We start from the raw sequence: 69,653 nt of genomic DNA, 5'->3' as shown, positions 1-69,653 counted from the left end.
GACCCGTTACTGAAAGCGCATTCCCTAGCACCGAGCCTTCATATCTAATGTAAGTTAATTTGCATATACTATTTCCTTTAAAAGTTTGTCTTAATTAGTTTTGAACTGTTGTTCAATCCAAAATAGCTCGTGTAAATTCTCCAACAAAGCTTGTTTCAGTTTTTAATTTGCATGCATGCCAAAAAAAACTGGTGGAAGCGCCGAGTCGCATGCCTTCTACAGTGGGATATGTTAATGAAGGTCAAATTAGTCTTTTAGTTGCTTTGTTTAATAATCTATCTAAAAAATCTCAAAGCTAGTTATATTCTGGGATGAATGGAGTACTAGTTCTTAATTATTTGCATGATTATGAATTTTACTATTATTTTAAGAGATGTGCCCCATAGCTCAAGGCTAGATGGAGGCAGATTTTTAATCAAAATTAAACAGCGATGACCCGTTACCATCATAAAACTTTAGATCTAATTAATACTGGACCCATGCTTACACTCCTTGGTGATGCCCTTGGCCTCTACGGGTCTCTTCGCTTCAGTTTATAAATCGGCTGAAAAGCTGAAACGGCTGATTTGTTATGAGAGGAAAATACTGTTTGGTGGCTGATAAGCCGGCTGAATAAGCTGAAGCGAACAGGCCGCATCACCAGTGCACCATGTGGGATTACTATTAATTACCGACAATTAGTTGAAAGGATTCCTATTGATCAGCAAGGTGCTGCTATACCTATTTGTATATATTCGAATTTTTTTCTTGAGAAATATATTTGCAATTGCAACAATGCATGGTCCATCACAGATTCGATCCTTTTTTTTTCATTTCCATAGCCAGTGCCGTTAGCCGCCTCCTCAGGATTCTTGTGGGCCTGTGTGATTATTTCCTCAGCACCGGCCCATATCACAGCGTCGACAAGATCTTTTCTAATTTCCTAGCCACGGAAATTTCCACGTGAGCTTGGGCTGCATCCGTGTCGTTCTCGGCCCATGTAAATGGGCCATTTCATTTCATTTCTCTTTTTTTTGAAATAAATTTCATTTCATTTCCAAAGCCACAACCGTCGTCATGCAGCGTACTTAGCTGCAACTGCATTTTTGACACGAGAATATTGCCCAGAATAAGCATGCAGCATTGAGTACCCCGTTCATTCTTTTCTAGACCTATTTTGCTTCGTTAGGACATGCTTATGATCAATACATTATTAATATTTTAATTTACAAAAGAGTAAAAATCAATTTTTAACTATCTAATTATCCTCTCAGTTGGTTTCGACCATAAAACTCCAAAATAAGGAATCTTGACCACCAAACTATCGTAACTGTTCCTATTAAGCCATCCGGCTATTTTGGTGGGTGGTTTTGTTGACGTGGAGTGGACCCCACATGGTGATGGGACTTACATGTCAGCGCCTCTTCTATCTTCCCTCTTCACCTCGCCTCACCGACGGTTGGGCCCCACACATCATCGCTTTCCTCTTCCTCCCTCCCCTTCCTCTCTCCCTTCCGCCCACTGCTAGCCTCACGCGGGCAGCAAGGTGGAATGGGGTGGTTGCCCCTGCTTAGACGCGCGGAGTGGAGGCAAAGCCTGCGGCTCCAGCACTACAGCGGCGGCCCGTATGCCAGAGCCCACATGGCGGCGGCACGGCGCATGGAGGCTGGGGCATGCAAATCTACTGCTAGAGTAGCGTGGCATGCAAAGGGTAGGTCCCACGCTCCGATGCAGGAGCAGTGCGGCGCTCGAAGAGCGGGCCCCCACCCTCGGCCACCCGGCAAGCGACACGGCGGTAGCTGAACCCTGCAAGCGCTATGTCTTAGGCTGGCAGTGGGCTAAGGGGATGGAGGAAGGGAAAGGAGGAAGAAGGAAGGGGAAGACGTGTGCAGCATGTGGGTCCACTACCATGTGACGTCCACATCAGCAAAAACCACCCATCAAAATCACCAGACGGTCAATTGTGGATGGTTTTGATAGTTGGGTGGTCGAAGATTGCTGGTTTTGAAATTGGATGGCCAAAGTCAAACGGAGGCACTAGTTGGACGATAAAAATGGACTTTTTCTCTTTGCAAAATATAAAAGTATTAAAAAGCACTTGTATCTAACTACATCAAAAAAATAGTGTAATTCTTGTCAAAGGCTTGCCTTCACAAATCAAAATAAGCCTTGCAATTTTAAGCATAGAATGAGAAAGAACATCAGCAACCCATGTGTGCCATGCGTTGATTCATGCTAGACAAAAATAATGGGACAGTGTTCTTAGCTTTTGCTCTCAATTCTCAAAGGTATCACCCAAACCCTCGTAAGCATTAATAGGCATAGGGTGTGCATGCATGTGTGTATATCATTTACAAACTTGATTGTGTATTTTAAAAGTATATATGTTTGTACTGCAGTTTTAAAAAAAATTGAAATATGTACATTTTAAAAGGGATTTCACTTACGAGGTGCTCAATGCAACTAACATCATTTATAACTTAACTCGTTCAAAGAACTTAGGAGGGAGAGGTGTATCGTTTTTGCAGATTTGCCCTTTCGGCTTCCCTCCGAGACACGACCCCAACCAAGAGGGGAGGCTCTCCTAGAGCACTCTGTCCGTGGGGAAGGAGGAGCTGTTCCACTTCCTCCCCCGCCTTCTCCGCCGAGCACGAAAGGCCACGAAAAAACATTTCTCCGTTGCGATTATTCCCACTTTCCTGCCCCTTCCTACGATTTTTTGCCTGCGAGGCACTCGCTCCGATCCACATTCCCGCGCAAATCCTGCGCATTTCTTCCATCGCGTCGCATGCGTGGGTTCCTGGCGGTTTCTTGGATCGCCTCTCGCCTGCTGCTCCCCGACCTGCGTCAGGTACGAGCATTTGGGTTCCCGTCGGGGAAAATTCACCATGCATTGCGATTTCCTTTGGGTTCCGTGAGGTAGCTAGGCGTTGGTCGATTCGATCTGGCAGTTTCTGCTGGAGGATTGTCTTGCTCCTATGTTTTTGAGCTGCCTCCCATTTCGTTAGGGTTGAAATTTCGTGTTTTGTCTGCAATTAAAGTTGCGACCTTTGAGTGTTTTTTATATACGACGATCATTTTTTGGCGACGTGAAAATTTGGGGGGAAGGAATTTCAATGTTCATTGTTTGCCTCATCCCTCGGATCAGATTATGGTTCCTTATGCAGATAATGAAGGATCCTATTATTGTAAACAAGAAACCTCAAAACTTGAGATCCAGAATTGTGAGTAACAAAACATGCAGAGGTGGATCCTCAGGATAAAAAAGAGTTTTTTTTTAGTTTCTGGAAAAAGTCCAAACTAAACATTGAATTCCCTTTCAAACTTTTATTGTGTGGTTGGGCTTTCCCTAATCCAAGTAGTACAACCTTGCGCCGGCCACACCAGAATTGGTCTTTTTTGCAACGATTTACCTTACTCCAGTAATGTTTATTCTCTTTAATTTCTGGCACTGTGGTGGCTTTGCATTCAAAGCATCTTTTAGAGCAAATTTCTATTAGAGCCAGTGAAGATTCACCTAACTCACTACACCCCGCTGCTTAGTCCAGCACATCAAAGCAACCGCAAACTGGGTATCAGGTGAATGATCGCCCATTCCTCTGGCCAAATAGTATTGCGTAGCCTGCTATGAAGTAAGACTATAAGACTATCTGACTATAAGCGCAAAAATATTATGAACAAAAGTGATAACACTCATCAAGGCATGGAACCAATGGGGTTGCAGTGCAAGTTTGATCTTTTTCCTATTAGAAAGTCTCCTTTCATCTGTCTGAAGCGTGAGCACGAGGGAGGGCAATCACCTCTATTTCAGTATTTTGTTCTGTAGGAAACAGAAATAATTATTGTTTTAGAAAGATGTCTTGTATGTTGTATGCTATTATCTTTATATTCCATTGTCAACTTTTTTTTTATTTTTGTTTTAGTATCGAGGTGTTTCGTGCACTTTAGAAGCCTTACCCACACCACTTTGATCAATGGAGGGGATGAGTTTTAGATTAATGCTGATATTTGAGGTATTCAGAAGAATTAGTTATGTTTATTAAGGAGGAAATCTATGTTACTGTGGAATTCTACCCTTCCGGATGGTCTTTGTTCTTAGGCTTTCATACATTTTAGCCAAATAAAAATGAGGCCAAAGGAACACAAAGTGAATTATATAATTGTTATCTCAGGTTAACCTTGAAAACCTGATTTTGTGAGTGCATTCTTGTGGAAATATAGATTTCAGGACTTATATCATCTGATTCTTTTTTGGTATTACAATATGAAGCAGGAGTCTGCAGAATTTTTTTTTGACTGTAGGAGTCTGCAGAATTATTGTGCACATTATTTGTGCAGCAAACAATAGATATTGGAGATTGTTTTTCTTGTTTGTAGGTTGGAATAAATCATAATTAGTTGAATTCTGATAATAAAATTTCTCAATATTTAAACATCTTTTAATGATTTTGCTTCAAGGTAAGGTTTGATTAATTCCTCCCTTTTCAGTGTTATTTTGCAGAGGTGTTCATAGAAGCAAAACGCAAATTGCTTCTATTTTCATTGCTGGAATTCGTTGTACAACACTTTCTGAGTCAAGTTGAGAGCAATGATGGTGGGGTACTTCAATGTGCGAGGCCAAAAAGAGGAATGAAGTGGTATCAGGTGTGGAAATTACGTTTCAGTGATATGAAGGGTGTTACAGTGCCTCGCATAAGAGCGAGTCCAAGAAGACGCATATGGATATCAGTGGTTGTAATATTCATCATCATCACTGTACTATGGGCTTATCTTTACCCGCCCCAGGATTATACCTATCCTGTTAGGGATTGGTTCCCCTCAGAACCTACCCGGGAGCTTACTGACGCAGAGACTGCCGCACGTGTTGTCTTTAGGCATATCCTCTCGACACCTCCTTTCATATCAAGGAACCCCAAAATTGCCTTCATGTTCTTGACTCCAGGCCAACTTCCATTTGAAAAATTATGGGAGTTGTTCTTTAAGGTATCATGTGGCACTTTCCCTTATGATACCTGCCATCTTTACACATGCTATTAGTTTTGTTACAGACTATAGATTTGTTTTCCAGATTACTATTTGAGGGTTCTAAAGATGACGTGAAATACACACATAATAATTTCCTGATTTAGTTGAGATGGTTAATGTGCAGTAATTCACCAATCATAAACAAGATCATCGCTCATTTCCTCAATGATCCTTATAGGCTAGTTTTTATTTAAGTGCATTTAGATTCAAACCACAATCAGACTTTGTTATATAACTGGATCTGCCCATACTACCAAACTACAAATGTACTTTGTTTACTATAAATCTGTCTCTTACTTTCTTTCTGGCTAGCACCATTTGAATACAAAGACCAAGGCATACATCTTACTCTAGTTTTGTTTTCCCCTCTATTTCCATTATGTCTCCAGGGTCACGAGGGAAGATACACCATATATGTTCACGCTTCACAGGAGAAGCCTGAACATATTAGTCCAATATTTGTTGGTCGAGACATACACAGTGAGAAGGTAATGCTATTAAGGATGAAGCCATTTTCACAGCTTGTGTATTTTATGAGATTATAAGGTAGAAATCTGTTTTGATTTACTAAGATTTGTTATGTGTCAGACAGTTTCTCTACTCTTTTGGGAAATATGCATTCTTGCTTACTCCCTCCGTTCCAACTTGTATGATGGTTTGGTTTTTCTAGTTACGTAGTTCTTACTATGTATCTAGATAGAAAAACTCAACGTGCAGGGGGAGTATTATCTAGTTTGTATTTTAATCTTTATAATTTCTGTGGAAATTAATTAATCTTGACTTGGCCATTCTTCAAATCCAGCTACCCATAGTTGAAATAGTTTAAAGTAGTTGACAAATGGGAAACACAATAAAGGTAGTTGATACTGTTTCAGAATATGTACAAGTTTATCATGAAGAAATTAATGGTTACCACAGTTTGAAAATTACAAAAGTAACATGATTCACATATAACATGCATGTAGACACGAGCATTCCTTGGGACAGGCCGAGCTGAGGAGAAGCCTGGTTTCTTTCAGGCTGAAAATTGCTGCCCAAGTCCAACCAATTGCTAGGCGCTAGGCATTATCAGGCCAGCAATTTTGGGCTGGGCTCGGGCTGGCCCAGTCTGCCTGTTATGTTTACACTATCAGAAATGTTAAAAAAAACACTTTACAACGGGCTCAGGCTAGGCTGGTTTGTGTTAGTCCTACTGGCCGCTTTGCCCAAGAACGTCCAATTCTCTAGCAAGCTTTCATGTTGGGCTTTTTTATGCCGGCCTGTAGGCAAGCTTAGGGCCATGGGTGGGCTGTGCCAAAAATGACTGGTCTACATGCATGTATGGTTGAGTTGGAAGTAGAACTAATCTAGAAGATAGTCTCTATTTATATTCGTACATGTGCAGACAATTTGATTTAATAGATTTGGTTCCATCTAATAAGGATAGAGAACAGTTACAGCTAGGGCTGCCTAGAGTTAGATAATTAATGCTTTCTGCACATTGACTATATACATATATTCATTCAGAGGACTACTGATTTTTGAAAATCCCTAGCAGGTAGCGTGGGGAATGATTTCAATGGTTGATGCAGAGAGAAGGCTGTTGGCCAAAGCTCTGGAAGATATAGATAACCAGCATTTTGTATTGCTTTCAGAAAGGTGATCTATATTCCAAGGAACTCGAATATTGTTTTCTTCTATGATGAGCTTTCTCAATCTGTAACCATTCCTTATCTAATGATTTCAGCTGCATTCCTCTTCACAATTTCGATTATGTATATGATTTCCTGATGGGATCAAGACACAGTTTTCTGGACTGGTCAGATAATGTTCTGTCTCAACTAGGTTAAATTTGTTCATATCCATTAAGCCACTGCCAAGAAAATTGCAAGCAACTTTAATGCCGTAATTCACTATATACACGCCATCTTTTTTTTTCCTGCCACTCACATTCTTATTCTTATTTCTTGGTCAGCTTTCATGATCCTGGGCCACATGGAGTTTATAGATACTCAAAGAATATGTTACCTGAGGTTCGAGAGTCTGAATTCAGGAAGGGTTCTCAGGTGACCTTAATATTTCTTCTTTGAAGCTCAGAAAATCTGGATTATTAATCAATCAGTGATCTATAAGCATAGAAGGCATTGTCCATATAGTAGAATATACTTTATTTTAAATTTCAGGTTGTTTTTAGAGGTTTGTATAGACTCTTAAGTACTGAAATGCATTTACATTACTATTTTTGGCATTGCAGTGGTTCTCAATGAAGCGGCAACATGCAATGGTGGTGATTGCAGACAGTGTTTATTACACAAAATTCAGGCTTTACTGCAGGGTAATCAAATCCAAAGTTGCATGGCCTTCCCTGCATACGCGTGTGTAGACTGTAGCAGTAGCAGGGCATAGTCTTGGTGTTGATTAATCTAGTACTGAAGTTCTTTTACAATGTTGGTCTGTGATACTCAGGGATTGCACTACATTCTAGCTCTCAGTTCACTCTTTGGTCAAGTTATTTACCGTTTCTCTCAAAATTCCAGATTCTCCACTTTACCACTACTGGTATTCATGTACATGTCATGGTTGTTCAATATGTTCTCATACAATACTTTTCCATCTAATGAATACGTTCCTGCATTTTGTATTCCATTAAGGAAGGTATCTACCCCTGCATTTTATATTCTTTATCTATCCGCCAAAATTACTTGAACTAAGGAAGTACTTTTTTTGTAAAGGTCCTATAGTTATTTCCATGATTGTTTGATCTCATTCTGTTATGTTGATAGGGCTATTCTGCTCAAGGTCAATAATTTGTGTCTGGTTGTGCTTTGTGCCCTCTGCAGCCTGGAATGGAAGAAGGGCGCAATTGCTATGCTGACGAGCATTATCTGCCGACATTGTTCCACGTTCGTATTCACTACACAATGGCACCACCTATTTTAGAAACTTATGATCATCAATAATATCTTCTTGGTACTGACTTTGAGAGCTCTCTTTTGTATTAATTAACCAGATGATGGATCCTGCTGGAATTGCTAATTGGTCTGTCACTTATGTTGATTGGTCTGAAGGAAAGTGGCATCCCAGATCTTTCCGAGCTAAGGATGTTACTTATGAACGCCTAAAGAATATGACAGTACGTTTACCATCATATTGATTCGTCTTAACATGATTAAGGTGATCTCGTTTTTATCTATCTAACTTCCATTTTGGTGCAGTCTATTGATGTGAGCCGCCACATCACCAGTGATGAGAAGGTCCCTTCCTCCCTTGCTATTTGAATCAATTCGCACATAAACTTTTGCTAATGATTTAGTTATTTGCATCTATATACTGGATTCTGGGACAATGTTCTAATTTAGCATATATGTTGAAGTTATTGCACATGATAAGCTGGGGTAGGTTTAGAGGTATATTCAATTCACGTTGCAAAATCTCAAGAGCAAAGTTTTGTAAACTTTAGATTAGGCTCTGAATTGCATAATCTTTTACTGAAAATTGTAAATCAAGTGAAATTCACACTAATTGTTGCCTCAAGTTCATGCATTATAATTTTTATGCTGATCCCAATTGTGTAAAAGAACACCAGCCCACAATCTCTTTACAGTTGCAACTTGTGCGTGAAACAATTGTTCATCTTTGATATGAATTAACTTTTGGAAGTAATAACGTCCTATGGTTATATTCTTGCTGTTGACTGCAGAAAGAGCTCTTGCAGAGGCCTTGCTTGTGGAATGGACTAAAGAGACCATGCTACTTGTTTGCAAGGAAATTTTACCCTGAAGCATTAGACAATCTTGTGAACCTATTCTCAAACTACACAATTTTCTGAGTTCTTACAGGAAGCATAACACATTTTTGGAAGTATTGGTGTTTTAAATTATTTCTACATTGCTGGACAAGCATACATATTTACACTAACCTGGTATATAATAGGGAAGGAACTGGACTACATGGCGACAAGTAGTACGCAATTGTTTCACCAATAAACTGTTGTAGATTTTTTTTTCTTTTTGATAGGTCTTCAGTGTTACTCTTTTCCTGTGAATTCAGCTAATTATGTCAAATTTCACTTATGCCAATTTTCACCATTAATCCTTACACAAAAGAATGTGTAAAGAGATTCACCATACGCGGCTGAACTGTATCTGCCCTTTATCGTTTCAAAAAAGTACTTGCTTTGCCCAATTTCGTCAGCACTTAGGGAATGAAAGGGCAACACAGTATGAAAACTTTAATGTTCATAACTGCACTCAGTTTATTTATGGGTTTCTCAAAGCTGCAGCAATTTGTTGCTTAAAGATTTCAATCTAGTTGGAGCTTATTACTTTTCTATGATTGATATTACTGTACAATGAGCCTCCTCATCGTTCTGTTATTCTTTTTTTTAACAAGACATTATTTATTGTTGCAAAGTTATTATTTAGTGGATTGCCAAAGTTGTGGATCCTTGTGTTATATCAATTTACTTTTTGGTACAATTGCTAAGGTTTAAGTTATATATATGACGGGCAGCCATTAGAATTTTTTGTATCGTAGTAAGAGCATCTCTAGCCGTCCCCAATAAATATTTTCCAATATCTAGGGGATATCCCAATATCCATTTTATTATTGTTGGGCGAGTTACTTTTGCATTATCATGCCAATAATTTTATCCCAACCCAACTACTATATTGGGAGAGTCACAACTTCTCCTTTATTTAGTGAGAGTTGGGGTGAATTATTTGTTTGTCCCATAGTTATTGGGAAAAGGAAAAAGTAAAGGGAGTTTGCTGGATTATTTTTTATTTCACTAACGCCCCCAATATGATAGTTGGATTATGGAATGGGGTTCTGCTGGAGATGGAGATGCTCTAATCTACTGCTTGGTAGTACCATGTATACGATAGATGATCCCCTGCTCTAGTGAATTTTCAATCCATGCTTTGACTAAATATAAAAAAAGTATATGCCTGGGTCACCTTTATTTTTAATGTCTTGATTTAAATACTTTAAGAATATTAACAGTTATTGTTTCTGTGGGTAGTCATATTTTAAAGAACAGTTATATCAACATCCATGGACTATTTTATGGGAAACATAGAAAAAACGAATACGCATTCATCTAAAAATAACTATATTCCTTAAAAAGGATTGGAGAGGCAAAGATCGAAAGGTAAAAAATATCAAGCTTTAACTGTTGCCGCAGTCTTCTGCCAGCAAACCCCTCTAACCAGCTACGCGAACAATGCAAACAGTGAATAGTAGTACAAAATAGGGGGCAACTCAGGTAGAAATGGTTGTAGTATACATTACTGCAAAGATTTAAGCAAAAAATTCTAGTGTAACAGTGTGAACTATTTATATTTTTGTTACTTTGTGCCCTTGCAAGGGAAAACTTTATTTCTTCCATCTTGCAAACCTAATTGAATTTGTTCATAAAGCCATGCAAAGATGTAATCTGTAATTCATAAGTGTTGAGCTTGTGCCTATATCTTTCATCACGAGGTATGTGGTTTGTTTATGTTTGCGGATGACATAGCATACGTGGTCTGTATTCTTGCAACTAAGACATGTTATTTCATCATGTACATTCATGTCATGAGCATATGCATTCGAGCAAGGTCAGTGAGAAAGTCTTATAGCTATTTCGGAGTGCACTTCAGCAAGGTTTGAGAGAATAATCCTGCGCGGTAACAGCAAGGAGCCCGTCTGATGACCTTGCATATCCCAGCTCGGTGTCCCATTACGAAGCATATCTAGACCATATCTTTCTGGTACAATAAATTCCTTATATTTCCTTCCAAACATCTATTCCTGGTATATTTTTTCATTAATATTCATATCTAGATCATATCTTTCTGGTACACTTTTCTCTCAGTGGATATGCATTTATTATACTGTCTTCTATATATAAATGCTTTATGGGTTGCATTAATTCACTGCTAATATATCAGATTTCTTCAATCTGAAAAATTGATACTAATGACTTGGATGATTTATAGTTCCACACCAAGATTTATCTAGAGTGCCAATTTTATGTGCCGGTGTCACATTCGGAATATATATACAATAATATACTCATTCTACAAAATTCTCTCTTATCATGAGTGTTGTAATAATCTGTTAGATCTTATTTGCACACTTCAAAGGTTGGTTACATTAATATGATATAAGTATGTAAGTAGATACACTATGTGGCGTAAGATAAGAAACTCGAAAGCCGGACACCTTGAGCTACCCATACAATCGTGCCTGCCAGTCACACATGTATGAAGATATTTTATTTTGATCGCCGGATTCATTCATCTGTACTACTGATATCTTTTTTCAGATATATATTTTCTTAACTGATATGCATTTATTGGCTACTATATATTATTCCTTAATTAGGTACATTTGTTGGTTGGTAGTATATGTTGTATCTATTAAATTTGGTTCTCACAGACGTTTATCATAATGACTGCAGATTTAAAATTCCTCAGGGATATTTGCTTGGAATTCCAATTTATATGCCCATCACAATAGATGTACTCAGAATCTTGATACAATACATTTACATGCTTACAACAAAATGTGTTAATCCCAAAAACCTGCCCAAAACATTCACTGCTACAAAACTGATCTCAGATAAAAAGATAAAACCCTCAAGTAAGAAGATGCCAGATGAGGGACTTAGTGTATCATCTAGGTAGAGGTTGTGATATGTAGATTGGTGCATAAAGTGGCAATCTTTCTTTATGCTGGGACATGCGCCCAATTCAAGTATAATAGCTCGTGGCACGAGCTTGATGGCCCATATCATATTTTTTCTTTGTTTCCTTTCTATATCTAGCGGAGCAAAACACCTACCTATCGTACATAGAGTCTCTTCCTAGATCTTGATGTGACCCAAACAAAAGGAGGCGGATGTAGGAAGTGGGATCTCCCGATAAGGATGTGTTAAGAGCCCATATCCCCCATGCCGCGTTATCTATCGTCTAGCCACACTAAATAAAGAAAAACCGCAGCCCTCTCGTCTTCCTCCGTCTCCGCCCCCCATCGCTTTCCTCTAAATACCCCTTCCCGCTACCAGCAAACGCCTCACTGGTATCATCTCTGACGCTTGCGAGGACCGCCTCTTTGCTCCCCCTCCACCATCCCCTCCTTCCCTACTCCAGACCCTTCGAATCCGAGATCCCCCCCCCCACCCCTCCAGATCCAGCAGTGCCACCATTGCTGCATCCGCCACCAGGCGACCACCACCAATCGAAACGAATCCCCTCCACTGACCCTCCCCAACCAGCTTCCTCCACTACTGCCGCCGCCTCGCCATCTCGCCCACATCCTACAACCACCGCCAGTTTGGCTGCATCACTGGCCATCCCTTTAGACCCGACATCCACTGATCCCCTATGCAATCGGAAACCCTGAAACCCTAACCCAACCTAAACCTATCCAGCTCGGCGGATTCTTTGTTGGAGAAGTGCTCACTAGGGGGTAAGAGGTCGCGAGAGTGGATCGATTTGTTACCTCTGTGTTTTTTTTCCTTTTCTGGCTCCCAATCTTTCCTCTCCTTTCTAATATATTCCAGATCAGGAGAAGTAAATCGACATTCCTCTTTCAGCTGCCGCTCCTAATCACCTTCAGTGGTTCCCTTCTAAGGTTCGGCAGTCCACACTCCTCCTGAGCGAAACCCCTGTTTACATGTCATCTGATCGCTTTCCCCACGACATGTTCTTACGGATCTTGGCTGAAGGGATGACGACGACCAAATCCACGGAGACGGCATCGCGGTCCACCGCGACGGTGGAGAAGGGTACCCATGTCTTTGAAATCGTCGGGTACAGTCTTGAGAAGGGATTCAGCGCCGGTCACTTGGTCCGGTCTGGTACTTTTACTGTCGGCGGCTTTGACTGGGCCCTCAGCTTCTACCCCGACGGAGGCGATGAGGCTTCCGGAAGTTCCCCTTGGATAATTCTTGAGCTTGTGAGCAATGGAGCCGAGGCTCGTGCGCAGTGTGGCGTCGGATTGCTGAAACAGCCTTCCGGGTTGCTGGGCTGTGGGTGGAGAATGAGACACCCAAGGACGTTTAACTCCAGTGACAGCAGCCGCTTTGCACCGTTCAGGTTGAAGAGTGAGGCGGAGTTGAAAGCATCAGGATTCTTAGTTGGCGATTGCCTGAAGATGAAGTGCACCCTCATGGTCGTCAAAGGATCACAGTTATCTGAGATCAAGGAGGACTCTGAAATTGAAGTGCCACCGTCCGATATCACCAAGCATTTTGGCACCCTGTTAGAGGACAAGGTGGGAGCAGATGTCACATTCAGTGTTGGAGGGGAGACCGTCACAGCGCACAAGATTGTGCTCGCAGCACGGTCACCTGTCTTCAAGGCTGAGCTCTACGGCCCGATGAGCGAGACAAGGACAAGCTGTGTAACCATCCAAGATATGCAGCCTGCAGTGTTCAGGGCAATGCTGCATTTCGTGTATACAGATTCATTGCCGCGTATGGATGATCTCAAGGGAGGCGATTGCAGTGAGATGATCCGTCATTTACTGGTGGCTTCTTGTAGATATGCCCTCGACAGGTTGAAGATGATTTGCCAAAACATCCTTGCCAAGAATCTTGACGCAGAGACTGTCGTAACAACACTGGCTTTAGCAGATCAGCATGATTGCGAGAGGCTTAAGAAGGTTTGCATTGAGTTTATCACCTCGCCGAATGAGATGGATGCTGTGCTGGCAACCCAAGGTTACGCAAGTCTCAAAAGAACCTGCCCTTCTGTCTTAGTTGAGGTTCTGGAGAAAACAAGTCGTCTTCGCAGAAGTTAGGCAAGCGTCTTATCCTTTCGTCAGTGTACCAATAGTGATATCAATATGTGTCAGTGTCATATTGTAATGGTCTCACACCTGGTGTAATGAACTGTCCATGTGATGCTACATGAAGTCAAATGTTTTTTTCTATCAGACCTGGAATGTAAATCTCCATAAATCATTTCACCCTCTGCTTATGAGCACATAGTTCTTGTATGTTTTTTTTTTGTTATTTTCATATGTTATGATTCTTATTTTAGAAAATAATTCCAAATTAAATACAATCAAGGAGATGGGAATGAACCTTTCGTCCACGGCCTCAGCACCGGTTGCATTTTAGCCCGGTACTAATAAGAGTATTAGTACCGGACCTAATGGATAGGTCCCGAGATGGCCTTCGTGATACCCTTTAGTACCGGGTGGAGCCCCCACCCGGTACTAAAGGGTTACCTTTAATACCCTTTAGTACTGGGTGGAGCCCTCCCATCCGCCGGCGCCCCCCCTCCTCTCTCTCTTAGACTCCAGCAGCTTCTTATGTCTCTCCCGTGAGTCTTCTTATCCTCACACTTCCTCTCTCTCTCTCTCTCCCGTGAGTCTTCTTATCCTCACACTTCCTCTCTCTCCCGTTCGTCTCTTCTCTATCTCTCTCAATCTTCTCTCTCACTCTCACACTCTTGAGCTCTCCTCTGCCTCTCAAGCTCGCGGCGGCGGCGACGACGGGTGGGAGCCGGCGGAGGCGGAGGCGGGGGTCAGGCGGAGGTGGAGGCAGAGGGGGCCGGGTGGCGGAGGAGGGCGGCAGGGCCGGGCGGCCAGCGGGTGGAGGGGTTAGGCGGAGGCAGGTGGAGGGCGGCGGGGTTCGGCGGGGTCCGGCGGGAGGGGAGGGGGAGCAGGGCCGGTGGGGGATTTCATTTTTTAATTTTTTAATAGCCCTTAGTATCGAACTACCAGTACTAAAAGCCCCCTTTAGTACTAAAGGTCCTCTGGTACTAAAAGCCCCCTTTATTTCAACCGGTACTAAAGGTCCCCTTTAGTATCGAACTACCAGTACCGGTTGCGAAACCGGTACTAAAGGGGATTCCCAACCGGTACTAAACGTGGTTGGATTCCCCAGAAGTGCTAGCACAACGTATTACACCGTTACTTACAATCTTGCATGGAGAGGCTTATATTGCAACAATGTTTGTGCATTTAACTTGCTAATTTTTTAAGAATATTAGTGCCATGAAAACTATCTAATGAAATTAAACACTTAATATAATTTTTTTCTCAAACGTACATTTTTCATTAAGATAGAGGAAAACGTACAGTGACACCGGACAAGGCCTAATCCATGTACAGAACACAATATACACACCATAAGAATTAGATTACATGCGCGCCACAGAAACTTTATATGCACGACATAAAAAATGCCCCAACCTAAACAGCAAGGGCAGCAATCTGACAAGGAACTCCTGGAGTTTAGAAGTTCCAGACATTCCCCACAAACTACAATTTTCATCAATTGTTGTCTGAAGCAGTTCCGAAATGCTTGGCCTAGCGCATTTTCAAGTACACAAGAATTCCTGTGCTTCCAGACTTCCCAGGCTACCAAGAAGGTTAGAGAATTCAGCCCTTTACGCATATCCTTAATTTTTTAAGCAATGAGTATTTTTTTTCCAAATTTCTATGATAAATCTTCTGCTGCTTATGCATCCTTCATCGAGCTTGAATCGTGGAATAGACTAATTTTGGGGATTTGTACTTCCGTGACCGAAAAAGATTGAGCTTAACACATATGTGTGTTTCGATCTAGATAAATCATCACTACTAGAAAAACCACCTCTTGTACCGGTTAGAAACCCCTCTTGTACCGGTTAGAAACCCCCCTCTAGTACCGGTTCCATAACTGGTACTAAGCAATCGGCCAGAGGGGATCTCTCTAGTATCGGGTGAGATAACCAGTACTAGAGGAGTTAAAAAATTAAAAAAAAAGAAAATCCCCCCACCCCGCCGCCAGCCCCGCCACCCACCCCTGTTGGCAACCCCTCCTCCTCCACCCCCGGCTCGCTGCCCCTCCTCTTCTTCCACCCCTCCGCCAGCCCCCGCCGCTGGCCCCACCACCACGCCCTCCTCTACCGCCTCCTCCGCCATCCTGCCGCCGCCGCACGCCTATCCGCGTCGCCACCACCTGAGGGAGAGGGGGAGGGAGGCGGGCGGGCTGAGGAAGGAAGGGAGAGGGAGGCGGGCTGAGAGAGGAAGGGAGAGGGAGGCGGGCTGAGAGAGGAAGGGAGAGGGAGGGAGAGGCGTTGGGGGAAGGAGCTCAGGCGCTAAGGACCGGGAGGAAGGTGAGGGGGAAGGAGGCACTGGGAGGAAGGAGCTCAGGCGCTAAGGACCGGGAGGAGGTTGAGGGGGAAGGAGACACTGGGAGGAGATAAGGTCGTGGAAATAAAAAAATCTGCGGCCGGGCGGATGGTGGGGAGGCTCTAGTACCGGTTGGAGCCTCCACCCGGTACTAGAGGGGCTCCGCCGTATCCTAAATTTGGATCCGATACTAATGCTACCTTTAGTGCTGGGTCCAAAAACAACCGGTACTAAGACTAGGGATGAAAGGTTATTTTTCTAGTAGTGTGTACCCCAAAGTCCATACCTAGTTTATTGATTTTAGCCCAGTTAACGAGTGGCAAGTCTTTCCATTTTTTTTACAGAAATAAGAAGGGCTTCAACAGCTAATTTGGCCATCTCAAGCTAGCAGAACTTAAGCACTCCTCACACTACTGAGTTCACGGATGTGGTGTAAACTTTACCCATGAAGCTTCAAACATTGACAAGTAAATGCTACCCTGTGTTACCTCCAACAGGTGCTAACAAATACCTACCATCTTTTAGTTCATTGGACAGATAATGGAATAAGTGTTCAATATTTTTCATAGAACTGAAAATTCATGTGTCGAAATGTGGAACAGTGGAGCATTCCCCTGTACTGAACAATGTGAAAGAGTAAAAACCAAATCTTAGTATTTATGAACTTGAGAACATAACAATAAACTGTAGTTGATAATTTGTAAACGTTATATGTCTTGGGGTCAAAACCTACTCTACCTGGCAGATTAGAATGAACACCATAACTCAGTCTTATTGTCATGCACAGCCTATCTTATGTCTAAGAAACAAACGTAAAGTTTGTGCAGTATTCAGTTATTCAGTCATCCCAGTAACTCAGTGATTCGGTACTTGGAGAGTTAATACCACTGAACTGCATGGTATAATCTGCCTGGCTACTGCAAACAATGAATGGTATAGCTGGAGTTGGAGACCATGTTAGATATTAAGTGTCTACTAATAGTTCAAATTTGTTTCGATGTCCAGGGATTTTCAGTGATGTATTACTGAATAGATGTTTATCAATCGTTCTGCTATCTTTACCATGAGAAACAGAGTATGATCTCCATATTGGCTTAAATGATTACTGAAGGCACACCACCTAACTTCTGATAGTGGGACCCCCTCGCTGTGGTCAAATTAAGGATCCCTCCTGTTTTATCATCATTTTTCCCTTTTGCTTATTAGCAGCTGCCCTCGTAACAAAGCTCCCCAGTGAACTTAGCACAAAAGGCACACCACCTTTTGCTTTTTAGCATATCCAAGAGTTTGGAATCATCAATCCTCTCGAGGAACAGGTACACCACCTCCCTCCCACTCTCTATGCCCTTAGATCCAAGGGGTTAGCTATATATCTGTTATTCAAAGATCAGGCTACCGATCACCATAAGTTTCACCTATTCATGGGATCTGCAACGAAGCAGCCAGCACGCAACAGTTCACCACGCAAACAGTTGCGGTGCTACTGTTCATAGCGTGAACAGTAGCCGCTGTACTGTTCATCTTAGGAACAGTACCCGCGTGGCTGCAGACAAGAAGGGCAACACCATCATCGACACGGAGAATCAACATGCTGCATCATCAACCTCCGCATCCGACACCCAGGTCAGCCTTAAAATAATTGCATATATATCTCAAGATTCTAATAAGTGGGATCTGCATATGTATCTCAAGATCCTAATAAGTGGGATCGGATCCAGAGAGAAGTGGATGAACTATTCTTCATGATTATCAACATGAGAAGAAACAAGAGGCATCCACTACGGCCGCATCTACAACCACGTCATCAACATCTTCTCCCTCGACGACACCTACATCAACGGCTGTGATCTCATCTGCTACACCTACATCGATCAACGTCATCGCCAGCAGCAGCTACACCAACATTGGCTATCAAGCCAAACGCATCTACTATGGCTTGCTGCATCACTTCATCAGAAAAGGCGTCTGATCTAGAGGAGTTGCCCACCAACGCTCCATCGGCAAGGACCACGACACCAGCACTCTGCATCGACAAAAACCACGACACCAGCACTCTGCATCGACAAAAACGGGGTTGTCAACAGCATGACGACCGCCAGCCCCTCCTTTGGGCTGAACATCCTCAGCACGGCCACATCTACAACAACAACGTCGCCAACGTCCTCTTCCCCATGCGCGACTACAAAAACGGCCGTGAGTTCCGGTACGACGTGCTGCGCCACCACATCCACGTCGGCAACCTCTCCTACCGTGGACGCCTCCATCAAGACGCCATCTGCCGACGCTGCACCTCAACACACTAATTCTTATTGGTCGATGGCAATTTACTGTTTGTCCTCGTCGGGGCATACGTGTACACAAGATCAAAGCTAGCGTCCGTAGACGTGGTGGATGATTGCAGACGCAATGACTGACGTCCTGGGAGGATGGTTTGTACGATCTTGACATGACAGAGAGAGAGAGAGGACCACTGCCTGGCTCCGTCTTCCAGGAGACACCGGGACCAGGAGGGCACCCGGACCCGGCCCCTCGATCGGCATCTTCCTAGGCTCACCTCGTACTGCGAGATCTCAGACCCGGTGCCACCACCAATAGACTTTCTTTGGAAGCAAGAAAACTCAATCACTATGTGCTCGCCGTCTTCAACTCAGGATTCCTGGACTCGCCTGCAGAGTAGCATGTGTTATTTTTCTGATAATGCAGTTTATTTTACCTTAACTACGTAGAAACCATAATCTTTTTTTTCTCTAAAAAAAGAAATTTTATAGGGCCTGTTCCAGAATATTGCACCCAACATAATCAAGCCTCCGGTGTATAACCTAAAAGCTCTCAAAAAGCCAAACCTAGGTGAAAATATGGTTAAGCGCCAAGCCTCCTAAAAAGTGCCCAATCTAGTCCAATGTTTAAAAATTTTAATGAAGAGGTCATTTGACCTATGAAGAAAAATTATATATTTCAGGTGTACGAAGATAATAAAAAGATCAGACGACCATATTGGCGATTGCACTTAAAAAGTTCCCAACCTAGTCCAATGTTTAAAATTTTTAATGAAGAGGTCATTTGACCTGTGAAGAAAAATCATATATTTCAGGTGTATGAAGATAATAAAAGATCAGACGACTATATTGGCGATTGCACTAAGGTCCTGCTCCAGCTAGATCTTGTCTGCATTGGTCCTTCATCAATTGCAAACAGGCTGCTTTTGCTTGAGCCATACTGGCATGCCAGATTGTGCCCATGAGTCACTTTTGCTGTTTTGGTTGGCCCACGTCAGACCATTTTAGCTCGTGGAAGCTGACCTGTTGTAGAAGATATTCAAATTTAGAAAACAAGGAGCACAGAGATATTCCTTTTTGTTTGGGAAATGCAAGAACGTGTAATTAACTACGCACCAAAAGTATATCAATCAACGCATACATATATACTCCTTCCGTTCTTAAATATATGACGTCGTTGACTTTTTACTTTAACTTTCACCACCAATATCTATTGAACGAGTTAGTTAACTAAAGTAAAATGTGTATCATTATGTCTATTGTCAAATATACTTCATATTTAACTTCTATATTTATCTATTTGCAAAAAAAATTGTAGAAAAGATGAATAGTCAACAACGTCATATACTTAAGAACGGAGGGGTATATATAGAGAGACTGTCAGTTCCGTTTACAAAATGCATGTCAGACTGTCAGGGACCTCTATGTTGACCGGTTATCAGTACAAGATCCCAATGCTCTCAGAATTAAAAAATTCCATTGTGAAAGTGAATTTTTTTTATTAAGCGTTGCAACCGGAGGCTTTCGCGAAACCATGATCAACGTTCATACGTCGTCGTTAATATTGCAAGAAATTTTTGCTCTCTTTTTTTTTGCCGGGGGAATTCTTCATTTGTGAATGCTAAAATGCCCAAGATGTGTGTATCTTTTTTGACCAACACACAGAGAAACAATTATTTTAACCAAGCAAACCCCATTTAAAATAATAATTATTACTACCTCCGTCCTTAAATATACGACATTTAGCACAAGCTAGTTAGTTCTTGTCCTAAACGTCATATTGAGGATGTAGGGAGTATTATTTAACAAGCCCTCTAAATCTTTTAATTGACGAAATGCAGGTCAGAGAACATTGTTTTTTCTAGTTTGTCAGTTACAAATCCCAATTAATGCACTAAAATTGAACAATTCCAATGTGAAATCGAACTGTTTTCTCTGGCCTTCAGAGTCCAGAAAGAGAGGAGGAAGGCCAGAAAGACTTACTATTCTGAATAATGGTAGCTGAACTTTTGTAGCTGATGTGATTTGCACTCCTGTGAGAAGTCAACCACATCACATGCTGCCTCGATCGGCTCCTTATCCATGGGCAGGCTGCTGCCTGCTGACCCTGAGCTGCTGAGCAAAGCTTGCTCGCTCATCCAAAATGCAGTTGTTGTATTTGATAAGTCTATTGAATGCTCCTTCTTGCCCTACTAATAACTGAATTTGGACGCTACAAAAGTCTTAAGTTAATTCATTAAAACAATGCTGTCACATTGGTGGATTCTTATCGGATTTAGCCGCTTTCATTTCTTTAAATACGAACAACCATTATTTAAAACGCCAATTGGCCAAAAGAGAGGAGTTTGATTCCCTAGGGCCACAGCTCCAAACAGACAGATCCGTGAGGCGTATGAGCAGCTGTGGAGCTTGGAGTTTCGCTAAGAGATCTTGTTTGCGTTTTATACTAAAGAATAGAACCCTAAACCCCTTTATGCTAGCCCATAAACTCCAGGACTATTATTAACATGGAGCAAGAAGCTACTGAACTCTCAGGAAAGCTCCTAACAAAACAAGAGTGAATAGAATAATACTCTACTCACTAAAAATTTGAAGCTAGTTTGAAGTACGTTTCGTTGATGGTTCAGTAATTAAATTACTGAACGTTCTAGAAATTTTCTAACAATGTTAAGAATCTATGTTTTTTCACAAAATAAACAAAAAATTCAATAGCGGATATTTAGGAAAAAGTATATCATACTCTCTAAAGTCTTTAAGTAACTATCATTTTAGACAACGACGGGGCACAATGATCTTTTTTTCGAATAAGTAGGAGAGCTACGTAATATTTGCATTAAGCTTTTTAGAATAAGTAGGAGAGCTACTTAATGTTTGTATTAAGAAAAAAAAATCTGTTTACAACGCGGACTAAACAGGCAAATACGCATGAGTTTTCAGTTACATTTAGGTGCTTATGCGAATCCAACATAATAGCTTAAATTAGTATTACTCGGACTTCGCGCAGGACTAAAATCGAACTCTGCTTGCTGTTGCTCCCTGTGCTGAAGGCCAACCAAACCCTGCCATGTACTTCGGTCCGGCGCAGCCTGCATCCATTGCTGTCCCTCCTCCAGGATCGCTCCGACCAGTTGACCTGTTGGGAACTGCTTTTCCCATTGACAAAAAAAGAACTGCAAGTCGGACTGTCAGGGAACACTATGTTCAGCAGTTGGTCAGCACCAAGTTCCGATGCTGTCAGAACTAAACAATTACGGTGTGAAAGCCTGAAAGGGAAGTGTTTTCTTTGGGCGTTCAGAGTTCAGATTTGTGGGGGGGGAGCAGAGGCCGCCGGAGAAGACGAACACGCCGCGGCGTGCGTGCCCGACTCTGCTGCTACCGGAGACCCGACGACGCTGCGTGCGCACGTGACGTGCGTTCGAACCCGTGCGGCGGCTGGCCGGCCAATGTGTAACTGAGAAGGAACACGCCGCCTCGGCTCTTCTTGGTTCTTGCATATACACTATATACTATATTATATATGCCTCTCTATATATAACCCCTGCCAGTGCCAGCTTGCTGACTTGACCACTAAGCTTTGCTTGCAGGCTTGCAGCTTGCCCATCCAGTTCTGCTGGACCGACAAGATAGCTGCTAGTCAACTGCTGCTTGCAGTGAGATGGAGAGAGAGAGAAACCCATCAGCCATGGATGTGGAGAGCTCCCCGCCGGCGACCGCCGTCGACTGCCGCGGCCGCCCCTGCCGCCCGCGCCGGCACGGCGGCATGCGCGCCGCCGTCTTCGTCCTAGGTACGTACGCCGCCGTCTCATCCGCGCGCATTGATCGATTTCCCGGCTCTAGCTAGTAGTACTAGAACACGGAAGAAGAAAAGCTCAAGGGGTCCAACAATGGCGTGGGTGTTGCGCATGCAGTGTTCCAGGCGGCGCAGACGATGGCGCTGGCGGCGGTGGGGAGCAACCTGATCACCTTCGTCTTCGGCGAGCTCCACTTCCCGCTGTCGGAGGCGGCCAACGTGGTGACCAACTTCGTCGGCACCGTCTTCATCCTCTCCCCGCTCGGCGGCTTCCTCTCCGACTCCTACGCCGGCTGCTTCTGGACCCTCCTCGCCTTCGGCGCTGTCGAGCTCGCGGTAACCATCTCTCATCTCTGCAATTCATTCACTAAAGCCATAGACAAACCAGTAGCTGTTCGGCATTGATTGAACTCTGTCGCCATTGATTGATCGATCCCCCTCTACAAGCTAGCATCTCTTTCACTAAGCTACTAGACAGCAGCTATTCCATCAGCTCGATCGCTTTCAAGGACCATGCAGCCAGCTGGTTCCTTTCTTTCTTTCTTTCTTTCTCTTTTTTTCCCCCTCCCTCCCTCCATTGTTTTTGACCCGTGACAAGGGAGATGAACTGAACACAAGAACATGGTAGGGTCATGGTCATGGTCTCACCCTCACAGATGAATGGGCCGGAAAGGGCGCCAGTCACCATCACCAGGCATGACGATGACCAAAGCCTGTTACAATTTTTCTTAAAAAAAACTCAAAAGTCACTGATTGCAGCATGCAACGAGCATGGAACCTCCTCTAATCACATGGTAGCGACCTTAACTGCGTACTGTTGGACTCCACACCACACTGTCCAGTTGCAAAAAACAATTGGAGTTCAGCATTTTTGGGGGGCATTGGATCCCTTTGCTGGCACCAAAGTTCAAAAAAATTTCAATCTGTTCAAACTGTCCGGAGTGGGGATTCCGGACAGGAGCATTGGGATTCACGAGCGCTGTTAGCTGCTGGTCCATGCATGCATATGCATCTGGTGCCCACTGGGAAAAAAGCTTTGTGACCTGTGTGTTTGGTGGCTTTCGATTCATCTGGGAGGGAGGGAGATGGCACTGAGTTTTCATTGCTGGGGCCGAGGCCCGTATCATTGTGTCGCTGGGGATGAGGCCACTTACTTTTTTTTTCTATCTCTTTTATTTTTTTGCTCCCTCTTTATCGACGGATTTAATCAGACAGCTCTCATGCGGTATATTATTGAGGAGGTTTAATTGCTGGGACCAGATTAATAAAGCTTGTATCATTGAGTCCATCGGGGTAGATGCTGAAGTTTATTTCTTATCCTCCGTATTTTTTCATCGATATAATCGGACAGCTCTCCTGCCGTGTTATTGAGAAGTTTTCATTGCTGGGCAAAGCTCGTAGGTTAAGTTGCCTTACTAGGCCAGGGCAAGAAATTTTTTATCTTTTATTTTTATTTTTCTCACATTAATTTCCTCCTACTTTGTTAGGATAATTAGGCAGTTCTCTTCCTGATTGTTTTTTTTTAAAAAAACAGCACACATGCTGTCATGCCCTTTTTGCGGCACATTCTATTACAGAGAGTTATGGAGTTACAGGGAGGAGCACCTAAAATGAGCTGTAGTGTTGTGACTGAACTATTGGCCGATCCATATCAGTACTTGTCCAACATGGACAAAAGTTAGTGAAGAGAATATTTGCTGCTGGCTACTTCCTCGGACTGTATATAAGTTCATCCAAATAAAAAAAATTTAACTTTGATCAATATTAAATTAGTATAGCACACTATAACTAGTTTTTTTTGAAAGGAGTTATTTTGTTTCACTGTGACAACACTTTGACCAACATTTACTCTATTAATACCAGTTTGGTGACACCAAGTTGAATTTTGTTAGTTTCATTTTAAAATAAAATACTATAAGTATATTTTTATCAACAAAATGGAAATATCAATAGAGCAATTATTCATCAGAGACTTATCCTAACAAAACGAAACACGACTCATATAAAAATGGAATGAGCAAATTATCTATAAATGGTCTGCACCATTTTGATAGCTAGCAATTGACATAGATGCTATACCATGTTTCTTTTTTTTTTTTTACCAGGGATTGATATTACTGTCGGTACAAGCTCATCTACCACAGCTAAAGTCGGCGCCGTGCAACATGCTGACCATGGTCGGCAGCTGCGAGCGGGCCCGCGGCTTCAAGGCCACCATCTTCTTCGTGGCGCTCTACCTGGTGGCGCTCGGCAGCGGCTGCGTCATGCCCAACATGACCACGTACGGCGCCGACCAGTTCTCCGGCGGCGGCGCGTTCGAGAAGGACGCCAAGAGGCTCTCCACGTACTTCAACCTCTCCTACTTCGGCTTCTGCGCCGGCGAGCTCGTCGCGCTCACGGCGATGGTGTGGGCGCAGACGCGCTACGGTATGGACGTCGGGTTCGGCCTCGCCGCCGCTGCGTTGGGCGCCGGGCTCATCAGCCTGGTGTCCGGTGTCGTGTTCTACCGGAACAAGCCGCCGCGGGGCAGCATCTTTACTCCGATTGCAAGGGTGGGAACTTGAGAAAATCAGTTAAATTTGATTACTTTATTTATCTATATATGACTATATTTAAAATTTGTTCAGAGTTCAGAATATTTGAAATGGTTGCTCAAATGTGCAAAATTCGTCAGGTTTTCGTTGCTGCCTTCACCAAGAGGAAGCAAATCTGCCCTTCTGGCTCCTCCAATCCTGCCAATGGCGGAGCCGGCGACCCGGCGGCGCCCGTCGACGACAACTTCCGTCACGCCAATAAATTCAGGTCAGCTTCTCATGATCTCATCAGCCATTCACATTCAGGCGCCGGTCGGTGTTGGCAGTGACACTTTCAGCGTGTTCAGAGATTGACGGAAAAAAAAATTGGAACTCTGCGACAGGTTCTTAGACAAGGCGTGCATCAGGATCGCGCCGGAGCCTGACACGGAGCCGGAGAGCCCGTGGCGGCTGTGCACGGCGGCGGAGGTGCGGCAGGCGAAGACGCTCCTCGCCGTGATGCCCATCGTAGCGTGCACCGTCGTCTTCAACACCGTGCTGGCGCAGCTGCAGACCTTCTCGGTGCAGCAGGGCAGCATCATGGACACGAGGCTTGCGCCGGGCTCCTCCTCCTTCGCCATCCCGCCGGCGTCGCTGCAGGCGATCCCCTACGCCATGCTCCTGGCGCTCGTCCCGACCTACGAGCTCCTCCTCGTCCCTGTCATGCGGCGGCTCACGGGCACCCGGTCCGGGATCACCCCGCTCCAGCGCATCGGCGTGGGGCTCTCCGTCGTCGCGCTCTCCATGGCCGCCGCCGCGCTAGTCGAGCGCCGCCGGCGGGACGCCTCCGTCTCCGGCGGCGGGAGGCTCTCGGTGCTCTGGCTCGTGCCGCAGTTCCTCGTCTTCGGCGTGTCGGAGCTCTTCACCAACGTGGGGCTCATGGAGTTCTTCTACAAGCAGGCGGCCGCCGGCACGATGCAGGCCTTCTTCATGGCGCTCTTCTACTGCTCCTTCTCCTTCGGCTTCTTCCTCAGCTCCGTCCTCGTCTCGCTGGTGAACAGGGCCACGGCGAGGGGCGGCCGCCGCGGATGGCTCGGCGACAACGACCTCGACAAGGACAGGCTGGACCTCTTCTACTGGGTGCTCGCCGGGCTCAGCGTGCTCAACTTCTTCTGCTACCTGCTCTGCGCGAGGTGGTACAATTCCGGTGCCGGCGGCGACCCTGATGAAGCTTCCTCCGGCGAGGTCGTGTCTGAGGACGACGATGATGGCAAGGGGCTCATCTGAACAGATCAGGAAGGAGCATGATGATACTAAAGTCTAAAACTGATGGTGTATATGAGCACGTCCCTCCTTTATTAGAAAGTATACGAGGTCTCCTATATAGAAGAGTAGATATTAGCATCCATACAAAAGTGTGATTGTGATTGTGATTGTGTGACACCAATGATTTCCCCAGAAATTGGCCAAAGATATCAATTGTGTTGTCTCTTGTTGTTAATGAGCAATTATTATGTTTGCATATCTGCAAATTGAATCCGTGAATGTTCCGCACAAGGTGACTTACGCATAAGCCTATGTTCCGCAAGGTGACTCACTCAAGATTTAACTTCTTCATGATCTCAAAAAAAAAAAAATTAAGTTCTTCACAAAAAGAAAAAGGTAAAATTGCACAGACACCCCCATAAGTCACTTCAAGTTTGACATTACCCCCATAAGTCATTTTATTGCAAATACCCACCCACCTACTTAATTTTATTGCAAATAACCATCCAGTGTCCGCAAACTTAACCGATTTAACACAATTTCAAAAATAGCAAGACGCCAATGTGGCCTTTACTGAAGTTAGATACTTCTAGGAGTATAATCTCGATAATTTTTGGAGATTCCAAAAAAGAATTGCTAATGACAGATTAAAATGTAACACCGATTTTTACTATTTGTACAAAAAAATTAATGCAAAATGGTAAATAAATCTAATGTAAGCATTTGAGCAAGTTTGACTATGCTACCTTGACCGGTGATGGATCTCTACAAAATTAGGTTGATTCGATTAAATTCGGATGCACTAGCATGGTTTTTGAACAAAATTAAGTGGATGGGTATTTGCAATAAAATGATTTATGAGAGGAAATATCAAACTTGAAGTGATTTATGGATGGATTTGTGCAATGTGGTATCAAAACAACAGGTGATATATACTTTATACATCCATTAGTTGGTTTTGTGAATTTTCAGATAAATGAAAAAATGTTTCACTCAAACAAAAAAGTTTACGCTGATGAAAATGTATTTCATCGGTTAAATTTTATCAATGCTCTCCTTAAGTAGAATAGTTCAATTTAGGAATATTCCTTTTAAGTAAACATATTTCAATGTAGGAAAAAACTTTACTTCACGAGAAAAATGTTCTACATATTCATCTAGTTAGATGCTTCAATGTCAATGCAATAGTCCAATGTAAACACGTATAATCACTCTCGTGTTATGCAAGAGGAAAAGGTATAGTGTGTCTTTGGCCTTAATTTTACGGTGCCACTGTGCAAACGTGCGCAGGGCATGGCACGGTACGGCTCTGCGTACGGCCGGCTGACCCGGAGGTTGCCTCGTTATTCGTCCCACTTACTTCCTGGGCTCACGCGGGGCGGGCGTCCATGGTCGGGAGGTCGGCGCAGGCGATACGGCAGGGACCTGGTCGGGAAACCAGGTCGGGAGCCCCCAGCCAGGAGAAGCTGGTCGGGAGTATCCTATCCGGGGTCGGACTGTGGTCCCACTCCTGACAAGCCTCCTCTGGTTGGAGCGGCGGTCCATCCTTCTGGTCGAAGGAGCTGGTCGGTGACTGGGCCGTGCCCTCGGCCTAGTTGCGTGCAGAGCTAGGCCGGCCCAGATATTTGCGGTTGTTGTATTTTAGTACCGGTTGGCCAGTAGTAGAGGACCCCCTCTAGTACCGATTGGTCAGTACCGGTTGGCCAACCAGTACTGGGGGGGTTTAGGAGAGGCACATTTTCTTTCTAGTAGTGTACATATCATGGCGCCTCCGTTGAAGCCTCAAGCTACGCCACCGCCGACTCGACGGCGCCAACATCAACATGCACCGTCGAGTCGGCCCAGGGAACGCACCTATTCCACATCGCAGGATACAACCTCCACGAGCACCTCCGCGCCGGGACGTCTATCTGCTCCGACCCCTTCTCCGTCGGCGGCTACGACTGGGCCGTCCAACCGCTTCTTCCCCGACGGCAGCGAGGGCGGCGCGCTGGTGCTGCTCCTCAAACTCCTGACCAAGAACGCCGCGGCGAGGGCGTCCTGCGCCGCCTTCAGGTTCCACAACCCGGCCACCGGGGCGGCGTCCGCCAGGTGGTCGGTGCCCTTGTTGCATTACAGATCGGGGCTGGTGAACAAGCGCGCGCAGGTCAGCACATTCAGATGGAACGTACGTGTTGATGTATGCCCATGACGATCGCCTCACCGTGGAGTGCGCGATCACCGTCGTCCATGAACCCAAGGTGTCCGAGACCAAGGCGGTCTTCGCTGTCGAAGAGCCGCCATCGGAACAGTCAGAGCACCTTGGGAGGATCTTGGAGGAGGAGGGGTGTGATGTGACTTTTGATGTTCAAGGAGAGGTTTTCACTGCCCCCAAGATCGTGCTTGGGATGCGGTCACCGGTGTTCAAGGAGAAAATCACGGACCGGAGATGGAGAAAGGGTAACAAAGAACCAAAATGTATTTAGGATACGACTAGGTACTTAAAACAATAAACTGTTCGTAAAATTTAAATACTAAAGCAGCAATTCATAGATAAATATTACTAGCATCTTAAAATCTAAGCTAGCTACGTATTTTTCCTTCCTTCTAATCAAAATTCGGCAAATCTTTTACCGTCCGCTTCAAAAAAGATCTAAGCTAGCTAGCTCTAGGGACTCTTAATTAGATCCATCTTTTAATGCTCTTTTTGTTAACTTTTTGCCAACCTTACTCATCCTCACCATTGCATCAGCCAAGACCGAAGGCGAAGTTGTTGCGAGATCCTTGAACCCTTGTGCTGCCACAATAGCATCCATGTCATTCGAACAGCACATGAACTCGATGCACGCATTCTTCAGCCTGTCGCAGTGGTGCTGATCAGCCAAAGCCAGCGTCGTCGCCACGTTCCGCACATGAAGATTTTTGCAAAGGATGCTCTGGCACGTCAGCTTCAGCCTCTCAACAGCGTACCTATCCGCCGCCACCAGCAAGTGATGCACCATGTCGCAGTTCCCACTATGGTAATCCCTCAGGAGATCGTCGTTGTAATCCATCGAGTCGGTGTAGATGAAGTAGAGCATCGCTCTGAATGCATCTGGCTGCATATCCTCGATGACAATGGGATGCTGTACTGTCCCCGACTCCCTCATCGGTCCACAGAGCTCCGCCTTGAACGCCGGCGACCGCATTGCGAGCACGAGGCGGTGCGCCGCGAACGTCTCGCCCGCCACGCTGAACGTGACATCCGATCCTTCTCTACTCTCCAGCAGATTGGCGAGCTGCCTCTTGAGGTTGGACGGTGGTACCTTGATGCTAGGGAAGGTCTTGGATTTGGACACCTTGGGCTCCTTCCTGACGGTGACGACGCACTCCATGGTGAGGCGGTCGTCCTTGACGTAGGTGCCCTCGAGCTCGCTGCGGCCGATGCAGAGGCAGTGGCAGACCTTGCTGCCGCCGTCGCTATCGGGGTCGAACTCCCTCGTGGTGATCAGCGCCGGGTGCGCCGACGTCGAGGACCCGGTCGCGGGGTTGAGGAGGCGGAGGTCGCAGGAGGCGCGCACCTTGCCGCAGCCCGTGCTGAGGAGGCGGAGGTAGGCGGAGACGAGGTCGTAGCCGGCGGCGGCGGCGATCTCGTCGCCGAAGCCGTCGGGGTAGAAGAAGATGACCCAGTTGTAGCCGGCGACGTCGAAGACGGCGGACCGGATGAAGGAGTTGGAGCCGATGCCACGCTGCTTGCTGTAGCCGAGGATCTCGAAGACGTGCATGCCCTGCACCGTCTCCGGCGGCTGGCACGTCGACGCAGACCTCACGTTGGTCGTCGTCAGCATGGTGCCGCGATGTGCGCACGCGCGCGCGCGCGCGGTGGATCCCTCTTCTTGGTTCGGTAGTGGGAAGGGAAAGGAGGTCGTGGAGGCGATCGGATCGTGATGAGATGGGCGTCGGAGGCGGCGACGGCGCGGCGAACAAATGGAACCGACGGTTTACAAGTGGGCTGTGCCGCAACTGTACCACCAGAATTATGGCTATGGGCCTTGCTTGGGCGCTGTACCGTTGGCCCATTAAGAGCTATCTCGGAGAGCCCATAAGCTAGTGCCGGATTAAGGGGCTGTTTACATGTCTGTCTCTCCTCTCTCCTCCCCTTCTTTCCTCCTGTACACGCCAGCATATGCTCAAGTGGGAAGTGCAATAGTAGCAGCAGACGGTGGAGGCTTGGCCAGTTGCCTAGTCCATCCTTCCCAGAGCAGCATACGGCAGTGCCTGCAAAGAAGAAAGCACCAAGCCAGCAGCTGCCATGGAGGCAATGCTAAGCAAAGAGCTCGAGAGTAAACTCCGTCTCTCAGACATTTGATCGAACATTTGGTGAGCAGCAACTGTTAGAGACGGAGCAGAGAAGAATATGGAAGAGGAACTTATAGCCTGTAGTGGCCCCTTATCAGGTTCGGAACACCCACCGACCACCACATTGGTTGCAGCGGTGCTTGACGACATCGGTCCACATGCTGCGGAAGGGGAGAGGACAGAGGAGGTGGGTTCGACGACAGCATACAGCGTGGCTCCAACGAGTCGAGACCGCGCCGTCGGCGAGACAAGCCAGCACCGTAGCGCGGCGGAGGCCAAGGCGCAAGTGCGCTGCGCGGCCCGCCTTTTCTTCTACTCCTCCCATCATGCCCCCGCCGCATCACCTCTTTCCTGCTCGCAGCCACTGCTATGCGACTCGACGACGAGAAGAGGCTGCGAAATGGAGGGAGGGCGCACGGAATATCAGAAATGCGGTGGGATGCTGGAGGTCGTCCCACCGCTGGAGGGGGAGGAAGGGCCGGCCGGCGGAGGGAGGGCGCGCGCGCGGGCGCGGCAGGCGGCGGGCGGCGCGCAGGCGCGGGCGCGGCGGGCGGCGGGCAGCGCGCAGGGGCGGGCGCGGCAGGGGCGGGCGGGCGGCGGGCGGCGCGGCAGGCGGCGGGCGGCGGCCGGGCGGCGCGCGCCAGGGAGCGACGGGAGTCTATTTTTCGCCAGGGAGCGACGGGAGTCTATTTTTGTTTCGCGAACCGTTATTGTGTAACGAGTGGCAATGGTGGGTAAATACCCATCAACTCCACGAGGAGGTCTGTACAGCGGGTTTTTGGAGCACCTCTTGAGGTACTCCACAAAAAACGTGGATCTACCCCCCTGCTCCACCTTTTTCCTGGAGCCGGAGTTGCTGGAGCTAGACGTGTTTGGCTGCGAAATTTTCGGAGTTGGTGAAGTGGAGCAATTTTTCGTGAAGTGGAGTGCTCCCAAACACCCCCTAAGACGGAAAGAGAACACTAACTGATTTATGGTGTGTCACAGCACTAACTGATTTAAATTAGGAAATGCAACGCAACATATTCAGTATCAAATGCCACAGGAAAGCCGCACAAATTAATTGTGATGAGGACCCCCTCCGCCATTGAAATTTCAAAAGATCTTCGTGCCAAAAGATTTATTATGTATCTAGAAATAGAATATATCCAATAAAATTTATGGATTTAAAAAAATCAAAATGATCTATAATTTGAACGGAGGAGTAACAGGCTAACAGTCTTCTGGGAAGTGCCACCTGAATACGTTTCTGGACAGAGAGAATATGTGCAACCCTACTGTGGAGAGAGGCACAAGCCTAGCTGACTTTTTAAGAATTAAGACTATACCAACGTAGAGGTGTACAATGCCAAACCAATATGACAGGACCATTTCACAATACCAGTATTAATCGAAATCGTCAAAACAATCCAAATTGTAGGCAAAATCCGTTTCTAATTGTTTTTCTGGTGTTTCAGGTGGTGAATATGAATTTGTGAGTAATATTTGTCATCACTTCTTCGTACAGCTTTGTTTCCACTTCTCTCAACCATGCTTGGATTATAATCTAAGCGAAGATTTTTTCGTTTCTCGCTTTTTTGCTTCTTGTAGTTTAAATCTATGAAGCGACGTATCACATCAGCGATAATCTAAGAAAATAAACAAGGCATTTGGTGTGATTATTGCTTATTTTCACCGATAAACTACTTATAAAGCGGAAACAAACAGGTCGAGAGCGGAAACTTGAACTGACAGATTCAATGTTTGGTGTGATTGTCGGTTATTTTTACCGATAAACTGCTTATAAGCGGAAACAAACAGGCAGGGTAAGAGCGGAAACTTGAACTGACGGATTCAACAATATCAAAGGACAACTGAAAAATTGATGGAAACACTAGTTGTCTGCCACATTTTACAAAGTTATGATATGCACCAACGCAAACACTAATAAAGATGGCAGTACGGCAATGCCGTTCACACCGCACCCTGTTGGACGAGCCAGCCAGCCGTTCACAACCTTACCGGACCCGGAAAGTGGGCCCAGGCAGAATTCCCTTCCTCCCTCCTCCACCTGATCTCGTCCGATCCGCTCCCCCAAACGTAACGGCCTCCGCGCCAAAACCCCGCAACCAAATTCCCGCAAGCGAGCTCCGCGTCGGGGGATCGAGCGCAGCGCGGCGACCGCGACCACCGCGCGAGGAAGATGACGGTGGCGGTGGCCGTAGCCCGCGCCGACTACGCCGGGCCGCGGTGGCGGCAGCGGCACGGAGGGTGGCGCGGCGGTGTGGGAGGCCCCGCTGCGGAGGCGCACGCGGCGGGCGGACGAGCCGGTGGCGGCGGCGGCGGCCGCGTGCCGCGCGGAGGTGGAGGTCACCAGGGGGCCGCGGCCCGCGGCGGAGCGGCGAGGGGAGGAGGAGCCGCGCGGGCGGGGACGAGGAGGTCGTGGCTCCTCCGTGTCGCGGAGGACGCGGCGGGGATGGCCCGCGGAGGGGCCCGCGGCGGCGAGGACGGCGCCCGTGCTGCGTGCGCAGGAGGCCATGCTGGTCACGCCGACCCACCGCGCGGTGGCGGAGGAGGTGGGCACGACGACGCTGCAGCCCACCGCCACGGCGGCCCCCATGAGCTACGTACGCGAGGTACACAATCCGTACCATCACCTTATTTTCCGATCGACTTGCAGTATTCGTCCGAGACATACCACATCCCTGGTTGTTGATGTGCTGAAAGAAGTTTCAGTTTAATTTTCAGTAGCCTGTTTATGTTTGCCTTCGTGCTACCCGATATACTTGGTGCTTCATCTTTCACTATACGAGAATTCAATACCAACTATTTATTGTTCTTTTTCATGTATGCGTATGGGAATTGGTAATTTGGGATGCCGTTGATTGACTTAAGAGGATAAAAATTTCAGTACCCTGTGTATTATTTGTTCATGTATAGGACGCCATCGATTGGTTAGACGGAAGCCCAAACACTGACGAAAAGGGATCTTTCGGTGCCACAGTCACCTGTGAATGATGGTTTCATAGGGAACCCAAATCCTGTGATCGTTCACCCACGCCCAACGCCTCAGTCCCTTTTCTGAATTGGATTGTTAGTATGTCTACGTGATCTTCTTCTAATATATCTTTACAATTTCAGTTCAATGAGCCTGCAATATTTGAGAACTCACATCCAAATCAAGCTGCAGAAATCAACCAAATGAATTTCAGTTAAAACTGGCGGGAGAAGGTGTTTTGGGGATACTTGATAGGGGTGAGCTTTACACAACCCAATCTTCGGATTGGGAGCTTGGGGTCCGTTCTCGGACATTCCCTATTTGGTACTTGTTGTGAGTACACGATTGATGAGCATAGGAGTTGGGGGTGATACCTGTTATGGGTGCCGTTACGGATCACGTTGTGGAGACGCTTTTGGAAGTTAGAAGCTCGCCCTGGTCTGAAACCGAGTGGATCGCCATACTTCACAGGAATATGTTAAACATGCACACCACTCGCCGAATTATGGGTTTAGGCCCGGGTCAAGATTGGCAAGTGCGGTACCATACCTGCCGTAGGAAACAGTATAAGTGTAGGGAGAAGTGGTGCCGACCTTTAGCCCCCCTGATTTGCTTTTGCCCCCGATTGCCTCCGGTGGGAGTGCTTCATAGTTTTAGGGTGGTCGACTGCAGGGGATCGCATAGCCCAGATGCATAATGGTATCGTAACTCCCACGTTCTTCGCCTGGTAGTGTGATGTTCAGTCGGTTGATCCCCGGTTGTCTCACTCCGAGATGGGTCCAAGTGTACACACTTTGTAGAGTTAAAACTATACGTATAGCCGCATCCTCGATCATGGACAACCCTGTGACGTCACGACTCTCCATAGTTTTGGGATATCTCTACCTCCCCCTTAGTGCTACTTGTGTGTGATGTGAGCCGCATCTGCAGACGGGAAGAGGGGAAGTTGCTCCCTTTCCCTTTAGGATCTGGCTGTGGATGTTGAGAGGCGAAGAGAGGGAGTGTTTGCCTCGACCCTGTCGACGCAGGTGTGCCCGATGGGCTGAGAGGTTGGGATGATGGATATGGAGTTTTACTTCTTACACTTGCTGCTGGATAGGAAACTCGAGCCTATTGTTTGACTATTTCTTGACCCTTAGTATTAGACCACTTAAAGCAGCTTGTGTACGGATGGTGACGTGGACCTTTCTAGCTCGTGAGTTTGCAGGTTACGAGTCCGACTTCAACAACAACTACGATGGATGGTACGACTGAGGGTTGAGTGCTATGCTCAAAAATGCCTGTGGTGAAGATCAAAGATGAAGACTTGAAGGCCTAGCTACTGCTGCGTATGAGTTTTGCTTGCCGTTTAAGCTCTATTCTGAGTTTATTCGGATGTAAATATTATATCTTGTACTCTGATTTCGTTGTATGGAAATGATATTTTGTTGAAATGAGTTCTGTACATGATAGCTACTGATCCAGGGACTATCACAAGGGTATTGAGAGTTGGATTTTCAAAAATGAAAATCCGATTCGTTTCAATGGTCTTAATTGAGAATGCTGAAGAAAAAACAGTGCCAAGTAAGAGAATTGAGGAATCATGACAGCACCATAAGTAATCCTAAATTGTTCATAAACTGCATGTAGCTTATATTTCTACTTACACTGCTGTTACAATGTGACAATGCTTTGCTTATGAATGGCTGTTAATTTTCTATTTTTTACACATAAGTTATTTAACATTAGTGCAAGTTCCTTATTAAACACACATTCTTCATTTTGAAAATATAAACAGACAGCAGAAAAAGTAGCAAGAAACTTTAATTTATTTTGATTAAGCACTGTATTCAATAGAGCAAGCAGATGATTTGAAAGTTCAATATTATCATGTCAAGCTCAAACCAACCGTTGGCCATCAACAAGGCCATAAAAAGATCACATCTACCGCAGGGATTCCAGTTCTCAAGGATTTGTACAAATTTCTAATAAAATTCCTATGTTTAGAAGTTTATTGCCTTAAATAAATATATGAATCAAGAAAATCATACTTGTTATTAAGTATATATTCAAGGCACAAAAACAGCCTAGAATTATGCACAATACTAAGGATGAGATTGCTATAATGCTATTGGAAAATAGCATTGATAAGAGTACTACTAATGAGGGAAAAACTAAAACTGTGAAAGTGTCAAGTTTTCTCAAACTTATGATGCTTTCCTCAACAGTATGATATGCTTAAGTTTATTGTGGATTTGTAATGGATAGAATGCCAGCAGCCCAGCACTCATATCAATTATACAACAAACAGATAAAGTGTGCGCATGAGGAAAGTTTTATCAAGGCTAATAGTAAACGTTACATATCAGTATAGCAGAAATGAGGAGTTTCCAGACAAGTGGACAATCCATACATTAAACCATCTAACAGATTAAACCAACATATTGTTTAAAAGGTTAAAATACCTGATAGACACTAGTTCTTGGTATGAACTGATCTAGGAAAACGATGACAGTAAGAACTAACTTAACCATTCTGAGAATAATCTAACACACTGTCTGCTCATCCAAACGTTCCAATTACAATGAGCTGCTTTAGCAATGTCTGGCAATCTATTAATATAATTAAAACATAGGTGGACAGTTTGAGATGAGCTGCTTATGTTTTATGGAACCTCCTTGTCTTCTCAAGCATATCTATCAAAGCATGAGGACATGTTGTCTTGAGATTCTTATAACCATCAGTTGCCACCACTGCATCCATCGCACTTGAACTGGAGAAGAATCCAAGGCATATATCCTTAAGCCTGTCACAGTTATGCTGATACGCTAAAGCCAATGTAGTTGACACAGTTTCGACATCAAGATTCTTGGAAAGGATACTTTCACATACTGACTTCAGCCTGTCTACAGCATATCTGTCAGCAGCCAGAAGTAAATGCCAGATCAATTCACTGTTGAATTCTCCCACATTCTTATCAACATCAGGCAAAGAATCAGTGTATATGAAGTGCAATAGGGCCCTGAAAACAGCAGGCTGCATATCTTCAATTGTCACATGCTGCCCCTTCGACTCCTTCATCGGCCCATAGAGCTCTGCTCTAAAAACTGGTGACCGCACCGCCAGCAGAATTTTGTGTGCTCCAATAATCTCTCCCCCAACGCTGAAAGTGACATCTGTTGTGTTCTCTTCCCCTAATAACTTGCCAAGTTGCTCCATGATGTTGGACGGCGGCGCCTCGATTTTGTTCAAGAATTGGGTTGTAGATACACGCGGTTTCTTCACAGTGAGAATGCACTCGATGGTGAGGTGATCATCTCGAAGGTACACTGATGCTTCGAACTGTGTGCGTTTCTTGCTCAAACCTGACCCTAGAAAATAATCCCCAGGATTAAACCACCTCGTTCCGTCTTTATGCAAGAACGACGCCAGCCCGGTGGTCTGATCAACCAGCCTCAGCTCGCAGGAAGCCCACACCTTGGCGTCCTGGCTCAAGTGCTTTATACAAACGGTGATGTAATCGCAAGGACAGTCCGGGTAGAAGAGGACAGCCCAGTCGTGGCCGCCCACGGAGAAGGTGCCGGACCTGATTAACCCCCCGACGCCCATGCCCCTGTATTCGCTGTACCCAAAGATCTCAAACACATGCTTGCCCTGCTCCGTCTCCGGGGTGCATGTAGAAACCGTCGTCGGCGTCGTCATGTGGCTGGCGATGCGCTGAATACGAGGAGGATGGCTGCAGGCGGAAGAATCGGCGCGACGTCGGCGGTGGCGGCGGCGGCGGCAAGAGTGTGCCCTACACAACCGATGGCGACAAAGAAAGGCGCATCTCAGAATTACATTAGGAGAGGAGAGACATGGGTCTGGTTGAAGCGATCGAACCTTCCGAAGATATGGCCGGAGCAGGCGGCAGAGCCGGAGAGGCGAGGCGGCGGCGCCGGAGAATGCGAGAAGAGAGGCGGTGGGGAAAAGGAAAGACGAGGGCGTCGGGTTGTCCCTCCCCAAAATTAATACGCGCTCACACGTGGGCCAAGTGCAGCCCACAGAACCACACAGGCCTGAAGGAAGCTAGCGAGCGAGCGGCCGAAGGCCCAAAAATCCAGTAGGACTGGATCATTCTAAGGGAAAAATGGGCTATTCCACGTCTTTAGAAAAAAAAAAGAACCATTCCACATTAGTAAAATCTCTATGCTAGTGACAACTGTCACAATGAATCTTACAAAATTCTCAAAGATCCTAATGTTTTTTAGCAAAACTGACTTCAAAGTTGGCTGCCATAAGAGACTCTTCAGTCACGCCAATCCTCTTCCCTCTCGAAACCGACACGATTTCGATTCAAAAACAAAACAAAACCTGCTGTATAAATAAACACGGGACGACACCGGCCTGGGTCTCCGCCTTCTACATACGCCGCGGTCGTAGCCGCCGCCTTCTCCGGCGAGCTTAAGAGCGTTTGTTCGATCGCGTCGAGTGTCCACCAAACATCCTTTCGAGATGCCGACACCGACGACGGTCTCGACGTGCACCTGAGCACCTCCGAGACGGCGTGCAAGCGATATTGCACTTTGAAGTTAGCTTTCGTGACTGCTTGGTAAATTTTCTTTTACAAGGCTGAGCCATTGACAGAGTACACAACCAATAAATTAGGAGTAGCAGTAGCAGGTTAGGTAAGTACCTACTGATGAATGTCTGGCTTGGCGTGATCGTCTCTGCTGGTTCCACGAAAATGCCAATATACAGAAGGACATAAGATCAAAGGAAAGAACAACCAACGAGTGGGTTCCTTGCCGACCGGCATCTAATCAACAGTGATGTACGGGTGGATTCGTGCGTCAATATTTTTTCAATCATACCATCGGACCGCGGATAAAAATGGACTTATGGTTGGCTAACCTTTAACATTCTTAGAGTTGTTGGCCATTGTGATAACTTTGCATGTGCATCATTTCTGCCTTAGTGTATAATATAATTCAACCAGTGGCTTTGTGCTATTTTTAGATCATGAAATAAATGATATCCCGAAGAGAGCCCATGTATCCCTGATTTATGTTTTATGAACATTTTTCCGTGTCAATTGCAACAAAATGAATACCATTTTAACAACATTTTGAATGACGCAACTTTTTTTGTCTAAACTTACAATTGCATTATTGATGAGCGGAGGAGGAATAACATTTACTTTAAGTTTTGACAGTTTCATTTTATTGTTGTATAATTGATATGTGTACAGAGACGTTCACATTACAAAGTATGCTATGAACCGTCTATGAAAAATTAGCATTAAACAATATTATATTGTTGATGGGTACCATCATAAATTGGGAAAACGATACTCTAATGGTGTCATTTTTTGGAGGATGACTTAGTTTTTACTGATTATGTTTGCCAATAGCAGTCTGCCATCTACCATCTTGTTCACAACTCTAGGGCGCTCAAGTGCCCTGGATATATACTTTGATGAATAGTACCATTTTCTAAATTCATATTTTTAGTTGACAAAACAAAGTTGCAAGAAAATGATCATATATTTAAGGACAGGGGCAGTACTCAGGTTAATCTAACTACTACTATTACTGTGGTACTGCCCTGATATCAGGACGGTTAATGTAAAATCATCTCTGACATCTGCCTACGATAAATTCTTCCTTTGGTCAAAAGTATGAAAAAAATCCTTCGGAGAATTTGTGAATCGTCTCTAGAACTGGAAAAACATTGGCAAAATATACAGGCTGTAAGACACCATTCAAAGTTGAGCTTACAAGTTACTGTCTTTGCCACAAGACACTTTTGGACCATGCCAATTTGTTGCAGGGCACTATAACTCATAATAGTTTTTCTAACTTAAAGAGGTCACAAAACACATAAGTCCGTACAAGTTTACACATGCTCTTCGAACACAACATGTTTCAGCACGGATCATTGCCTAGGACATATAAGGTCAGTAAATTCAAAATAACATGTTCTAGCCACATATGGCATATTCTAAAAGCAGCAAATAGATCGTCGCGCGCCGCGAATGGCCACCGTTGGCAGGGCTGGCTTTCCTGGAGGGAGCGTCCACTGGGAGGGGCTCCGGCCGGGCTCGCGCACTTGGGAGGGATGTGGACCATCCACCGACGGTGGCCGTCCTCTGGGAGGGGCTCCAGCTGCGGTAGCCGCATGTGTGCCACAGGAATTGAAGCACATCCGTGTGGAGTCATCGGTGGAAAAACGGGTATTAATTCTGGTTGAATAGACTCATATATGTTGAAAATCTAACTGGGACTAATTTTTTGAGGCTAAAGCCAATACCAGTGGGGACTAAAAGGTTTAAAAAAATAAAAAAGTAGGATGCCCTCCAGTCTTGCCTCCTCGCCCCGTCACCCCTGCGACTCTACCTCGACCACCGTACCACCTCCTTGACCTCCAACTCTACCACATAGACAATCAAATCAAGAGCAACAAACATGCTCATCTCACAATGACCATCACACAAGTAAGAACACACAACCAATCAATTCGCACAAGATCTTATTCACAGCACATGAGTTCGATTTGATTCACAACATCTGGTGAATTCACTAGCAAAAACTACAAACGAATCATTCACAAACAAATAATCATTCACCGCTCGCCAATCTCACCTGCCCGCGGCTTGCTTGGCCGCTCCGGCGTCGCGTCAGGGCACCCCCACCATGCTTGGCTGCTGCGCCTCGCCGACTGCCTGTGTCGCGCGGGGCTGCCCGCACCTCACTGGGCCGTGCATGGCGGCGGCTCGCCTCGCCGGCCGCCTGCAGCAAGGAGAGAGGGAGGGAGCAGAGGGAGGAGGAGGCTGGGGAGGAGCTAGAGGAAGAAGGGGGAAGGGAGCAGAGGGAGGAGGAGGGAGAGGAGCAAATCGAGATAAGCATAAGGAAGAGAGATTGAGTCGGAGAGACAACTTTTAATCCCAGTTGGAACCACCAACCGAGACTAAAAGAGCTCTCAGGAACTATGAAATTTAGACTCGGGACTAATGCCTCTTTAGTCCCAGGTCCGATTCGTTCCGAGATTTTTATCCAAGTATTGAAAGTCGTTTCTCTACCCGTGAGCACATGCGTGCCACCAGCAGAGGAGCTCCTGCGCGCCAGAACAAGCGACAACGTGAAGGACTGAAGGCCTGGTTCGCGAGTGCCGCCTCTGCTTGGATGCGCGAGAGTGGGAGGACACGATGCAATAACTTGTTCCCCTATTGTTCAGGCTCCCTTCCTCTCCACCACAACAAAGAAATTGCCAACTGCATATGTTTCTGGTCATATGGCTTTTGAGAAGCGCCTCTTAATTGAAACTGCCCCAATAAGCTAGGCATCCTTTTTTTCTCATCAACTAAATAATGGAAGTGGTGTGCAATATATATACCTGTCCAAGCTTGCAGAATTACCTTTAGTAAAATAGTACATATTAAATCAAAATATGTTACCACAAACCAAATCACAGCTGAAACTTGTGCTAAGTTCAAACTTCATTTTAAGATGTTTCTATCGATCAGTGCCAAAGAGCTAGTATAGTAATTACCATAATTATGTAAACTTTAGGTTGTCATCTGTTTTTTAAAAAAATACCAAGTACCAGAGGTAAAAAGGTGAGGGTCTTAACTCATAATGCTGGAAGATAGAAATAGTGCCAAAGGAGAGACTCGCGAAGAAGCGTGCATATAGTGAAGATACATTGCCTGCAATTGCCTGCTAATTTGAGTTTTTGTTTGTAAGTTATGAAACATGTATGAAGGTTTCTTCCTTGCAAAAAAATTCATTACACTAGGAGACAAAATAAACACGATAATGGATGATAGCCCTCAACAATATATCTATTATTATGTCTAACACTGAATTATAATGGATGAGTGCATCACAGAATTAGAAGTAAATGTACACAGCATTCACATCCATTATTCGTGAAAGGGTATGTGCACAGACAGTCAGACACAAAAAGATTTCTCACACGATAATAAAGTTATATAGTGGGAATACCAGGTATATATGCAGAGACAAGCAGGCAGTTGGCAGATTAAGCCACGCAACAGATAAAACGAGCCAATTGCTGCTTGGAAAACTTAGATATGGAATAGAGCATAGGATGAAAACTACTAAAGCGGCAAAGCCTGTCCTTTTAGATTCATCTAACAATAAGCTGCGCATATGTTAAACTGACAAACCTTCTATTGCAAAATCTTGCAAACTCTTTGCATCATTGAGAATTAACACTGATGGACAACTAGAGATGAGCTCCTTATGCTTTATGAAACTTCCTTGACTTCTCAAATGCATCTACCAGTGCAGATGGGCAGGTTGTCTTCAGATTCTTATAACCTTGGGTTGCCACCACTGAATCCATCACGCTTGATGAACTGGTGATAAACTCTAGGCAAATATCTTTAAGCCTTTCGCAGTTATGCTGATAAGCCAAAGCCAATGTAGTTGACACAGTCTCCACATCAAGATTCTTGCAAAGGATGCTTTGACATACCAACTTCAGCCTGTCCACAGCATATCTATCAGCAGCCACGAGCAAGTGATGGATCATTTCTCCGTTAGCCTTTCCCTCCGGATCATCCATGTCAGGTAAAGAATCAGTATAGATGAAATGCAGCAGGGCCCTAAAAACATCCGGTTGCATTTCTTCGATCATCACTACCTGTTCATTCGCCTCCCTCATTCGCCCAAACAGCTCTGCTCTGAAAACTGGTGACCTCATCGCAAGCACGACCTTGTGTGCTGTGAAACTCTCTCCTCCAACACTGAATGTGACATCAACCCCCTCCTCTGCATCCAAAAAGTTACCAAGATGCTCCGCAATGTTGGATGGCGGGACCTCAATTTCTTTCAGTAACCCCGGTGCAGATACATGTGGTTCTTTCCTTACAGTAGCAATGCATTGGATGGTGAGGTGATCGTCTCGAAGGTACGGCGACGCCTCGAAATAGCTCCTACCCATGAATTCACAACCCATCGGAGCAAATCTACTATTACCACTGGAATTGAACACCCTCAGATCCGTCTTGTGCACTGACGTCGGCAAGCCGGTGGTCTGGTCGACCAGGCTCAGGTCACAACCAGCCCGGGCTATGGTGTTTTTGCTCAAGAGCTCCAGATGAACTGAGAAATTCATGCTATTCGCGGATAACCCGTCGGGATAGAAGCGGATGGCCCAATCGTAGCCACCGACGGAGAATGTTGCTGATCTGATGAACTTCCCGCTGCCCATACCCCTAAGCTTGCTGTAATCAAAGATCTCAAAGACATGCTTGCCTTCCTCCGTCACCACGGTGCACGTGGACACTGTCGTAGGCGTCGTCATGGGCCGGCGCTACGGCGGAGGCAAGCGGCCGTGCCGGCGTGCCCTACGCCCCTACCTAGACATCCGATCAGCAAAAGGAAATGAAAAGGCGCGTTTCAGAAGGAAATGCAAGAGTGAGAGAAAGAATCGTGCCGGAGGTCACCAACCTTACGAAGATGGCCGCTGAAGAGCGGCCCCGGCGGCGGCGGAGGCGGAGAAGTGGCGGCGCCGGAGAAGGTGAGGAGACGACAGACGACACCAGGTCTCTATCACTAGGACTCTAGGAGTCGTTTATAGGAAAGCAAAAAAATGGGGGGCTTCCGGAAGCCAGACAGGAAGCCCACCACGGCCTAACAACTATGGAATTTTTTTATTTTTATATTTTTTCTTTTACTGCAGAAATAAATAGCGGATCCAAATTTTTTTAAAAAAATCATAACTAATTCATATAAACTCGGATGGAGATAAACTTTCATATAAATTTGTAGACCTCGACGAGATATACAAATTTTTAGTTCAAACTTTATTCATTTGGTGTCATCTTGGTGCTCAAATAATCAACACAGTTTCAGATTTAAAATTCAAATTTTAGATTCAAACTGGACAACACACATTCAAAACATTATGACTAATTCATATGAACTCGGATAGAAATACTTTTTATATGAAAATTATAGATTATGAAACTTGTGTCGATTATTTGATCACCAAGATGACACCAAATGAAAATAGTTTGAACTACAAAGTTCTAGATCTCGTCAGGATCTAAATTTTTTATATAAAATTTATCTCCATCCAAGTTCATATGAATCAGTTATGATTTTTTAAATGTGTGTTGTCAAGAGGAGCGAAGTTATCGCTGGTTGAACTGGCGGTAGCTTGCTTCCACCATTTAATCCATATTTCTACAAATTTTTTAATTAGATATTTATTTCTGCAAAATTATAAAAGAAAAAAAATCAACAACTATGCTACCCAGTACATATCCTGGTATGCACGCAGGACAATAGCAGCGAGCAAGAGAGGCATCAACCGTCGTGGGCTGTGCAGCATGCAGGACAGCAAACGTGGACTATAACACTTAGGAGGCTACCTGTAAGGTAATGTGCGCTATTATTTATTTTTTTGCAAAAGATTTTATGATTTCATATATTCAAAATATCAAACTAATGCACTCAACATTTTAAATATTAGATTCAACATTCTTTCAAACTAAGTTTAACATTTAATATGAAAATATCAAAGTACCATACTTAAAATGTTGACATAGATCATCCAAAATGTTGATTTTTTTAAAGATAACAAAATATATTCATATTGGATCTTATCACGTTACATTAATTCTCAACAATACAGTGGTTCAAACGGATTCAAAAATGAATTCACGGTTTGGGAGAAAAAGCAGTTTGAAGTTTGAAATAAAAAAAAAAACACCCACAACAACCATGCCTGGTCAACATGCACCATCCGCTCCGCACATGCATGCGCGCTTGCTGGCTGGTCCACCTTCGGCTGCTGTGCGGTTGAGATATAGTTGCACGAATGTCAAACATCGAAAGTGAAGTAATAAAAAAAAGTTACCGGAAGCTATATAGGATCTCTGAAAAAACAATATGTAAGCTGTAAGCCTGTAACAAATTCGGCCCATATACCGGCCCATTGTGGCTGGCCCCTTATTCCTTTCTTTTTGGGGTTCTTTCTTTTTTTTTCTCCCTCCGCTACAAATGTTAAAGTAAAACAATGGTTCAAGTGTCATAGGTCAGGTGTCAGATACAACAAAATGAGGAATGGTTTCATCATGACATTATACTTGTTTGGAGAGCAATGTTGCAGCAACTGAACTGCAAGCTTTATGACTGATCTTGTGGAAATTTTGTGCTGGCCAATGTAGCATAATTTGCCTAGAAGTAAATAAACTGACCACTGCCTGTTTGTTTGAGTGATTCTGATTCTTTATGACTCATTGTATCTTAAGATTGGCCTCCTGTTAGCACAAATATTTTAATTACTGGACTTATTCAGCACTACAAGTAGCAAACAACCTGTCATTCAATAATCTGGACTAAGGGCAATAGAAAACAGAGTCAACCCTGTAGTAGTCCTTAACTGAAATTGAATGTTTAATAGGGTAACTCGAATATCGTCTAATAAAACCTGCGGTAAATCTCTTGCTGTCCTTTCGGAAAAAAATAAGGCAACTTGAATCCACAAACATGATATCATAAAAACGTAAATGTAGTCAACTACAAGGGCTTAGGGTTATTTATATTCCTCGATCAACTATACAAGAACACAGTATCATCAACAACAATATGACGCCCTGCATTGCACAATAGTTCCAACAAACAAATACCACAAGTCGCAACTCTGCAACTAGTACCACTCCATTATACCATGTTACTCTTGAGGAACCATCTCGCCATATAGTATCTCATCCCTGTCACTGACACGCTCTTTTCCAGCAGAGAAAAAAGGAACAAGAGTAGAAATTCGGGTTGTGCCAGTAGTCTGGCATGACAAAACACACAATAAAGTTGCTTGGCGTAAAACAGAATGCAAAGCTTTGTACATACACGGAGAAAGATTATACTTGCATAAGTGTATCAAGTGACTGTATATTGCATGCCACTGCCAGCTAATTTGACTAATGCATGCTTCTTCTGCACACAATGATTTATTGAACTATCACAAATACACATCAAGAGAAGTCACAAACAACTTTGACAAATTCATCTGAAACCAGTGCATTTAAATATGCATGCAAAAACACACGCGCGCATTCTAGAGTTATGCGCATGATTGTAGGCGATATACTGGTATTAGAAAATATAAATGGTAAAAACTAATTACTAAACTGTAAATAAGTAACATAGTGACAGTGTAAAAAGCCTTTTTCCTTTTATTGATGATAGCTTCAATAATATGTTATTGTTATGTTGTAGACTGAGTTATAATGGATGGATGCATCCAGAATTCTATGCAATTATAAACTGCCTGAGTGTCTACTACTCTGAAATGTATGCATATAATAAAATACTATACATGACAAAGAGTGAAGTATATAACAGAAGTACCAAGTATACATACCATTGCACAATTCACCCGTTAAGCTATTCTATAGATAAAACCAAAACAGTGCTGGGAATATTTGAATTAGGGACTAAATGTTAGTAGATTGAGAATATGATAAACCAGACAATGATGGTCTTACAAGCTGTTCCTTCGCCTCTCCCTCATTGGCCCATAGAACTGTGCTTTAAAAACCGGTGATCGTGTCGCGAGCAGGATCCTGTGTGCCAAGTTACTCCTCCAACACTAAGAGTGTCACATCTGTAATCTCCTCTGAATCCAACAACTTGCCAAGTTTCTCCGTGATGTTGGATGGCGAGATCTCGATCCTGTCGAACAATTCTGTTACTGATACATGTGGATCTTTCCTAACAGTGACAACTGACAATGCATTGGATTGTGACGTGATCATCTTGGAGGTACGCAGATGCCTCAAACTTGCTCCGGCCCATGAACATACCATCCTGAGGAGCAAACCTAGTAAAATTACCGGAATCAAATTTCCTCAGCTCTGTCCTGCTCACCGAAGTCGGCAAACCGGTTCTCCGGTCGACCAGCCTCAGGTCGCAGCTGGCTCGCACTCTGGCGTCCTTGCTCACGAGCTCGAGGAAAACTGAGATGTAACCTTCGCTGGCCTTGCTGAATCCATCGGGGAAGAAGCGGATGGCCCAGCCGTAGCCGCCGACGGAGAAGATGCAGGACCTGATGTACTTTCCGGTGCCCATGCCCCTGTGTTGGCTGTAATCAAATATCTCGAAGACATGATCGCCATGCTCTGTCTCCGCTGTGCACGTAGAAACCATCCTAGAAGTCGGAATGCGGCGAGGCATCGATGCGTCGGAAGAGGATGGCTGGCCGGAGCCGGAGGGGAAAGAATCGACGCGGCGGGCGGCGAGCGCGCGACCTAGACTCCCGATGACCAAGAAGAAAATGTGCGTTTCAGAAACGAATACAGAGGTAAGAGAATAGGGTGCGGTGGAGGCGAACCAACCTTGCGAAGATGGCCGGAGAAGGCGGCGCCGGAGAAAGCGGCGGCGGGATCCGTCAAAGGAACCAAGCAGTTCTTTCTTTTTACAAGAGGGGAAGGAAGCAGAAGTTATTTGGGCTGAAGTCCAGAAAAAAATGCTATTTGGGCTGGCTCATGTTGTTTGCACGGAGTTGGCCCATATAGGAAGAACCAGCGGCCGCATCAGTCTTTCTCTGAATATGTTTTTATAACAGCATTTTCTGCCATATTTACAATGCATAAACAACAGGACGCGCTGCATTCTACCATAGTTGCAACAAACAAACAACACAAGTGTCAAGTCTGCTACTAGTACCACTCAATTATACCATATTTCAATTCTCTAGAGGCACCATCTTGCCACATTTCATCTCATTCCCTGTCATATACACTCTCTTATCCAGCAGCAGAAAATGAACGGGACGAAATTTGGGTTGCGCCAGTAGTCTGGCATGACAAAACAAACTATGAAGTTGTCTGGCGCATAACAGACTACATGCCAGAGAACCTTCTAAGGTAATGGGTGAGTGACCTCCTTCGCTTCGCCTTGGCCATTCTCTCTTCTTCCACCGCAAGTTGCAACGAAGGGCCTAACAGCCTGCTCAACAGCTCTTGGTTCAATCCAATTCCTTGACCATTAATTACAAGTGCCCGCCACATACTCTCTTCAAAGCCCTTCCAATTGATTCGCCCTCCGCTGTCTTCCGATGGTTCATGATCTGGATAGTACTTGAGGACTGGACCATTCTGGCATGGAGCTGCCCCAAATTCTCGTGGCAACGGAGTTCCCAACACTTGGACATGGGACACGCTGCAGAAAAGGGCACCAACCATCAGTTATAATGAAAGATGCATGCAATCAAAAACAAACAGAACCAGCAACAGCAACAGCAACAGCCTTCTTCATTGGGTCATCTAAATCCCTGGTGGCCAAAACAGTTTGGCGAGCATGGGCGCTGTTGAAGGTTAAATTTTTCATGTGGTTAGCTTTGAGGAAAGGTTATGGACGGCAGCTCGACGACATCAACATGGACTGCAGAATACAGCAGATTGCATACTATGCGATCAGGAAATTGAAACGTCCGAGCATCTGCTCGCTAGATGTAGCTTCACACAGCAAGTCTGGCACATTATCAGTCTGTCCTTGAACATTCAGAACAATCCGCCGTCGCCAAACCAATCCTTGTCAGATTGGTGGCTCCAGAAAAGAGAGAGGATCGGCGATGACAAGAGAAAAGGAATGGACTCAATCTTCATGTTAGTGTCCTGGAGGATTTGGAAGCAGCGCAACGATTGGGTCTTCCAAAGAGCAGCACTAAAAGCGCCCATCCAGCTGGTTGCTGATATCACTGACGAGGCTAACCTCTGGAGCGCAGCTGGCGCAAAGCAAGTTGCTGCTTTCAGTTGGCCGACAGTTTGAACCTGCATCTTCGCTGTTCTGCTGCTCCTTTGAGTGTTTTGCTTTTGGTTGTTTCAGTTTCCATCATGTAAAACCGTATCGTATCCTAGCCGTGTGCGTGCGCCCGGTAGGCCCACGTTGTAACAAAACTTTATTATCTTCTTAATACAAAGATACACAGCTCTCCTACGTATTCTAGAAAGAAAAAAAAGAAAGAAAAAAACAGCGACAGAAGGGGTCGGTGTTTCATCAAGAAATGTGCGAGGCTGTGGCACTGACCATATGTAGTACTGATCATCCTCCCGCTGTTTCTGAATCCTCCCGAGAAACTCAACCTTCACCACTCCACCAATGCATAAAACTGGGCGTGGTAGCTTGAAAGATTGCAAAACATTTTTCTGGAACAGCACGAATCATTTTAATGAAAACAGTTTATTCCAACACAACTCTGAATATATTGAACAAAATTCAACTGCCCTATGGTATAAGTGGAAAACTATAACTGCAAATCTAGTTTCTTCATGCCTAATTTACAAAGCCTGCTGAGAGCTTGAAGAAAACTGCAACTGCAATATAGTTTCTTCATGCCAAACTTACAAAGATTGCTCGATGTCAACTCAATGATCCATTCCCGGAGTTGATGAATTGCTCAAGAGGGTAAACAGTACATGTATAAAGAAGAAGACGACATATTGAGCTGACCTGCAACATTGGGAATTCCGAGGATGTATACATCCAAATATAGTTGTCATCAGCTGTCAGCTGCCCTTCATTCTCTTCAGATACAAGATCTTCAAGTCGTAGAGGCAACTTTGGACAGCCAAACTTGAAGCGAACATACTGTGATGAATATATCGGGAGGCCACGCTGGAAATAAGCTGCATAGCGGGAACATATTAGTAGCAGGCACAAAAGTTTTTGCCACATACAAAAGGAAGTAAATACAATCACACAAACCTCTGAATGGTTGTATCCTGATCTCATCGATGAGACAAAGATCTGAGCAAAGCTTGTACACAAGAAACTCCGGGACTGCAGGATCCTCTTGGCCTCCGCTGGACCAGTAACATGGCCAATTGTTCACGCGTTCCCTAGGCTCAAGGGTATTTTGGATGCTCTCACCTGGGAAATTGTCGGTGCTGGATGCTCCTAAGCAGGCAGTAATGCAGCTCATCCAAGTGTGAGGGGAGAAAAGAGCATGGACGAGATGCATGTACACCATTTTCTCTGTCTTGTAGTTTTCCCAAGTAGTAGTAGCAGCAGTTGATCCAGCATCTTCTTCATTTACGCCACTGTCGCTACCACTGGCAGAATTGGTTGGCTGTTCGAGTTCAATCCGGGTGAAGCTGGCGACCTCAGGACACAGTCTCAGGCACTGGATCTTGCTCATGTGAACCACCATTACTGGACGACACGAAGTTTGGAGAACAAATTTAATCCCACCCGCGTGGCGTGGCGATGGCAACAAGCGGAAAAATTAACGAGATTGCAGGCAAGAACGACAGGACAAAAATAGTAATTAAACAAATAGCAGCTAAGATTGTGAACAAGAGAAGTGCAGCGGAACTAAGCACGAACGGAATCGATCCAATCCGGATCGAGGCGTCTCATCTCGATCTATGAGCGGAAACAAAATATACAAATAAATCTGAAAATATTTAGGGGAGAGAAGAGTTCTGCGGACCGAGGGTGCGCCACGAGCGGGAGACGGCGGCGGCGTGGGCGAGGTCGGCGGGGTCACGGAGCACCGCGAAGACGGCGGCGGAGGCGTCCGGCCCCAGCCGATCCACGAAGTCCATGCCCGCAGCGGCGGCGGCGGCGGCGTCGTTTTTCTCCACGAATCGAACTGCAGGCTACGGGTCGGAGCAACTAGGCAGGCAAGGATCTGTAATCTCTATTTCTCTCTCCCTTCGATTTGGGGACGAGGAAGAAGAACAGCGCCCACCCATTTGTTAATTAAGGTAGGTAGTAGGAACGAGATGCTACTGTTTCCTGGAAGGAAAAAAAAAAGACAAGATGCTAGTCAAGTCAAGCGGGTTTTGGTTGGGCTTTCAAAGTGCTTTTGGTACCAACAAAGCATCTACTTTCTCCTAATGTAGTTTTTAGTTTTCACAGTATACTTCCATCGACTGTAGCTTCCAACCTTTCATGAAAATTACCCACCTGCCACTCGTAAGTCACGTACCCCTTCATTTCTTTTCTTCCCGTCAACTCTCTCTCTCCTCATTCCTCTCTCGCGGCGACGCCCGCCCTTCTCCGACGGCTCCCGCTCCCCACTCCAGCGACGCACGAGGGTTCAGACGCGCTGGCCCTCTCCGCCCCCCTCTCCTCCTCCGATCCTCCCACATGAAGCGCGGCAGCCCGGCTCCTCCCTCATCTCCTCCAACCCTGCAGAGTGGATGAGAGAGGGCGATGAGGGGTGGAATGGGTGCGGGAGCTTGTGGGGACGCCGAGGGCACGAGGTATCAGCCGGAGGCCTACCCACGACGGCGAATCGGGGCCGGCAACAAGCTCGGGTCGGTGGCAGAGGTGGGTGGAGGTGGTCGTCGGGAGCTCGACACGGCGAGGAAGAGCGGCGGGCGAGTGGCAGCGAAGTTGCGGGTTATCTAGGGAAGCCGTGGATGTGGCGAATCGACCGGAGATGCGCCGTGGGCGATGAATTGATGGTAATGGCAGCAGGAGGAGGGAGAAGAGGAATGGAGCCCGCCGCCATTGCAAGAAGAATGGGCAGCTCGACCGTGCCCCTCCCCTCCCTCGCCGTCGGGCATGCTGCCCCTCCTCGCCGGCCGGCCGCGCCATTGCCCCTCCACGCGAGAGGGAAGAGAGAGGAAAAGAAGAGAGAGAAAGAAAAAAATGTGTCAATGACTGTAGGGACCATATGTTAGTGAAAGAGACGGTGGATGACATTTGGGATCCACTCATAAGTATTTTCAAAAAGCCGCAGCTGTTTCACTAAACGGTTTTCAACTTTCTTATAACCCACAACCTACAACAACTTTTCCACAGCCTGCAACTCACTGCTACTTTTTTAAAAGCCACAGCTCAACCAAATACACCGTAAAATTCCTCAGCCAGCTGGATACAATAGAATCCCGAAAAATCCTTCGTTCCAATAGAACAGCATATATAGATGAGTGTCAAATTAAAATCCTCACTAGATACGTATAAGATGATGAAATTTTTTTGTTCTGGTAAGAGAAAAAGTGGTATATTTTTTTTGATGAAAAAGCGGTGCATTTAGAAATTAAGATATAATTTTAGTTGTTATTTTGAAAACTAATCCCTCCATCCCAAATTACTATTCGTTTTGACTTTTCTAGATACATAGCTTTTCCTATGCATCTAGATATATATTATGTCTAGATTCATAGCAAATGCTATGTATCTTGAAAAGCCAAAACAAATAGTAATTTGAGATGGAGGGAGTAACATTTAGAATATTTTAAATACTCACAAGATTTTTAAGCCACATATTATTAGTTTTAAAAATAAAGATCAAAACATCACAAAGATAAAAAATGACACAATACTAGAACATATATTTTTTTAAAATAATTTTTTAGAGATATTATTGTCAAAATTAAAAATATTTGACTTAGGACAAATCTAGACTTAGCTATATTTTAGTATGGATTGAATATTAATTAGTTGTGATAGGGGAGAATGATGATACTACGTTTTCACTGTTGCTTGTAAAAAATCATATTAAATATAATCCTACAAGAACTTCAATTTTATTATATTTATCTGGTATTGTGAAAATTAGCATATTTTTTTATAAATTTGATTAAAATTGAAAAGATTTTACTTAGCATGAAACTAAAGTGACCAATAATTTAGAATGGAGAGGATAGTTTTCTGTCATCGCGTTGCCTCTCGCTGCCCATAATTGTTGTGGCCTATTGCCCTCTACCACTTTCATCACTGCTTTCAATTAGTGAATAGTGATGACATTTGGTACTTCTAGTTTTCTCCTACCCGAATACGTCTTCTGCATTTGTCCCGCACAGCTGCAAATGATGTCGTTTGTAGTCATTATGTATGTGTTCCTATGATACTTTGTGTTGCTCGCTCGACGCCCAATTGGGTACTCAAGGAGTCACCAAACGGTTTTACTTTTAATAAAAAAAAATCATGTTGCCTGCGATAGGATATATATCTCAAGAAAAAGCAAAGGCAACTACAAAAATACTAGCATGTATGAGAATTCCATAATTATATTATTAAGAAATTTTTTTTATTTTACTTCTCTTAACTATCCACTTTGTCTGTCTAACCCTTGAACAAAATTTAGTCAATCTAGATCTATTCCTTCGAACTATTTTAGATGGTTGAGTCTACCTTTTCATAATATTCTTCTTTTTGATCGATGGATACAGGTTGAGTTTTAAATTTGAAATTTGAGAGTGGACATGGAATACGATGCCTTATATTAGAAAATATATTAAGAATTTTTTATGGTTATTTGTATAGGTCAGGGACATCTAATACTCGGTACAAAATTGATATAAAATTGCCTGAAAAGTTATCACGAAAATTTTTTAATGTACTTTTCTGGTATAGGACATCATGTTATAAGTCAAATCATAAAATTTGAACTTAAAATTCAGCTTGTAGATGGAGAATTTTTTTTTTAATATGGGCTAGATTGGAGCAATTAAAATAGTTTAGAAGAGTAAATCGAATCTAGATTTTGTTCAGGGTTTAAACGAACAAGTAGACATATGATGTTGACCTGGATCTTCCAAGTGACATGGTAACCGAGCGTCCAACTATCAAGACTTACAAGATAAGTAAAGAAGTTGGCAATTGGATATGCCCTTCATGAGCAATGTAATGAACTAAAGTTTGGCGTGCAACTCATAGAGTGGTGTTCTAAAACAATATCATAGTAGAAGGCGGTATGCTCCACTTACAACACTCACACTTCATTGCCATGGGTTCCTGCTCCTGCAAAGTTCAAGATGCATATCTGGATATCCCTGTTTGGACATTCCATAGCCTAACAGATTCATCGTATGTAGTAAAGTCATTGTGAAACAGTGTCAATACAGAAAAAAAATCTATGCATATATTTGCTAACCTTGCTGGCAGAAATGATGAGCGAAGGCTTTAATACTTGAGTCCTTATATCCTTTATTGAACCACCATGGCCAACTTAAGCTCTGGAGAATATTGTGAGTGGAAATAATTATACTCCGAGTTCATGTCTTGATTCATAGTTTAGTATAATAATTTACTGGCATGCCTGGTCTCCTAACCGTATGTATAACTCAAATAGATTGTACATGTCTTCAACATACTATACCGCAGAAACTCTTGCATTGGAAAGGTAAAATTTGCTGTTGGTACTGATACATAGAAACAAACCATTACTTAATCAAACTAAATTCAAAAGACCGTCCTTGATCAAACTAAATTCATGTGGACTTCTTGAATGGGGCAACATAGATGAACTGGTATGTGTCAAGTAAGCAACTGAAGTGTTGAACTGTGTAAACAAAGCTTCATTCAAGTTCGCAATAGAAATATAGACAAGTCGGGTACTAGACCTTAGCAAACTTCGGTAGCACAATTATTGACTCGAATGATCCCATTGCTTCCTCGTACCACTAATAGTGGTAAACTATCAACATGGTCACAAACCCAGCTTAGAAAGTAGAATGAATCATCCTTCTGACATAGATAGGCATCACGAGCATTAGAGAAAGCACATTCCCAAACTTACATTATCAAACAGCCATTTACATTATCTTTCTTACATCCTCATCAAATATGCTTGTAGAAGAGAAAAACTAACATTCTCAAGGCAATGGTAAGTTGTCACCTACAAGGTACGATAAGAGACTTATCAACACGCATGAGGTGAAAGTTGCATTGACTCATCAGAAGTGGCTTGATAAGATTATTTGTATTTAATGCAGTACTGCTAGTATCCCATACCAGGAAAAGTTACAGCCACTCATCAAATGAATCAAAATATGAGGACTCCACCATAATTCCATGAAACATAGAACAAATGTCAGCAGACAGGGGCGGATCCAGGGCCCGGGCTGCCCGGGCTGCAGCCCGGGGCGAGACCATGGAGTCCCTTTAACCTATGTGCTGTTTAGCCTAACAAAATGAGGCTTAGGAGACAAAATTAGACTATTTTAGGTGTGATTCAACAGCTCAGTCCGGGGCGCAGTCCCGTTCTGGATCCGCCCCTGTCAGTAGAGATTATATAAAACTCAAATTCCTAAAATGCAATGGAAAGTCCTCACTTTTGATGGAATCTAAAACCAAAGAGGCTCTACTTTCAAAATTTTCACCACGAAAAGTCATAGCTTTCACTTGCCATTCATCATCAAGAACTCAGAAAAACTCAATAATCACATCAAGTAGGAAGTGGGGGCGCAGGTGGGGGAACAAGAAAGAGGAAGTCAGTCGCTTACACGATTACTGCCAACTATGGCGAAGGTCGTAGTAGTGCACATCCATGAGTTGAATCAATGCCATAGAGTGGGCACATCCCCTCCGTGAGTTTGCCACAGGGCTTATGCAAACCGCTTCCAGCAAGATGATTGGCCAACCCCAACATCAACTCACAACCCAGCCTCTTCACTGGGGCCAGCTCCGACATGATAGGCAGCAGTTGTGGAATATAATGTTCAGCACTGTCAGGGGCTCTAGCTCCACTCTTTCTTCCTATTCCTCCTATTGCTCCTTCTTTTTCATTGAAAATAGCTTGGGCTTCGGGTTAGCGGCTTCAGCATGCGTGAGTGGTGGCAACAGGGGTGCTAAGCTCATGCACTGACCTGGTTCGGCGAGGCTGGGTTGGTGCCTCATTGCAGCATTTAGGGATTTAACGAGTAGTGCAATGTAGCACATGTAAATAAATAGACTATTAGCAAAATGGATGGAAATTGGATGGGGTTATGCACACTTCGATAAAATTATTTCAAACCTTATCTAGAACATAGAAAGGGAATCTATATATAATATTAATTGGAGTAAAATTAAAGTACACAACATTTTACGGCGTAGTGTGTTAGTAATGTTGCGGTAGACGGGATGGGGCTTCACACAAGGATAGAAATGGTTTTTGTCTGGACCCAGGTGTCGAATACCCAAGTTCCAATTGTGCTTGTTGTACTTGTCCCATGATCAGTACGCAAGTACACACAATATCATGATATTACAACCGTACACAACTTTATTACATCGGGATACAAACCAGGGTGTGAGTACAACGATATTACAGTACTTTTATTACAGCGGAAACTTAAACAACATGAGTCTTTTATTTAGGTAGCGAGCCCAACTATCCGCAGGCAACTGACTGGATATACGCTTAGAAAGGTCCAACGTTGAGGTCTCCGAACCTGGAGGCAAGAAACTGAACCTCAAGAGGCATCTCATCCTCGAACTCTGTATTTTAAATTTTAGCAACAAGTACAAAGTTTGTGCTCACAAAACTTCGAGTGTATAGAAAAATCCTATTATACATGCAAGGTAATCAAGGAGGGCTGATAGGTTCTCTAGCACTAGGCTGCATTTTAATTAAATTCATCATTTTACACATATTTTGTAAATTAGTTTTATATATTTAAAATAGACTGTCAATACCAAACATGACTCACCATTTCCCATACCGCGTTAGATCTTCGACCAACTATATAGGCTGCCATGGAGGATGGAAGTCGGAAGAGGCTTTGAGGTGTGCCAACATACAGTTGCCAAGTCCTAATATAACGACCGTTCTTGATAGGCTAAGCAAAACAGCAACTTTCAGCACTCTCCCTGTCCCTGTTAGTAGAACTTAGAAGATGACAATTTGGATGCAAGGATTGTAATACTGCTATTTTCTGTCGGAAAAAATTTATACAACTCAACAAAAACATGAAATTGTAAAATCATTTTCAAAACTTAAATCTTTTTATAGTTAGATTTCTCAAAGTTTCACGGGAACATTTCTAAATCTAAGACATGAACAAGACCAAAGGGCGCATCTAGAAACCTAGGGAAGTGGTAGTACTTAGAGTCAAAGAAAAGACAGTGATACTATTCAAAAGAATCAAATTTAATTTTAGTTTCTTTAAAGATTGACACAACATTGCATATAGTACATCCCAAATTTTCCAGTTCTCTATGATATGTTGTTCTAGCGCGCATGCCGATTGTTGATTGGATAACTACTCATGTGTCTATTTTTAAAAACTTAGAAGCATAAGTTTTCATTGCAGCTGCTCTCTCTCTCTCTCTCTCTCTCTCTCTCTCTCTCTCTCTCTCTCTCTCTCTCTGAAAGCTGAGCTTTGGATATTTGAACATTAAGGAATGAATTTAATTGTTTGTTTTGACTACTTTGCGTAGCCATTAAAAACGTGACACACAAGATTTTTTTTTGTATATATGTATATGTATCGAATCAACAGGAGCATCCATTGCATTACCTTCATTTAATGTTACATATCCTATGATAACAGTTGCAAATCTAACTCAACCAAACAGGATTCAGAGTTCCCAACAAAAAAACACACATTAACTTCATCAGATTTTTGCGAATCGCGACCACAGCAAGTGGTCAGTCAAGCTTGCATTGTCATCACCTACATGTATCGAATCATCACGGCGCAGATGGCATCACTCGTTGCTGGATTGCAATAATCCAACCTTATCTATCAGGTTTAAAGTGGTGATTTGGCCAGGAGCATGATTGGCAAATGGTGCTTGCTGGATCCTAATCATGTTCTTGTCAGCTATATTCTTGGCCTCCGAGATCTCTTCCAGTGTAAACTTCATCCCCGTAGCTTTCATGAAGCGGATCTACGGCGCCATGAATCAACAAGAAAACTCCAACGGAGTCAGACGCATGGAAAGAACACGAATTTCAAGTGCTTCGGTGATGCATCGTACCTTCTTTCCTGGCCAGCGAGGGAAGCCGTTCTCGCGGCAGAGGCGCTGGAGGTAGATTGTGCTGGTGTTCAGCTCCGATGCAGCATCCTTCATCTTCAGGTGGAGGAGACCACGGACATCGGACCACTCTGGGTGTGAAACCTGACGCCTTGTTCTCTGGCCGGCCATGGTGGTGACTCTCTGGGTGTTTTCTCTTAATTGCTACAGCGTTTGAGGATTCAAGATGCGACTTGGCTTCTGGTAGAGAGGAGAGCGTGTGGGTTTATATGGAGAAAGAGCGTCCTGATGGGCTGCTAGCGGCGTTTCTAGGGTTCCATTTTCCTGCAGCCACTGGAAGAATAGTCTCATGGCCGTTGGATCCGCATCATATCACACGGTGCTGAGCTATCATTAACTCACACTATCTTTACAATCCCTGGCAGCTAAACCTGTTTTGGATTATTAGCAGGAATCGAGTGTGTCCATAAATGCCAGGCGGTACCAGGGTAGCCGGCCCATTGTATTTGATTACTAACCCAGGTGTGAAAAATGCATGAAGTTTCAACGGTAAAAAAAATAGCTTTACAGCTGCAGTATATCTCGTTCACATTTGAAACTTTCGGGGATATATTAATATATCTACTGTTTTGTATGCATGTTTAAACTTGTACTTGTCACACCCCAAAAGAAATAGATTAACTCTCTATGTTCCATTTAGAAAGTACATGATTTATGATTATAAATCTTAAATGTTTGTGTGCCTAACTGGAAGGCGTATTGGAGCAAATACGCTTTATATGTTGGAAACTGTAAAAGTAGCCAAAGTTTGACCAGGAGTTTTGAAGAGAGGCAAAGGGTTTAGTTTTCTAACCATTGCTCGGATGGATGATTGAATACTGTGGTTGCGTAGAGCTCGTCGAATGCAATTCGTTTGACTATCATAATTCATGTGCATCATTTTCAGTTCGGATCATGAAGTTCTGGATGTTGCTAGTTTTATGTAAATACTCTTTGTACAGTTTTATTAAATGAAAATGAGATCAGTTGGGGTTCTCCCCTCCTATTGCCTTGAAAAAAAGATGTTGCTAGTTTTACGTTTGGCTGCTACAGTAACACGCGGTTATAGTAACCCGAGCCGAACTCCCATGCCGAGTCCTTTTTCTTTTTTCCCTAGCTGGGCCCCACACCTTTTTCCAAACCCTAAACCCCTACGTCCCTTCACCCAATGCGCCACCACCCTTTGCTATCCTCCAAAGGGGAGAGAGGGGTCAAGAGAAGGGAGGAAAATTGGGTACGTGGCCTCCAGTTATATCTTTTTAGTGGAGCTATGCTAACAGATTTTTAGATTAAGATTTATCTCGAGATTAGCCTATGATGATTTTAGCTCTGGTTTTGAATTATTAGAAATATGTATGTTTTAAAGTTAATTTTCATATGGCATAAGATTAGAATTGTTTAGTCATCATGATTAAAAGAAATAAAAAAGAGAAACGCTGCTGCTCTTGTTGTTCGTCGGTTCCTGGCGTAAGAGGGATATACATATTGTTTGTGTATGTTTGTTTGAGTTGTATATACTGAGTTCATGATACTAAACATGTGGTATTGCTCTAGATCGTTCCTAGTGCCTTTTGCATCACCACTTTCAGGCAAGTAAATATAGCTGTGGTTTTGCTACAGCTCTGACTTGTTGTTTACCCTACCTAAACTTTAAAATTTAGAACCTTGATCAAACCAATATGATCTAATTAATTGAAGCTTAAATTATTCTTTTAAATGACTTAAATATGTTCATAAATATTGAGCTTGTTTCTATGTCTTCCATCATGAGGTATGTGGTTTGTTTATGTTTGTGGATGTGACATGGCATATGTGGCGTGTTTTCTTGCAATTCCGACATGTTATTGCATCATGTGTAGTTGCCAGGTCGGTGAGAAAGTCATATAACTATTCTGGAGTGCACTATAGCTAGGTCAGTGAAAAAGTTATATAACTTGTTGCCCGAGTAAGGGTATGATGCATCTTCATACCTTGTTTGGTATGGATGCAGTGGACATAGCATTTGTATTGCATTTGCAGTCATTTATGTTTATTTAAATTTAAGTGTTTATGTTGGAATAAAAGTGGATATGAGTAGTATCACTGGTTCCGAAGGTCATATATGGTTGCGGTTTGATTGAAGATAACTGATCTTGATTCATTATTCATGTTCTTTCATGTGTCTGTATAAATTGATGTCGAATGAACTTGTAGTTTAAATGACCTGTTAAAGCAGTTTTGCTAGCTGAGATTTATTCTCACACCACTATATTTTCCTAAGTGCTTGAGTTGATGCTTTGCGTGAAGGGATGGCTTTAGGTGCACATCATCACTTCTTTGTTCCACAATAATGACTCCTTTGTTTTGCTGTAACGAACATAGTGTAGACCTTGTGGTGACCCTTCATGGTTCCATAATAATGAGTGTGGATGACTTTGTTAAATTGCTCATTAAATGCTAGTGTGTGATTTATCTCTATATATCATTTATCTTGTTGCTTGCGTATTTTACTCTATATATGAGGTTAAGCTGCTGAGTTTTTGTACTCCAGCATATGAGAATGACGTTTAGTGACATATTGAGCCTTTGTGGCAGTTACAATACTTAGTTTACGAGGGTAGTCAATCAATGGTATGTGACTACTTGAGCACTTCTTTTCATTGTAATAAGGCATTCCACCATCCTACTTGTACAAGTTATTGTTTACTATATTATTGAACAGTGGTCACTAATACTTGGATGTTAGAAATGACAAGACATCATTTGGGTAGAATATAAAAAATACATACTGTTATTTTTTGTTTCCATTTGGCACTGCTAGACTTCTTTGGAACGAAATATTCTACAACTTTATCATTTATTTTATAATCATTCCCCTACATTTTGTTTGCAACAAATATATTTCCCAAAACTGCACTTTTATAATGCATCTTGATGCTACCACTTAAGTTTATTTGTCCAATACAAAAGAGTTTCCTTGATAAAATTGTTGAAATAAAACAAGGATTTAATTAACTAAAACAGTGAAGTGCAGTATACTATAATGTTTTTTTTAAAAGAAGTGTGGCTTCATTAATAAAAATATTTTATGATAGTTTATGCAACAATAATATTTACTCTAAAAAGTGTTATATAGCAAACTGTTGGTATCGTCTAAGTATAGAACTAAATATGCATCATGTATCATCAAATATTTAATCTCAGAATTAAGATGCTACAATATTCAGAAACACAATTTTCTATTTCAGATCTAAACATTGTAGCAACTATTTTGCATTCTAATGGCTTCAAACAAAAACCAGTTCCCTCTGTAGTGTTCTACCTTATCTCTATAATACGAATCCTGGGCTCATAGCGGGGATTCTCTAGCATTTCAGCGAGCCACGTCGCCTCATTCTTGTAGCTGTCGGATTTTGATCGAACCGTCCAAAAGCGGACACCGAAGCCAGAGACGAATCCTCTCGAACCCGCACGTCGTCTCCGCCTAAAGCACGGCCCCGCCGCCGGCCGCCGCCGTCCACAGTCCACTTGCCTGCCGTTGGGGTCACCGACCTCGTCCGCCGACGCCAACTCGATCCCTTCCCCTTGCCAGAGCAGCCGTTTGGTCCCTTGCCCACCTTGATCAGTCTCCGTCCCCCACCCCGCGCGGCCTCCGATTTGCCGGGTGCCGTCACTTGGGCCATCGCCGCTCGCCACCTCCCTTTCCCATCCCATCCCCTCTACTTCGAGGTCGCCCTGCTGACGAGGTCAAGCTTGCCGACGACCCTGTCGCCCTTCCGCCACCCAGGTCCTCATTGAGCATCGCGCATCCCAGCTTCTTGGTCCGCGTGCCGCCCCCTTGCCCAGCCACCCAGGTACCCCCTTCTTCTTCAGGTCGAGCACGAGGAAGTGCTCGTCGTCCACTGGCTGCGGGCCACCGTACCGTACTCCTGGAGGAAGAGGCGGACGCGGCGGTCGCCCGTGGACGGGCAGGAAGAGTGTGCAGCGGACGGTGGTGGATTTGGCGGTCGTCGGTGCCGGCGGGCACGGGAGGAACGTGGAGGCGAGGGCGCCGAGCAGCCGTCGCCTCGATTGCAGGAAGAGAAGCAGGGCTGGCGGACACGACGAGCGCTCTGTTTGCTGCGGCGGCAGCCTCCCATTGCGGTGACCGTGTGCTGCGCACGCTGCCACCGTCTTGCTGCCATGTGCTCACAAATTGTTCGACGGAACCATGTTGACAAGATATTGTGCATACAGCACCAGCAGAGTACCATCGTAATAAGTACAGCTTCTGAGTCCGTGTCTTCATTTGTGGCATGCTCTTTGTCAAAAGTGAAAGCTGGGCTGAAGACCTACCATGACATCTGAGATGGAAATAAACCAATTTTGTCTTACAAAATTCAGGTTAAACCACAATGTCAGAAGTGCCCACATTCACATCAAATTGGAAGTTTTCAATTTGTTTACGTGCCACTATTGCTGGTGGATGTCGCTGATGCTTCACCTGTATGCAAGTTGCTGTGGACTCAATGCCACATTTACATCATGTTTGGGTTTAAGGGCCATTCCATCAGAGAAGATGATTCAGGATCAGACCATGACACAAACCAAACAGAAATGAGGTATCTTCGGATGCGGAGGCGAGGCTTGCCAATATCTGTTTGCCAATATCACAGAAATTCAAATAAGGTTCTCAATCAAGATGTTTGCCAACATCTGTGCTTAAATGTGAAACCGATAAATTGGCATGGCTAAGCAATGAAATTCTTCATGCTTCTACACTGCAGTTTTACACGTCTTTGTTGGTAACACCAACCGGGATTAAAAGTGTCTTTAGTCCTGATTGGTAACACCAACCGGGACTAAAGCCTCTCTGAGCTTTAGTCTTGGTTGGTAATACCAACCGGAACTAAAGGAGTTTTCACGTACCACGAAATTTAGACACGGGACTAAAACCTCTTTAGTCCCGGATAAAAAATGATCGAGATTTTTGTTGAGGATGGAAGGTCGTTTTTCTACTTGTGAATCCTATTGTTGAGATATTAATTAGAGCGTCCTCAATATAGCTATAAGATTTTCCATGTGACTATACATAGTGCAATAGATAATAGATGCAATGAATATATTTATTAAGACTAAGATATAGGATCCTAGTCTTGAGATATCAAAACACTAATGCATGCAGGATATCATACAAGTGGATAACTTATAAGATGATACATTTATATAGGAGATTGGCTGTTCTCCTATACAGTACTAGAAAAATGACTTCTCATCCTGAGGCTTAGTACGGGTCACTTTTGGACCCGGTACTAATGTTAGCATTAGTACCGGGTCCAAATTTAGGATCCCCGGAGGCCCTTTAGTACCGGGTGGAAGGTTACCTTCGTCCGCGCCTCACCTCCCTCCACCTTTTTAATTTACTGCACCGGTCGGCCCCTCCGCTACCTTATCCCCTCCCTCTCCCTCCGCTCTCCTTTGGCTCCCTCAGCTCCTTCTCCTCGCCTCCCTCAGCTCCCTCCACCGGCCCCCTTCCTACCTCTCCCCGACCTCCCCTCTCCGCTCACCCCTCACCTCGTGCCTAAGGCGAGGAGGGCGGCGGGGCGAGGCGTGGCGGCGGCCATCAGGCGGAGGCGGCAGCCATCTTGCGGCGGTGGCGGCATCGGAGGAGCGGCGGGGACGGAGGAGCGGCGGGGCGGGCGGAGGGCGGCAGCGGCAGTGGGGCTGGTGGATGCAGTAGGCGGCGGTGGGAGGCGGAGAAGGGGTGGCGGAGGAGGCCGGCGGAGGCGGAGGAGGGGTGGAGGAGGCGGAGGAGTGGGCAGGGCAGGGGGGTTGGGGGGGCAGGGCTAGAGGGGCCGGATGGGGATTTTGGTTTTTTTTAATTTTTTTAATACCCTTTAATACCGGTTATTTTAACCGGTACTAAAGGACCCCCTCTAGTACCGAATTGCTAGTACCGGTTGCGAAACGGGTACTAGAGGGGAGTTCCCAACCGGTACTAGAGCCGTTTTCTCTAGTAATGATATAAACCCCTTAAACAAATAAGAGATACCTATTTGTAGATTATTTGTAAGAAGAAAACTCAGACCCCTACTCATGGACACTGTGATCAAGAGAGCAACTGCTGTTCTCTTTGTTGTTGCAATCCTGTCTTCTGTCTCCCCATACAGCCTAGCTGGTGGATGTAGGCACCGTCCATTCTTTTACCTTTTTGTTCTTTAGTATACCAAGGTAATTTTCATTATTGTGTTTTTGCATCTGCAGGCTTTGGATGCAACCGTAATACAAAGTGCGTCAGCATCCTTCACAACGGAACTATGTAGAGATGAAATGTGCACCTCTGAATGCAAATCCCATGACCACCCTAGCGGTAATGCCTACTGTACATCTCTAGGGAATCGCAAGTGGGACTGCTGCTGCCCAGAGCAGTAATATATAATAAAATCTGATGACCTACAAAAATAAAGGAATAGTTATGTATTCCGTAGATTAATTCATGCTACATGAAACAAACGTATTTAACCTGGCGGGTTCGGCAGCCAGCTAGGGTGACCACGTACGTAGGCTGAAATTCTTCCAATAGCTAGTGGGTTTAGCAATGTCCAACACATTTTGCTTTAAGGTTCTCTCGTTATCAAGAAATCATCCTAAGCATCCAAATTTATCGTGGCAGGTTCGGTGGCCAGCTAGGGTGGCCATGTAGGCTAAAAAATTTTCAGCCATCGGATGGCCATCCAATGGCTAGTGGGTTAGCAGTGTCCAACACATTTTGTGTTAAGGTCCTCTCGTTATTAAGAAATCATCATGCGCTTCCAAATTTATTACTAGACATTTTGCGTTAAGATCCTCGTATTATTAAAAAATCATCCCGCGCTTCCAAATATATATATTACTATAGAATGGCCATCAAATGGCCAGTGGCGTGCCCAAGGCATTTTGCGCTAAGGTCCTCTAATTATTAAGAAATCATCCCACTTTTCCAAATATATTACTAGGCATTTTGCGTTAAGGCCATCCAATAGCTAGTGGGTTAGTAGTGTCCAAGGCATTTTGCGTTAAGGTTCTCACATTATCAAGAAATTATCCCACGCTTCCAATCATATTACTAGCTATTTTGCGTTAAGATTCCCGCATTATCAAGAAATCATCCCGTGCTTCCAAATATATATATTGCGTAGTACTATAGAATGGACATCTAATGGCTAGTGGCTTAGAAGTGCCCAAGATATTTTGCGTTAAGGTCCTCATGTTATCAAGAAATCATCCCATTCTTCCAAATATATTACTAGGTATTTTTGTGTTAAGGTCCTCACGTTATAAACAAATCATCCCGCACTTCTAAATATATTAGAATATATGAAAGTGGCAGCTAGCCATGCTAGCCACATCAGCGGAAATTCTTTCAGCCATCGAGTGGGCATCCAATTGTTAGTGGCTTAGCTGTGCCCAAGATATTTTATGTTAAGATACTCGTATTATCAAGAAATCATCCAGCACTTCCAAATATATTACTAGGTATTTTGCGTTAAGATCCTTGCATCATCAAGAAATCATACCGTGCTTCCAAATATACTACTAGAGAATGGCTATCCAATAGCTAGTGCTTAGCCGTCCCTAAGGCATTTTGCATTAAGGTCTTCTCATTATCAAGAAATCATCCCATGCTAACAAATATACATCTCGCGCTTCCAAATATAGGTGTCGGCTTCTCGTTCGCCTAGAACTCTCTCGACCTCAACCGTTTCTTCTTCACAGTGGAGAAAAAACCTCAACCTTCCTATCTTCTCCTCCCCTCTGCCCCGACCAATAGTGTTTTCTTGCCGGTGGCACGCTGCTCAAAGGTGGGCGCAAGGGGTCTGGCTGGGCCACGCGGGTAGATAGCTGCGGCGGCGCACAATTGGTGCAACAGCAAGCGACGGGATGGTGGACGGGAGCAAACGTTGTCGATCTGACTACACACGTCCACTGAGGGGGCAGCTGTTCCCACTTGTTATCTTTTGACCACAGGCGTCCGCACACGTTTACCACTCCTCGCGCCATTCCTCTCTCTCCACCTCGCATCCCTCCCATTCCCCATAGCTCTCTACCTCACGACACGGTGGCAACCTCGTGCGATCCTTCTTGGCGATGCCAGGAGGGGGGAGAGCACGGACACGTGGGGCACCACCGTAGCCGCTCGCCGATGCAGGCCTCGCCCGCCGCCGAGGTAATTTGTTTTTTTTCTTTTATTTTTTCCAAAAAAGTTTCTCTAAGATTTGTTTCACGAATCTTTGTGACAAAACTTTTCTCACAAATTTTGTTTCAATTTTTTCATTTTCGTAGCATCTTTCCTAGATTTTCTTCAAATCTTTATGTCCAAAATGTTTATTTTCCAAATTTTTCTTATAGTTTTCTTTCTATTTTTTCCTAAAAGATTTCATTTATAAACTTTAGCTACAAATATTTTTGTACGATTTTTTAATAAATTTCTGTATATATTTTTCTTGTGATTTGAAAGTGGATGGACGAGGGAGATGTGAGTGAGAAGGACGGAGACAAACGCACGTGGGCAGAGGGGCCGGAGGCTGTCGAATCGACCGGACGGAAGCCTCCATCCGGTCGCCCGTAAATCAGCCGTGCCCAAAAATATATGTGATCCTTACCAAATTCTATTTAGATCTAGACCCTAATATGGGTAGATCTACCTTGAAAGAGAATAATATAATAGGCCAAAATATGAACACCGTGCTTAATCGAAATCTGCAACCCAAAGGTGATTTGCCAGTGACAATAAAAAAAAAGAGAAGAGATCGAGGAAGATGAAGGGAAGTTCTGTGCTACGATGAGGTAACAGAGGTGGTTTCTTGAGATAAACAAGGAATATGAAAAAATAGACAATAATTCTAGAACAAATATATAGAGACTTTCTTTCTAAATTACAACAGATTGCCCAGAATAATAGAGGTTATTAAGCCCATTACTTGATGTCATATTCACAAACTAAGATATTGTCCCCCCAAAGGATGAGCAGATGGAGAAAACTAAATTTTTCTTGCCCTAGCTGCCTTCTCATAGAGATCTACAAAGACAGCAGGACTTGATGATTTGAGGTCCTCATACCCATTGCTTGCAACCAAGTCTTCCAACTTACAGATGGTAGTCATGAATTCAACGCAAGCGCCTTTAAGCTTTTCGCAATTGTTCTGGTCTGCGAAGGCTAACATGGTTGCCACGGTCGAAACATCAAGGCTTTCGCAAAGCTTTGTCTCGCACACCGATCTCAGCCCTTGGACGTCATACCGATCCCCCGCCACCAGTAGATGCTTAGTGAGTTCTTTCTTCTCGTCGCCACCAAGGCCGTGGATGCAAGGAGACATCGAGTCGGCGTAGATGAAGTAGAGGAGCTCCTTGAAGACGGCAGGCTGCATGTCTTGCACGGTTATGTGACGTTCCCCTCTCTCTTCCCTCAGCGGACCATAGAATTGCGCCTTGAAAACTGGCGACCGGGCTGCTAGCACGACGGTATGAGCTGGGATAACCTCTCCTTGCACCTCAAAAGTCACGTCAGCTCCTTCCTTAGACTCTAGTAGGTTTGCGAAGTCTCGCGACAGGTTTCGATGGGGTGCCTCTACCACGGTGGTCGTCTTCATGATCTCCACCACCAATGGCTCGTTGACAACAGTGATTTCGCACTCGATCACGAGGCGGTCGTCGCGTAGGTACACTGAAGCTTCCAGTTCACTCCGCTTAAGGTACTTGTTTGTGGCGACTCCCCCGCCTTGTTGGTTTCTACTGGCGTCCACGGTGTTGAACGACAGCGGTACCTCCAGTTGCTGGATCACGGACGACGGCGCCCCTGTGGTCAGATCGACCAATCTGAAATCAAAGAGCGCTTTCACAACCACGTTCTTGGTCAGCAGCTCGAGGTAGAGTCCGGCGAAGCCTTTGCACTCCTCCCTGCCGTCTCCGTCCGGGTAGTATCGGAGGCACCAACTGTAGCCGCCGACTACGATGGTCGATGAACTGATGAAACTTCCGGCGAATCCCTTCAGTAGCTGCCGGTACCCGGTGACCTCGAACGAGAGGGTGCCCTGCGCTGTCCGCGGAACGCACCGGGACTCCACCCTCGTCGTTGGCATTGGCATGGCGAACTGATTCGACGAAGAAGACGACGACCTACCGTTGGAGGGGACGCCCAGGCTCGAACCCATGACGGCGACCTTGTCTCTAGTTGTATTACGGGAGTATCTCGTTGCGTCGAATTATATTATGCTGGTGCAGTGGTGCGTATCAAACTCGATGACGCAATAACAAAGTCGATCCAGAGTTCCACACCTAGATCCTGTGCGATATTAACTCGGATCGGGCAACTAGGATCCTGTCCCATGTAAAACTATCTCAGGTAGACCAATTTGATTGAAAAAATATTCACATCTACAACAGCGAAACAATACACAATAGAAATATATTTCTAATTTGATGTCCTTAATATATTTTCATACAAATTTTTTCAAACTTAAAATAATTTGACTTAAATAAATCTAGATGTAGATATATTTTGGGACAACTGAAGTACAACTATACGAAGTTAGTTTTGTTGTGAAATCACTAACCATATAAATAATTTTTTGGACAGAACTAAAAAAATCACAACCAATGCCTCTCGACTTAATCTATCTATCTATATACTCCCAATGCTAAGGTTCTAGTTGATCGGGAGTCGTCGACCGACCGGCCGATTCAATCACGCATCCTACATGCATTGAGCGCGCGATAATTAATGCTTCTCCCATCATAGAATATAGCTACATTTAGGTTTTTTCAAAGTCAATCTTTTTTAACTTTGACCAACAATATCTTTAAAAATAAGTTATTTCAGATAGAAAAGATTACATATTATGGTAGTTTGTTTCACGATAAATCTATTAACAAGTCTATGTCATTATTTCAATGTTTATAGTCAAAATTGGAAAGTTTTGATTTTGAAAAAGTCTTAACATAGCTATATTCTAGGATGGAGAGAGTACGTTGCTATCCTTCACAATGAAACCTTCCAAGTCGTTCTCTCTCTTCCTACTTCCTTCTCGTTCTCTTTCTCCATTCCTGCTCTCTTCCTGCGTTCATCTTCAGGTCCCGACAAGGTGAGGGCGATGCGCTCCGTGATGAGCATGCAGCTCCAAGAGTAGCGTCCTCCGGTGTGGCGCTCGCGAACTCAAGGAGCAGCTTCGAGGTCCGTGCAAATCCACGTATACCCTGGCTCTCTCCATCCAGATCCGGTGGAGGGGGCGACTTCCTCCTTGACTGCGGCGAGCCCCCGACCGGCATGCCGCGCTGAGCAGGCGCGACAGCGGGTGAGGCGGTGGGGTGCTGCGAGGCCGAGCTTTAATTTGTAACGCGGCGGGCACGGCGAGGCCCAGCGTGGGGGCGTGGCGGGGGCCACGGCAGCGGCTTGCGCGGTGGCACACGGCGCCGCCGGTCGGATTCGCATGTTGGCACGGCGAGCTCCACGCCGGCCCGCTTTTGTTTTAGTTTTGTTCTCAATTTTTTTGCCTTAATTTTTTCTTCCAAAATTTTTGGTTCTCAATTTTTTTCAGTTCGAATTTTTTCTCCAAAATTTTGTGTCAAAGTTTTGTTCAGAAACTTTGTTTCAAAAATTTCGTACATTAATTTGTCCCAAAATTTGTTCTATAAGTTTTTATATTAGTTTTCCATTAAATTTTGATTAGTGTATAAAATTTTTGTATATTATGTGTTCAGAATCATCCGTGACTAAGCGCGGGAGGACAATTCACTAGCATATTTCATCTGTGCTGCCTACTGATTTTTTGATCGAAATGCCGGCTACTGATTGTATGCCTCTAAGATTGAAATTCAGTTAAGCCAACCTACTATCTCACCTGTTTATGGTCTGCAGGCTGTGAATAGAGTATGGCGCTGGTGGCTTGCCTGTTCTGATCCGCTCCAACCGCGCGCCGTGTGCCATGGTCGCACAGATCACATGTTGGCAGGTGCTGTGCACCCTGGCTATGACATGAGCTCGCGAGGCCGCGACAGCGTAGTAATGTTACCTGCTTGGCAAGCTGCTCACACGAGACAACTGGAGATATCAAATTCACGAAAATTCGTATCATTCAAGCAGAGTTCAGCGTAGTATGGAAGGAAAGATCGGTATTTCTGGCACTATCACTTCTGCAGGTCCAGAGGATTCCCGTCACAAACCAAGCCACATCTTGTCTGTCAATGTGCCCCAATCTATCCATATTTATAAAATTATAATATGGCAATCAGCTCTATCGTCAAACAATGATTGCAAAATTAAGTTCCCATTCAGGGTACCAAGTTCTATCTGTAGAATGGTCCACTAAGAAGAAAGCTGTTGCCAATGGAACCTCTGATACAGAGCGCAGAATTGATTTCTGAAAATTTTGAACTACAGACGGCCACAAACATAGTGGCATTCTAAGTATTACCACAATACATTGCACTGTCCTGTGATGCAAACTCTTCTTTCCCTGAGAAGTGTCAGGATCTGTCTGTTCCATTAGATTAAGAGAAAATGATTCAAAATAAGTCCTAGACAGTGGTATATATAACACAATCGCACCAGGGCACAAGCACAGCGCAAACCAGCTGGTTCCTACTGCACCCTGATGCAGGATATGATTGCAGGCTCCAAATTCAAATAGAGTAAGTGGTGTAAATCAATAATTGCAGTACAATGTGTCAATTTTTAACTCTCCAAATTGGAAGGAAAATCTCCAATAATACTATGTAAATATCAAAGATCATATACAGTTTTCTTTC

General features: G+C 44.4%; 9 protein-coding genes across 11 annotated transcripts; 3 read left to right on the top strand and 6 right to left on the bottom strand.

Moving 5' to 3' along the window:
• The first annotated feature begins 4,474 nt into the window (after positions 1 to 4,474).
• Positions 4,475 to 9,065, top strand: LOC117861569 (glycosyltransferase BC10). Of its 2 annotated transcripts, XM_072294488.1 has the most exons (11): positions 4,475 to 4,693; positions 4,808 to 4,962; positions 5,394 to 5,492; positions 6,542 to 6,642; positions 6,731 to 6,802; positions 6,959 to 7,049; positions 7,238 to 7,318; positions 7,824 to 7,886; positions 7,994 to 8,116; positions 8,199 to 8,237; positions 8,684 to 9,065. In XM_072294488.1, exons 1-11 carry the CDS (start codon positions 4,609 to 4,611, stop codon positions 8,810 to 8,812), a joined length of 1,038 nt encoding a protein of 345 aa, XP_072150589.1. In that variant the 5' UTR covers positions 4,475 to 4,608; the 3' UTR covers positions 8,813 to 9,065. The 2 variants fall into 2 exon arrangements, with proteins under 2 accessions (XP_072150589.1, XP_034601030.2); XM_034745139.2 differs by having other exon boundaries at positions 4,475 to 4,962.
• Positions 9,066 to 12,699: 3,634 nt separating this feature from the next.
• Positions 12,700 to 13,773, top strand: LOC117860724 (BTB/POZ and MATH domain-containing protein 1). The gene has a single exon (XM_034744095.1). The coding sequence runs from the start codon at positions 12,700 to 12,702 to the stop codon at positions 13,771 to 13,773; it is 1,074 nt and encodes a 357-aa protein (XP_034599986.1).
• Positions 13,774 to 21,599: 7,826 nt separating this feature from the next.
• On the top strand, positions 21,600 to 26,201 carry LOC117859630 (protein NRT1/ PTR FAMILY 4.3). Of its 2 annotated transcripts, XM_034742790.2 has the most exons (6): positions 21,600 to 21,858; positions 21,959 to 22,159; positions 22,283 to 22,500; positions 24,270 to 24,716; positions 24,839 to 24,966; positions 25,082 to 26,201. In XM_034742790.2, the coding sequence occupies exons 2-6, from the start codon at positions 22,030 to 22,032 to the stop codon at positions 25,962 to 25,964; spliced, it is 1,806 nt and encodes a 601-aa protein (XP_034598681.1). In that variant the 5' UTR covers positions 21,600 to 21,858; positions 21,959 to 22,029; the 3' UTR covers positions 25,965 to 26,201. The 2 variants fall into 2 exon arrangements, with proteins under 2 accessions (XP_034598681.1, XP_072150710.1); XM_072294609.1 differs by having other exon boundaries at positions 21,600 to 22,159.
• A 2,220-nt stretch (positions 26,202 to 28,421) lies between these two features.
• On the bottom strand, positions 28,422 to 29,749 carry LOC117860723 (BTB/POZ and MATH domain-containing protein 1). The gene has a single exon (XM_034744094.1). It carries the CDS (start codon positions 29,747 to 29,749, stop codon positions 28,601 to 28,603), a length of 1,149 nt encoding a protein of 382 aa, XP_034599985.1. The 3' UTR covers positions 28,422 to 28,600.
• Positions 29,750 to 35,831: 6,082 nt separating this feature from the next.
• Positions 35,832 to 37,351, bottom strand: LOC117860865 (BTB/POZ and MATH domain-containing protein 1). Its single transcript, XM_072294415.1, has one exon. It carries the CDS (start codon positions 36,916 to 36,918, stop codon positions 35,875 to 35,877), a length of 1,044 nt encoding a protein of 347 aa, XP_072150516.1. The 5' UTR covers positions 36,919 to 37,351; the 3' UTR covers positions 35,832 to 35,874.
• Positions 37,352 to 41,312: 3,961 nt separating this feature from the next.
• Positions 41,313 to 42,446, bottom strand: LOC117860722 (BTB/POZ and MATH domain-containing protein 1). Its single transcript, XM_034744092.2, has one exon. The coding sequence runs from the start codon at positions 42,433 to 42,435 to the stop codon at positions 41,461 to 41,463; it is 975 nt and encodes a 324-aa protein (XP_034599983.2). The 5' UTR covers positions 42,436 to 42,446; the 3' UTR covers positions 41,313 to 41,460.
• A 3,362-nt stretch (positions 42,447 to 45,808) lies between these two features.
• Positions 45,809 to 46,301, bottom strand: LOC117860866 (BTB/POZ and MATH domain-containing protein 1). The gene is made up of 2 exons (XM_072294528.1): positions 46,067 to 46,301; positions 45,809 to 45,957 (listed from the first exon to the last, which is right to left on the bottom strand). The coding sequence occupies exons 1-2, from the start codon at positions 46,299 to 46,301 to the stop codon at positions 45,809 to 45,811; spliced, it is 384 nt and encodes a 127-aa protein (XP_072150629.1).
• A 574-nt stretch (positions 46,302 to 46,875) lies between these two features.
• On the bottom strand, positions 46,876 to 49,965 carry LOC117860863 (F-box protein At4g00755). Its single transcript, XM_034744265.2, has 5 exons — positions 49,666 to 49,965; positions 48,939 to 49,385; positions 48,684 to 48,859; positions 48,261 to 48,379; positions 46,876 to 47,393 (listed from the first exon to the last, which is right to left on the bottom strand). The coding sequence occupies exons 1-5, from the start codon at positions 49,778 to 49,780 to the stop codon at positions 47,075 to 47,077; spliced, it is 1,176 nt and encodes a 391-aa protein (XP_034600156.1). The 5' UTR covers positions 49,781 to 49,965; the 3' UTR covers positions 46,876 to 47,074.
• Positions 49,966 to 65,890: 15,925 nt separating this feature from the next.
• On the bottom strand, positions 65,891 to 67,060 carry LOC117860719 (BTB/POZ and MATH domain-containing protein 2). The gene has a single exon (XM_034744089.1). The coding sequence runs from the start codon at positions 67,058 to 67,060 to the stop codon at positions 65,891 to 65,893; it is 1,170 nt and encodes a 389-aa protein (XP_034599980.1).
• Positions 67,061 to 69,653: the final 2,593 nt, after the last annotated feature.

This window comes from Setaria viridis, chromosome 6 (genome assembly GCF_005286985.2).
Source record: "Setaria viridis chromosome 6, Setaria_viridis_v4.0, whole genome shotgun sequence".
Classification (NCBI taxonomy): domain Eukaryota; kingdom Viridiplantae; phylum Streptophyta; class Magnoliopsida; order Poales; family Poaceae; genus Setaria; species Setaria viridis.
Note: the sequence above shows the minus strand (reverse complement) of the source record. Positions and strands in the feature narration are given on the sequence as shown.

Coding starts and splice junctions, on each gene's coding strand:
- LOC117860722 (XM_034744092.2), bottom strand. CDS start 42,435: ATGGGCAGCGGGAAGTTCATCAGATCAGCAACATTCTCCGTCGGTGGC.
- LOC117861569 (XM_034745139.2), top strand. CDS start 4,609: ATGAAGTGGTATCAGGTGTGGAAATTACGTTTCAGTGATATGAAGGGT. Junction 7,050..7,237: donor AATTCAGGAAGGGTTCTCAG/GTGACCTTAATA, acceptor TTGGCATTGCAG/TGGTTCTCAATGAAGCGGCA. Junction 8,238..8,683: donor ACATCACCAGTGATGAGAAG/GTCCCTTCCTCC, acceptor TGTTGACTGCAG/AAAGAGCTCTTGCAGAGGCC.
- LOC117859630 (XM_034742790.2), top strand. CDS start 22,030: ATGGAGAGAGAGAGAAACCCATCAGCCATGGATGTGGAGAGCTCCCCG. Junction 22,160..22,282: donor CGCCGCCGTCTTCGTCCTAG/GTACGTACGCCG, acceptor TTGCGCATGCAG/TGTTCCAGGCGGCGCAGACG. Junction 24,967..25,081: donor CGTCACGCCAATAAATTCAG/GTCAGCTTCTCA, acceptor ACTCTGCGACAG/GTTCTTAGACAAGGCGTGCA.
- LOC117860719 (XM_034744089.1), bottom strand. CDS start 67,060: ATGGGTTCGAGCCTGGGCGTCCCCTCCAACGGTAGGTCGTCGTCTTCT.
- LOC117860724 (XM_034744095.1), top strand. CDS start 12,700: ATGACGACGACCAAATCCACGGAGACGGCATCGCGGTCCACCGCGACG.
- LOC117860866 (XM_072294528.1), bottom strand. CDS start 46,301: ATGGGCACCGGAAAGTACATCAGGTCCTGCATCTTCTCCGTCGGCGGC. Junction 45,958..46,066: donor GCTGAGGAAATTTGATTCCG/GTAATTTTACTA, acceptor ATGCATTGTCAG/TTGTCACTGTTAGGAAAGAT.
- LOC117860865 (XM_072294415.1), bottom strand. CDS start 36,918: ATGACGACGCCGACGACGGTTTCTACATGCACCCCGGAGACGGAGCAG.
- LOC117860723 (XM_034744094.1), bottom strand. CDS start 29,749: ATGCTGACGACGACCAACGTGAGGTCTGCGTCGACGTGCCAGCCGCCG.
- LOC117860863 (XM_034744265.2), bottom strand. CDS start 49,780: ATGGACTTCGTGGATCGGCTGGGGCCGGACGCCTCCGCCGCCGTCTTC. Junction 48,860..48,938: donor CAGGATACAACCATTCAGAG/GTTTGTGTGATT, acceptor CCCGCTATGCAG/CTTATTTCCAGCGTGGCCTC. Junction 48,380..48,683: donor CGGAATTCCCAATGTTGCAG/GTCAGCTCAATA, acceptor GTGCTGTTCCAG/AAAAATGTTTTGCAATCTTT.